We start from the raw sequence: 72089 nt of genomic DNA on the forward strand, positions 1-72089 counted from the left end.
GGGGTTGCTCTTATTTAATGCTGAGCAGTGGTGGGCATTCTAGCTTCGCATGTGGTTTCCAGTGACACTGCAGTGAGGGTGGACTTTCTGGCACAGAATATGGTAACAGTGCTGATTCCTCCCTTCTAACACCACCTCATGGTGGAGGGAGGGCATGCCTGTTACTGCCAGTGAGGGGTGGTCCAGTCTCCCCATGTAGTCTCCTCTGACACCACAGGGTGTCAGGGATGAAAACCTGAGATCACCATTTGCCACTCGGCCACCACCCTGGTGGGATGTTGGGAGACCTCATTACAGCCTAGGAAGCCTAGGTTCCCCGTTCAAACTTTGCTGGTGTAGCTGGGTGAGTAGACACAATTTTGCTTTTGTTTTTCTTCTTATTTTTTCTGTGGCTTTTGGCTGCGAGAGAGCAGTTATTTTCTAAAAGCTTTCTGTTTTGCTAAATTGCTCTTTTTCCTGGGCTTTTGTCTGGAGACAGTAGGCTTTGTTATAGCTTTTATTGTGCCTACCCATTGGCATTTGTGGCTCATTCATTCCTTCAGCTCTACGTCTGGAATGTATGAAGTAAAAAGAAATCAGAGAAATGCAACATACACAACTTGTTGCATTGAGGAAAAATATTTTTTCTCTCAGGAAAGGAAGAGGGAACACAGCATCATATCATTTCTTGGGTTCTGAGGTCACGAAATGCTCTACTTTTCTCTCTCCACCTTTCAGAATCTTTTCTATGTTTTGCATACAACATACAGGGATTTTAGTAGCACTTAGGGCAAGGAATAGGGAAAAGTACATCTCTTTTCTCTGACACATGAATCATATATAAGTTTTAAGGATAAGTTTCTTTTCACTTAATATAGTAGTACTAATAAATGTTATCAAATGCATTTTCTATATTTAATAAATCAAACAACTTTCTGGCTTTATTAGCTATCTCTGGAAAACTTTTGGGATAATAAAATAAGTCAAATTTAGGTTCTGCAATGGTTGAATTGTAATTAGCACTACTGTACAAATGTTTTCAATTATTTACAGTTGATTTATTAGCAGCCTTAGGAAGAGTGAAGATCAGAAAATTTATATCCTAAATAAAATTGCTATGAAGTAGACTTTTATATATAATGCTTATTGCTGAGATTTTTAAGTGTAATTCACTATCATTAAATGTTATGTCTTCAAGGAAATACAGTTGTAGAGGGTCACCATTAAAAATTAATACAACTGCAACTTTCTTCCTCAAAAAAAAAAAGAAAAGAAATAAAAGGAAGATTACTAATCCTTATTTTCCTATTCTTGTGCTTTTTTTGTAGCTATAGAGATCAGGTCAAATCTTGAATACATTGGCACCACTTCAGTGATACTTCAACAGCCTACCTCTTTTCTCGACCTTGAATAGAAATGTTAAATGGAAACTTCCTTTTAGAGAAAGGTATGACTCAAAATTGTGATTTTCTTTATTTCATTGGGAGTATATCTAGAGATTTATAGCTCATTATTTTAGTGAAAATAAGAGAAAGACAACATACACAACTGGTGCACTGAGGAAAAAAAAAATTCCCCTAAGGAAAGGGAGATATTTTTATTATTTTCATTCCTAAGTAATTAAGCATCTACTATTTAAGTTAATTGATAGTCATATAAAAAGTGTGTCATGAGAGAAACCTGAGCAGCAAGCACATTAGCTTGAAAGGTTTTTGCATCCATCACCTACTTTTATGTCAGGGCTTCAGAAGCATTGAAATAGAGGAAGGGAATTGCCTTCCAGGGTTGTCTTTACAGTTGTCAAACCTGGAAATAATATGTTAGGTGTTAGAGTACTCTCAGACATTGTGATTAATTGAAGGTTGGCTTACTGACAAAAGACTTCACAGAGTCATGTGTTGGGAATTCATGAAATAGCTTAGCTTCTCTTGTCTTTCGCACAACCTGCTAACACATTTCAAATTGTTCCTCAAAAGACAGATTAGAGAAAGAGAAACTCAGTCTTTGGCATGAACTGTATTTTACAGCTTTATAAATCATATATATAATTATATAGTTACCTAGTGTATATATAGTTGTATATATGTGTACACACACACACACACACACACACACACACACACACACCCCTCTAATAATATTTAGTTTCCCATGGTTAGAGTTCCAAAGAATGTCAAGCTTTCTTGTGACTCCAAAGACTTTAATGATGTCCAAGTTGTAACTAATCAAACCAATAAATCTTAACAGATATCTGCTGGGATAAAGGATGTAAGAGAAAGCAGTTGAAGTATCCAACACTATTATTATATAAATAAAGTTTAATCATATCGTAGCATTGGATGAGCAAAAAGGGGATTCATTTCTTTTAGAAATGTTTCTGTTAGTCCCTCAAACACCATCACATTGATAATAAAAATGACAAATGACAATCTATTGGGTTGGCCAAAAAGTTCGTTTGGGTTTTTCCATAAGATGTTAAACCCGAATGAACTTTTTGGCTAATCCAATAGAAAGGTGTAGGAAGTAAAACCCATTTGTGAAATGGAAGAAAATCTTGTGAATCAATTACAGAAATGAAGCTGCTAAAAGTAGGTCAGAAGGGTCCATCCTGCTTACTTCTCCCGTTACCCAGACACCAAAAGCATTAATGAATTGTATGAATTTAAAGTAAACCCTGTCCATCCTATTTTCATCTGACAGAGTGTTTTTAATCTGTATACGTTAGTATATGTGTGTGTGTATATATATATATATATATATATATATATATATATACACATACACACACATATATATACATATGTATATATATGTGTACATATATACATATACACATATATATGTGTGTATATATATATACATATATATACACATATATATGTGTGTGTGTGTATATATATAGGTAAGTACATCAAGAACAATTATTAGTGTTTGAATACCTGTGGATTGCGTAGATGCAACTCAAACTCCCATCCCAACATCACAAGATTGAAGTTAGGACTGAATCTCTTAAAAAAATTTTTTTTCATCATGGATTTTTTGCATTAATGTAGATTTTTTAAATGTATCAAAATATAATTTATGTTTGTTACTAAGTTTTTTGACCCCCCCCCATCTTAAATGTGCACCTGAGATGACTGTATACATACATACCTAGTCACCTCATACGTGCCCAATATTTGAAGTTGATGGGTGGAGTGTTTGACTCAGACGCATCTTTTCTTTCTCCTTCAAGATGTCAACTGAAGAAAAACACACAACCTAAAAGGTGGAGTTATGTTTTATTTGGATACCTTACTGAGGACTATAACCTGGGAGACAGTCTCTCAGTTAGCTCTCAGGAAGCATTCCAAAGAGGTTAAGGGAGGAGCCAGGATATAAAGGAATTTTTGCTGAAAAAAAATGTAGTAGTTGAATATCAAAAGATTACTGCTAATCACAAAAAAAAATACATCTCAAGTTAATGACATTAGTGTTTTGCTATGTATGGGAAGATTCAAGAGTCTGGGCTTATATAAGTTATTCTTTAGATATGCATCTTAACTATCCAGGGCCAGTATCCTGTTTTTCTCTATCCTTTATTGCCCTCAGGGCACACCATCAGGGGTGGTTGCAATGGCTGATGGCTTGATGGCAGGCAACATTTGTTATTTACTGGAATGGCAGGTGACATTCTTTGTTTACTCAAATGTCAGGCAACATTTTTTGTCCACAAAGGCATGACTCCTTCAGTGCATTAGGGCAGGAAGGGGAGAGAGACTGGAGACAAATATCCCCTCCCATCACTGACCTTTTGTATACTCCTCTTGACCTTGACTGTCACAGCTCTCTGGTCAATACTGACTGTCATAGGTTTCACACACCTGATGCTGAATGTCATTTAGAATGTGTGTGTGTGTGCCTGTGTGTGTGTGTGAGCTTCTTAGAATTACATGGCACCTCAGCCACATACTCATGTTACAGGAGATCTCACTGTGGCTCAGCTTCTCAAATTCTCCTTTCCCCTGGCATGATCTTGCCTCTTAAATCGTCCCCAGTGTATGTTTTCATTGGTGGTTTCTTCATCAGCCCCCTTCCCTGGACACTTGAGAAACAAACGTTCTCTAAATTTAAATATACACATACTATTTTGAGTTTTTAATATGCTGATGGCTTTACTAAGCAATTTTAAAAGAAAACTTTCTAATTTAAAGCTGAGAACTGGAACCAATGAAAAGAAGAATGTGAAAGGAGGTTTAGATTGGTGGTGAAAAGGAATTTCAAAGAAATGATTTTATATTTAATATTTTAAATTTAATATGTAAAATAACTATTTTTACTATCTGGCATAATATTCCCCTCTTTCCATTAAATAGTTTGCTTACTCATGCCGTTTATGAAAATGACCTCGTCAATCCAAGTTTCTCATATCATTTTTACAAAATAAATTCTACTTTTCATTTTCTGGTTCCCAAAACACTGTATAGAAGTCCATAACACTTTTCAATTAGGAATGGCATCTTAGCAGTTGTTTTAAAAATAAAGAGAAAATTTAAATATACCATATGTTAATTGTACTCTATGATTGACACTTTTAAGGACAATATTCCCAATACATTTCACAACAATCTAATGAAGTAGTTATTATGATTGTTTTACAATACACTTGAAGTACCAAGAGGTGAAATGATTTTCTCCAAGTAACATAACTTTTAATGTCAAATTTCAAATCTTGATCCTGATTCTTTGCCCAGAGTGCTTTTAATTGTAACAATCTATGAAGAATATTATGAGAGGAACCTTATAAAGACTAATTATTTTCAAATTAGTTTTCTATCTGTTTCTCTTTGAGGATGTTTGTAATTACTGGTGTGATATTTTATAACCTAAAATTTGCAGACAATAGCAAAGTTATATGTGGAAGTGCATCTGAAGCAGAATATGCATGTCTAGGTCTCTGACACTACATTGTATTCTCAAGATGACTAAATGGAAATGTGACTGCAGGAGGCCTATTTGAGTTATGCCAAGTACAGCATATTGTCTAGCTTTCTTTTCCCTGCTTATCTCCTGTGGGTGCTCAAGAAACAAAGTTTGGGGTTGAAGGATTAGCCTCAGCAGATCCACTTATTTGATTAGTGTCTTGCCTGCTCTGCTTTTACTCAGGTTCATTGATCAAGATGATTGCATTCTCTGTCCTTTGCTGGGCAAGTCAGGCAGAGGAAAGGGATCATTTGCTGAGATGTGAGTCCTTAGGGCAGGTCTACGTCTTTGAACACACACAGTGAACTGGCTAGTCCACTATGGTGTTCAGTAATAAAAATAATAAAAGGAGTCAAATGGCCCCTTTGTTAGAAGGAAATTCCACTCTACTCTGATTCTCAGCCAGGAAAGTTGGACTTTGATATAGCTAGTGAACTGTATTAGATGGTGGAATAGTCTCCCCGAAGAAGAGATAGATGATCCATAGCTTGGAGAATTTTAAAGTGAAAAGCACACAGCCTGACAAAGGAGAAAATAAGAAAAACTTGTGCTGTCTGAGGATAGCCAAACGTGAGTTTTCACTTGGCTTCTATTGTCTCTAATTTAACTCTGTTGCTTTTAAACTCTAAAGGGAAAACAATTTTGTATTTTTTTCAGGATTTGGAGGAAACATAACAGCTTTGATGACAGTACAGTAGAATCATATAGGAAATTTTGTATATCTCACACTGAAATATATTAGTCAAATTCTTATCAGGTTTAAATGTGTTGTTAAAATGAGGACTCAGTGCATTTGATAGAAAATGTTGAAATATGAGAGATATTTTCCCAATGGAAACTAAAGGCATATTCTGAGTCTGTGGAAACACGTCAGTGCCTAAGGCACTGAGTACACAAGAATTTTGTGGCAGAGATTTTATGGGAGTTCAGAGCATAACAAAACAAATAAGTCATTACTAATTCATTTTGGTTGTTACAAGTGAAAATTTGCATTTGATGGACCAGCTAATGAAATCAGTAAAAATTTAAATTAAGAAATACTGGGCTTCCCTGGTGGCGCAGTGGTTGAGAGTTTGCCTGCCGATGCAGGGGACGCGGGTTCATGCCCCGGTCCGGGAAGATCTCACATGCCACGGAGCGGCTGGGCCCGTGAGCCATGGCCACTGAGCCTGCGCTTCCGGAGCCTGTGCTCCGCAACGGGAGAAGCCACAACAGTGAGAGGCCCGCGTACCGCAAAAAAAAAAAAAAAAGAAAAAAAAGAAAAATGCTGTATGCTAACAAGAATAATTAGTTCTAATTTATAAACTTTTCTTTTCCACATTTTTGTACTAAAATGTATCATCCTAAAAATATTCCTGAACCTGTAGCATTAACATCCCCTAGTAGACCTGACTTAAAATATCCTTAATATGTCTGCCTCAATCTTCTACTTTATACAGTAAAAACTTATATATAATTAGAGCCACAAATGTATAATTCATGGTAATGTAATGAAGCTTATGTTTCACTATATAAATGCTTCCTTAGCACATTAATGGTATAAACAACAGTTCATATGGGATCTAATTTGAAAGAAAGCAGTATTTTTCAGGTCTCTTTATTGCATATGAACAAATACATTTTAACTACAAATATTCCTTTGCCTGTTAATTCCAGTAGGATTTCTACTCAATTACATCTTATTTAGCAAATAGTTCAGGATGAAATTGAACTGCATTTATCTTTTTTTTTAATTGCTTCATGCATTCTGTTATTTAAAATGGATTCCCCCCTCCTTGAATTCATTCACACTGGTCATATTTTATGTATGTGTGAACATATTTCTTCTCTAAGAACATGTTGCTTTCAAAATTATGAATTTAACTATTGTATATTTTAGTAATATAGCCTACCAATGATACAGAAAGTCTTTAGAGCTAGTGATGTGCCTCAGAATCTGCCTGTTTTCAGTGGACATATTAAGGTAATAGACTTTTGTATCTGGGGCTTTTCTAATGTTTGTATATATTTTATGTTTTCCTAATCTGTCACTATGTTTTCTCAGTTTCCTACTAATTCCCAAACCTCAGGTCCCTCCCTGAAAAGGAGAGCCTACTCTAGCCAACCTCTTTCTAAAAATGGATATGACAAGATACTTATTTTCTTTTAAGATTTTTCTTTTTTTCTATTATGCTTGAGAATTTAATTCACCTAGATTTTACTTAAAGTACTAAATGAGACATAGAGTTAAGGTTTTTTTTTTTTTAAAGAGTAATTTTAGGTTCCCAGCAAAACTGAGAGGAAGGTACCAAGATTTCCCATATACTCTCTGTTCCAACACATACATAGCCTCTTCTCTCTCCATTATCAACATCTCCCACTGGAGTGGTACATTTGTTATAATTGATGAACCTGCATTGATGCATCATCATCATCCAAAGTCCATAGTTTAGATTAGTGTTCACTCTTGGTGTTGTACAATCTATTGGTTTGTAAAAACGTATAATGGCATGCATCCACCTTTGTAGTATCATACAGAGTATTTTCGCTTCCCTAAAAAAAATCCTCTGTACTCCAATTAGTCATCCTTCAGTTTTCCTTAACCCCTGGTAACCACTGGTCTTTTTATTGTCTCTATAGTTTTGCCTTATTCAGAATATGATACAATTGGGATCATACAGTATGTTGCCTTTTCAGATTGGCTTCTTTCATTTAGTATTATGCATTTAAGTTTCCTCCATATTATTTCATGGCTTGATAGCTCGTTCGTTTTTAGCACTGAGTAATACATTCTATTGTCTGGATGTACCACAGTTTATTTATTCATTCTCCTATTACAGAAGATCTTAGTTCCTTCCACATTTTGGCAATAAAGCTGCTATTAATATCCATGAACTGGTTTTTGTGTGGTCATGTTTTCAACTCCTTTAGGCAAATACCAAGGAGCACAGTGCTAGATTGTAAGGTCATAGTATGTTTAGTTTTGTAATAAACCATCTTCTACTGTCTTCCAAAATGACTGTACCATTTTTCATTTTCACTGGTGATGGGACTATTTTTAATATCCTCTTTGATGAAAAGCCCTTAAGGTCTAGTTATCTATTTTTGTCACTTGTGATTTTGGCATCTTATATAAGAGGCCATTGCCTAATGCAACATGTTTTCTTCTAAGAGTATTATAGTTTGAGTTCTTATATTTAGGTCAGTGATCCATTCTGATTTATGTATGCATGTATGTATGTACATGGTAGGAGATAGGGAATCAACCTCATTCTTTTGTGTGGATATACTGTTGTCTCCATACTACTTTGCTGAAATAACTATTCCTTCTCCTTTTAAGTGTCTTGACATCCTTGTCAAAAATTAACTGACCATGAAGAGTTTATTTCTGAACTATCAATTCTACCCTATTGATCTATGTTCCAATTTGTATGCTAGTACCATGCTGTGTTGATTACTATTGCTTTGTAGTAAGTTTTGAAATTAGAGAATGTGAGTCCTCCAATTGTATTCTTCTCTTGCATATTGTTTTGGCTATTCTGTATCCTTTGGTTTTTCACATGAACTCCAGCTTCATTTTACCAACTTAAAAAAAAAATTATTGGAGTATAGTTGTTTTACAATGTTGTGTTACTTTCTACTGTACAGCAAAGTGAATCAGCTATACGTATACATATATCCCCTCTTTTTTGGATTTTCTTCCCATTTAGGTCACCACAGAGCACTGAGTAGAGTTCCCTGTGCTATAAAGTATAGGTTCCCACTAGTTATCTATTTTATACATAGTATTAATAGTGTATATATGTCAATCTTAATCTCCCAATTCATCCCACCCCCTCTTCCCCCTTGGTATCCATACATTTGTTCTCTATGTCTGTGTCTCTATCTCTGCTTTGTAAATAAGATCGTCTACACCAATTTTTTCAGATTCCACATATGTGTTAATATACGGTATTTGTTTTTCTTTCTGACTTACTTCACTCTGTATGACAGTCTCTAGGTCCATCCACATCTCTACAAATGATTCAATTTTGTTCCCATTTTACCAACTTTTGCAAAAAAAACCATGTGGGATTATGATGAGGAATGCATTGAATCCATAGATCAATTTGAGTAGTATGTCCTTGTAACAAGATTAAATCTTTCAATCCATGACCTTGTCTTAACATTGATTTAGTTCTTCTCTAATTTCATTCAAACATATTTTGTAATTGGTATTGTATAAGTTGAAGGGAAACAAAATTTGCCTTGCCAAAATGTCTCTTTGGCATGTAGATTATTTCAAGCTAAAAAGAATCAAGGCCCAAAACATTCAGGAAGAAACTTTGACCTTCCCCCTAACTACCTAAAACAATTTAGACAGAAGGTCTGTCCCCAAAATGCATCTATCACCAGAGATCTCTGCAAAGAATATGAGCTAGATGTGGTGGAGGTAACAGGGTTTAGAGACCAGAGTCCACTCTGTACCACATTGTCTCTGCCTGATCCAGCAAACATTTATTGACCAGACATTTGCTTGTCCATCTCCTTGTGGGTTGCCTTCCTTCTCTTTGAAGTCCCAAACCACTATCCCAACATCCTCTTTTGTCTTTAGCTGAAGATGGGATTTAAGATGAGGGCTTCAGTCATTTTGGTGAGTTACTCAGTTTTCCTGGGTCTCTCCCATATATATATGCTATTAAACTTTTGTTTGACTTTCTCTTATTAATCTGTCTCATGTGAATTTAATTCTTAGACCAGCCAGAAGAACCTAGAAGGGTAAAGGAAAATTTCTTCTTCCCCAACAGTGTCTTGCACCTCTTTTGTCAAGTTTATTAAGTATTGTTTTAATGTTTTTGATATTTTTAATTGGAATTGTTGCCTTAATTTTATTTTCAGATTGTTTACTGTTATTATACAGAAATATACTTAATTTTTGTATATCAATCTTTTATCTTGCAATGTTACTGAACTGGTTTTATAAGTTCTAAGAGTTATTTTGTGGATTCCTTAGGACTTTCTATATATCAGATCATGTTATCTACAAATAGATAGTTTCACTTCTTTATTTACAATCTGGATGCCTTTAATTTCTTCTTTTTGCCTAATTATTCAGAATCAAACTTCCAGCAAAATGTTGAATATGGGTAGTAAGGATGGATATTCCTGTTTTCCTGATTTGAGGAAAAAGCTTTCAGTCTTTCACCATTAAATATGATGTTAGCTGCAGGTTTTTGTAGATGACCTTTTTCATTTTGAGCAAATTCCACTCTATTTTTTGTTCATTGACTGTTTTTTGTCATGAAAAGTTATTGAATTTTGCCACATACATTTTCTGTGTTTATTGAGATGACCATATGAATTTTGCCCTCTATTCTGTTAATAATGATGTGTTTTATTCATTCATAAATTACATTTCTTGAGTGGCTTTTCTTTCTAACTCTCTGTGCTGGCTGGATTGTGCTATAGGCCAAGGTCCACTTTAAAGGTGGCTGATTCTAATTGTCACCTCTACAATCTTCACATGCAGTTCATGGTGTCTATACTTATGGGGATGTAATATTAGTAAATGTGCAAATTTGGCCTCAGGTTCAAACCATGGTCTCAAATTTTCGGTTACTTGTAATAAAGAGGGTATTTTTTAGCTCTTGCTGACTGTTCTGTTTCTCTTTTGCTTAAAATTTGAGGAGAGAAAAATGTGACTAATTGGTAATTTTTTAAATGTTGTAAATTAGATATTTCCAATGGCTACTAATTAAGAATCTAAGGTATAACCTTATTTTTTCCAGTTTCAGAAATAATTGCATTGACTTACCATTTGGGTCAGAGTTAAATATTGCCACAACTTTAATATAATCCTCAAATATGCCTACTTAAAATTGACATTCAAGTAAGATTCATTGGACATAAATTTGATTAAGTTGAAGGATTGTTTATCCTGATCTAGCCAAAAATAAATCTTGAATTTATTCCAGGCATTTCTATTTTTTGAGAACAAACATTTTCTGTGTAAAATGATTTCTAGTAATATCAAAGTTAAAATACTTTAACACAGAACCAGATATTAGCATGACACTATATTAAATGTAATATTACTCCTATTAATTTTATAGTTTTTATTAAATAAACTTGTAGTAGTTTTAAGTTTCATAATACATTTATGCATAAGGTATTTTAAAGTGTTATCCCATGTCTATAAATATTAGGTAGTAATCCAATTTGGAGTAAAACAATATGGAAGCTGTGCAAGATTTCTTTTTCTGTTTATGCTAGTTTTTTACGTTAGTCAAATTTGAGAATTTTTACTGTGAATAATCTAGACTGCTTGCATGTCCCTGGGCTGGTCTGACTCCCTAGTTAGTGTTTTTTACTATCTCTGTTATATCTTTCTGACTCACTCCCTGGTGGATTCCTAGCCCTCCTTTTGGGTACAACACAAAAGCAACAGTCATTGTCCAGCTTCCCATTAATTTTTACCATTAGCCAGCTGTGCGTGCCCCTACGTGTTCAGGTGTACACACACACAAACACACACATACACACACACACACACCCCTTTGCTTTCTACTCTGTGTTCCTAGTATATGTTTTAACTTCTATATCACTTTGCTGTCTTATTTATTCTGTTAACTTCCTTCCATTCTTATGTTAAAATTTCTTTGAGAACAGGAACTACATCTCACTCTGCCCTATGTCTTCCCTCTCCAGCTTTCTGCTTAGCTCAGAGTACATTTCCTTGATTCTGAGTTGAACTGAGTAAACACAGATCCTGTATTATCCAATTTTAAAATGAAGTAATGTAGAATAGCCTTCTGAGTTTTGCTTATGCTTTTCATATGTTAAGAAATGTTTAGAAACTCCTCTTTTAAAAATATATGAAAGGCAAATGCTTTTTTAGGGCATTAACACATTTTTTTAAAAATACTCAGGTTTCTAATAAGGAGTTAATGCCTTTTTATGTTAGAAAATGCAATGAGAAATACATACGTATTTAAATTCTTTATACTATGCATTTTAATTTTGGAATGGTTTACTATTAAAACCCATCGTAATAACAGTAAATTCAATTCTTATTCTATAGATCACTTAGTGATTCCAGTTTTCTCATTGCAATTCAGTTTATTTCCCAAGTGACAGAACACTATTTTAAAGTAAATTACTATTCCCACTAATAAAGCCAAGTCTATTCACACAATAATGTAACCAATAAATACATATTGATCTCCTATTATGTGTCAGGCAATAATCTGACTACCAGATACAAAAATCAAAGATTTATTTTTGTGCCTCAGAAAGAAAAGAAAAATAAATACCTGAAATACAGGATTATGGTGTACAAGAACCTGTCCAGGGAGCAAGAGCCATAGCTGAGTCCTGGCATGGCCTGAGAAAGGAGGATTTTGTTGTTGTTTTGGTTTGGTTTTTGTTTGTTTTAACCTGCATTAGGCTGAAGGATATGAAGGAATTAAGTAAATCATACCAAATGAAGTAAGCCAGACAGAGAAAAACAAATATATTATATCGCTTATATGTGGAATCTAAAAGGAAAAAAAAATACACAAATGAACTTATTTCCAAAACAGAAAGAGACTCACAGACACAGAAAACAAACTTATGCTTACCAAGGGGGAAAGGTGGGTAGGGGGAGGGATAAATTAGGAGGCTGGAATTAACATGTATACACGACTATGTATAAAATAGATAACCAACAAGGACCTACTGTATAGCACAGGGAACTATACTGAAGGTAAAATAATCTGAAAATGAATATATATATATTATATATATATAATATATATAAAACTGAATGATTGTGCTGTACACCTGATATTTATACAATATTGTAAATCAAATATACTTCAATATAAAATTTTTAAAAAAAGATACATGAGGAAGAACACTGAAGACAGAAGAGAGAAAAATACAAAGAAGCTGAAGGGAGAGAGAGAATGGTGTGTTGGAAGAACTGTTAAGTATTCAATATTTCCCAGTCCATAGCTGAGCTGTAAGGTACTCTTGGTGAGAAAGCAGATACTGACAAAGGAGAGTTAGTACAGTAGGTTTAATAATGACTCCCCCCAAAATATCCATGCCCTAGTCCTTGGAACCTATGAATGTTACCATCCATGGGCAAAAAAGTCTTTGCACGTGTGATTAAGTTAATAAGTTTTAGATGGGAAGACTTTACTAGATTATCTGGGTGTTCCCTAAATGTAATCACATATATCCTCATAAGAGGGAGGCAGAGGGAAATATGACACACACATTGAAGAGGAGAAGGCAGTGTGGCCACCAAGGCAGAGACTGAAGTGATACAGCCACAAGCCAAAGAATGACAGTAGCTACCAGAAGCTGGAAGAGGCAAGGAATGTGTTCTACAGAGCTTCTGGTGGGAGCACAGCCCTGCCATCACTTTGATTTCAGCCAAGTGGTACTGATTTTGGATTTCTGGCTTCCAGAACTGTAATACATTTCTGTTATTTTAAGCCGTGAAGTTTGTGCTAATTTGTTACAGAAGCCCCAGGAAATAAATAGTTCATAAGGGCCAATTCAGGAGGGTGGGAGCTTGCATGGTAAGCTAAGTAATTTGTACTCTGATTAATGAAGACATTGTTTAAAATAAGAAATTCATAATCATAAAAATTGAATATGTAATGAAAAATACATCTTCAGTTACAATGCAAGTATATAATCTTACCATGTATGCTTTTTTTAAAAAATAAGGGTTTTCTTTTATGTTGATCATTCTGTCTACATGTGTATATATATATATATATAAATTATTTTTTATGTCTGGATGCTTTGTTTCACCAAAAAGGCTATGAATCTTAACATTATTAAGTCATTTTTCCTTTTGACAATGTTATTGAATCTACCCATATGCCATAGGAAAATGTACAAACACATAAAATACTGCACACAGATGTATAGGCCTTACAAAACCTGCTGAAACAAAATCATCTACTCCATGGCAAGTCATAGAAACTTTGGATAGGACAGATTTTAAAACCATCAATTCCCGTTAAAACTTGCAAATCAACTATTTACCCTTTTCAGCATTTACTCTCTAATTCTTATCAAGAGTGAACAAAGAGCAAGGACAGAGCTAGCATACTGTATCACTTGCTGATAATAAGTTAAAGTGAAAAGCAGTTTGGTTTTACTCCCTCTCTGTCTAACCAGCAGCATGACTTTGGAGAAGTTACTTTAAGGTTTTCTGTTTCAAATTCCCATTTATACATTTCTGTAGCTACATAAGGTATTTCTGTAAGGCCTGTTCCAGTTGTTCTATTCCTCAATTTTTCTGACTACCATGTTCTACTTCTCTATGCTAGAGAAGTAAGACCAGATAATAATTTTAGAACAATTTATCTATTCAGGAAATGTTGACAAGGTGCAATGCAAAGTTAGAGAAGCCAAGAAAGAAGTGAATTGTGAAACAGTTGGCAATGCTCTTCTTTCCTATCAGTTCTGAGAAGACTGTTAGATTTTGACATGTAAACTTGCTTCCTAAGAGCATATAGGCCTTCTAGATCATGCTATATACTATTTGATTCTTGCTAATCATGCAGATGCCTAATTCCACCTTAGGGTGTGTTAGTTATAGAAAGTCTGTTTCATGGGCACAGTCTATACCACTGTGACAATGGTCAGTGCATCTTGAAAATAATCCCTCTTGAAAATAGAAATAAATGTACAAACATATCTGGCTGAAATGTGCACAGTCTTCAATACTATCTATCAGTCTATTTAATTAAAATAGCTCAGGAAATCAGTAACCTACAAATGGTATATCTGGGAATTCAAAAGAGAATGGTCTGCATTTAATATTGATTACATGTCTGCATTCTCACATTTTCCTATATGTTAGCATTATCTAACTACGAAGGATGAACTAGAAACTGTAGATTGCATTGACTATGTTTGTTCTGCACAGTGCTTAGCACATGGCAGTGGATAACAAGACACTTAGTATATGTTTTGATCAGATCTGATGACTCTGAATTATCCTTGCTTTTTCTTCACATCATTTCATCTATAACAAAGCTAAAATTGCAATGGTCTTTATGAGTCTATAATATTTATTTTGAAAGAGAATATTTCTATACCAAGAATAAAGATTTTAATATGGTTGTAAACTCAGTACACTTCATTAAATCTTATATTCCTCATGTAAACATTGGTGTTACTTAGTCTGTGGCAGTCAACTACAGCACAATTTTACAATTATTTATAGAATTAAATAATTTTGCCATTATGCATATGATACTGTCCATATTTCATTTATGTATGCATATAAAGATTCTAGGGAATTATATACCATATCTGCTTAAAATAAAGCTTATCAGTAAAACTTCTATATTGCCTAACATTTCAATAAACTGTGCCAAAATTTATAAATTAAATTAATATAATATGCATATTATTTCTAAATATTAATGATGTAAGTGCCTATTTTAATAAGTTTTCATACTTTATACAAATTTAATTTTGTAAACCAGTTAATATCCTAACTGCACTAGCCAACATGATATCTAAGTAATAATATATCTAGTTCATGCAGTAAGCAGTAATCACCTGCCATTAATCATTTTGAGTGTCATTTTTATAAATCCAAATTTTCACTTTTGGAGTACATTCAAACATACAACTACATAGCTATAATCAAATTATGAAATCATCATAAAAATGAATTAAATCATTAGATAAAATGGGTTGAGTCAAAATTCTGTGCCTGCCATTTTAAAGATAGTATTCTTTAGTATTAACATTATTACTTCACCCATTTGACAGATTGCAAATCCAGGTAAAGAGAAGTAATGTGATTTGCCCACCACATAAAGGAAACATACTGATTCAACCATCACCAGCAATGCTGAAGACTCCAGTTTCTGGGATTCATTTCAATTTTGATATGTGAGATAAGAATGCTTATTTCTGACCTCCCTTATTTACAGAACAAGTGAACAATGTAGGAAGCAAATAAAAGAGACTTATTTTAACAGACATATACATATATGAATCAAGATGTCTGATACAAGTATATCCCGAAGCACTTAAAAGTTCAATCAAAATAACTTACTCAAGGGTATTGACAATTCTGATTCTGTGGATAAGAATGGACTGCTTACACCGTAGACACCAATCACCCCTTTGAACCAAGCGAGGATATAAATCAGCAAGCAAAGTTTTCAAAGCTTATTCCAAACAGAACTTTACACCCAACAAAGCTGTAACAAGCAAGAACATTACATGAATCAGCCTACTGTGCTTCAAGCAGAGGAGGTAGCTTTGTTCAACTCAGGCTTTGAGCTGACCTGGGGCTTAATAGGCAGTCACAGCGCCAAGCTCTGCAAACTGCAGCACTGACCATGAATCAAAAAACAGACTCCTCCAGCATCCATGTCTTTTGCCAGAGCTGAACACATAGGCTATTAAAAATGACAGTGTTATATAGGTAAGAAGGACACATCATCTAGACATGTGTGCATGCAAATATTTATGTAATTTCCAAACAATGATGATATAGATATTCATTATAAATAATTACAAATTTATCTAACTTGTTACATTGTTATTTAAACTTTTTAAATAAATGTGAATTTTATGAAAAAGAACAGGATGTAGAAGCTGGAATATTTCTCAAGGAAATAATATCCCATTTTTAGAATTTGGAAGCAATATTTCAAAGTAATAATTGACATTGACATAATGGCATTGCATGTATACATATAGCATGAATTTAAAGCCGCTTCACTCACTTAACACTTTCTCACAAGCATCCTAATAGAAATCATCTATTAAGTCATACATATATATATGTATATATATATATATATATATATATATATATATATATATATATATATATATATATAATGATTATTCAACAGACTGAAGATGCAGGAAAAAGGAATAGGTGTCAGTTTGAGGTCTTATTAAACTTTGAGACAAAGTCTTTGGTTTTCAGACTAAAGTCATTTATAAGAAAGAGAAATTCACATATCAGAATTTGGTTTGGTGACAGTATAACATGGCATTGTCTTTAATACTGGATCACAAAAATGGATATCTGTTCTTATGTTTTACAACCCCATAATTCCCCTTTATTAGAAAAATCTCTGCCTCACAAATATTTAAATGGATTCATTGTTTTTGACTATAGTCTCCCTACTGAAAACCATCAATTGAACTGCCAGATAAAAACTTATGTTAATTGAATTTGCCATATTTACAATTTTGATTACTAAAATAACATTACACTACATTTATCTTCAAGGGATACTGCATCAAAACAAATAAATAACAGAGTATGATGCAGATGTACTGTTAAAAGTTTCTAAATATAAAACAATGCTGATAATTAAATTGTGAATCACAATTTGAAATGGTGGACCACAAAAATAGTTATTTTAATTTTTGTAGATATTATTTGGAACTTTAATATATGAGAGATAATCCTCACTCAGAGTGTTGACTTCTACTGGAATGTTTGTAAGAAAATATTAGATGAACTGGCTTCAAATTTGTTCTATATGTATACGTGCAATGCTACTCACCTAATAGCATTCAATTATTTTGAAATATTTCTTTCAAATTCTAAAAGTGAGCTATTGTTGTCTTCAGAAATATTCAGCCTCCAACATTGTTCTTTTTCATAAAATTCACATTTATTTTAAATGTTTAAAACAATGTAACAAATTAGATAAATTTGTAATTGTTTAAAATGAATTGATCAGCTTAAAGTTGGAATGATGTAGTAATCAAACTATTCCATCTGACAGATAAAAGCAGAATTTTAATTCTAGCAATAAAGTTATCTGTGACCTTTTTTAAAGACATTATTTACTCTATCTGTAACTCAGAAAACAAAATAATCACATTATACTCAATAATATCTAAAACATCTAAAACATTTAAAATTTGACTTTGCCATTGTTTAAAATGTATTTACCAGAAGCACAAAATTTTCACCCACTAGAATTGATTATACTAAACAATAAAAAGCTGCACTAAAGAGCTACATGGGTTGAGGTCAATCTTTCAAGTAAAATTGGCTCTTGGACTTTCATAAATCTCTAGAGAATAGGAAATACAGGCTCATTTATGAGGAAAGATTTTCTCTACTTACCCAAATCTAGCAGAGAAACTGCCCTTGAATGGCTTTGTTTATGCATTTTACTGAGTATTGAAATACTATTTTATGATACTCAGAAGCAGTATTACATAAAGGTATGGAATTTTTTAGTATATAGATTATGCATGTGTGACTTTACTTTTATGAACAGTGATATAATGTGCTTAATTCTCATTATCAGTGGTAGTAAAAAATAGAACACCTTTTAAATAAAATTATATTTAAATATTTTCCTCATTCTGTGAATAAAACTTTAGTTAAATTTAATAATAGAATTTATGCAAAAATGGGAAATATTTATGATATGGAGAAAAAATAGTACTTAGGTGAAAGCCAGCTGTTTGGTTTGACTATTGTGTGTGCCAGAAAAGCTAACTCTAAAGTAGATAAAAAACTTAAAGCATAATGTTAAACAATTTAATCAAGTTGATTGAAATATCTTCAGGAAGTCATGGTAGCATGTTATTTTTTAGCAAGACTCAATGAGCATAAAGCACAAAGTAAAATTAATTAGTTTGACCACATTAAAATAAATAAATTCTCTAAGAATTTAAACAAAGTTTAAAGACAAGCCACACATTGTGGAAAAAAAGGTATATACAATCCATATAACTGAACGATGTCTGTAAGGAACTCTTAAAAATTATAAGCTATAAAAAAAGATGCAGAACTTCTCTAATCATCAGGGAAATATGAATTAAAAATAATTTGATGAAATTGTTCATCCAGTATTTTTGCAAACATTTAAAAATCTGCAAATAATTTTATTTTTACTGGAGTTTTTAAAAAAATCTATTTTACAAGGCAATGATTTAATTTTGCTTATATTCAACTGTATATCCACTTATGCAGACAACCTTTATTGATATCACCATTTTGATTTTAATTAGTAATTACACCTCTGTTGTATCCCTTGGTCTCTCTCACTCATACACACACAAGCACACACATGCATGCACACATGCACAGACATGCACTTACACACAGAGAAATATCTTTTCAGATTTTCTAATCCATTGGTACATTGTTGCTCATCTCTCAACTCTACCACTTGTCCATTTTGTACTACTTTTTTGGGGGGGGGAATTTTTTATTCTCACAGGGCCAGCTTTATAATCTTCAAAATTTTTCAAAATTTTATGCTTATGAAAGAATAGTATAACCAAATTGTTAAGATTTGTGAATGATCCTACAGGAAATGTGAAGAAAACTGCATGGACATTGTTTCAGCATTTGCTTCATTATCTGCAGCCTCACTAAGCTATAATTTAGCTACCTCAAAAATAAATAAAACCACGTCAATAACGGAGCCCCCTTTAGCAATTAAGCTAATTCCCTTTATTTCTTTACTACAAAATCTTTGAAAGAGAAGTCCATAAATATTTTTTTATTCTGTTCTATTTCTCTCTGGAACCACTCCAATAATCTGGTTGTACAAAGAAGTCGATTGAATGATATCTTATCAAAGGTAACAATCACCTGGAAATTATTACATCTCATGATTAATTCTTACTTTTTGTATAGTTTCACCTATGAGCAGTATTTGATATAGTTGATCACTCTTCCCTTCCTGAAACCGTATGTTTTTTTCTAAAAGTTTCCAGGACATCATACTCTTTTTCTAACCCACTGTTTACCTCTTCCCAGTTTCCTTTGTTAGATTCTCCTCATATCAGTGCCCTCAAAATACTAAGGTATCTTAGAGCACAGTTTTAGGATGTTTCCTTTTGTCTATCTTATCCAATCTCAAGGCTTTAAACACCATCCATAAGTTAACATTCTTCACTTTATATTTCTTCTAAATTCTTCCCTTGAACTCCAGACTCAGCTATCAAAGAGCCTTCTAGAATCTGTATTTGAATGTCTAATAAGCATCTCAGCTTAAATCTCTTTAATTCCTGATACAATGCCCCCCTGTGCCCAGACAGATTCTCCTTCAATTTCATTCAACTCAAAAAATGGCAAATTCATATTTCTAGTTGCACAGATCTAGTCTATTTCTCTTCATCCCCATTGCAAATAATAACATTGAAAAGTTCATTTTTATGATCAGTTGGATCAGATAGCAGAAGATACCAATCTTTGAATTAGTGGAGGTCAGGAAATCTGATTATATTTTTATATTTGTTTTTCTTGAAGATTCTCATATCTCCAGGCATCTGGAACACTAATGATTCATTTAATATTTTCCCAATTATTTAAAATAACCAATGTTTTTTATCTTGTACGTTGCATTCGATTTTGCTGGTCTTTTCCCCTGATGTTGTAAATTAAAAAAAAAAAAACTCCTTATAAAAGGAAAGTACTTAGCCTTTTATAGTGCTCTTTCATAACCCGTGGAAGCCATTTTTAAACATATGGAGATTATTGGACATGGACATTTGTCATTTGTGTGCACTATAGAAATATAAAATATAAACAAGTGAATACTGATATCGGATTAATCACAAAGAGCTCTAATTGTTCTTTACAATACTTGTATAGTGAACATAAATAAAAGTTGAAATGGGAATGGAGATAGAATGGGAAGGGATGATTTCTGGCTTGTCTGTAGCTTTATGCCTCCTTTAAATACTGATGTGAGTTCTAAGAAATAAAGTTTCTCCTTGCTCTTAAGAAAATATTAGGGAATTTTCATAAAACGTACACAAAGGAGTCAAGTCCGTATCAAAGAAAATCTTCATATGTTGACCACAGGTGATAATGTACATTAAAGTTAACCCTAACGCAACCCACAATAACTCTGGACATGTATTAAGAGAACATCATATAATGAAGTAGGGAAAACCCATCTATAAACTCCTGTAAGAGTGTCTTGGTTGTTTGAAAGTTTAGTATTTCCCTCTATCATGTGAATACAAAATATTTCCAGATAAACACATTGGTTATATCTTTGCTTGTTTCTTGGGGAAAAAAAAAAAAAGGAATTTAGATTATAAAGTCTCTGAAACTTAAAAGACCTTCTATTTGCTTTCAGAGATTAAAAAGCATTTAAGTAAGTCTAAATAAAGGAATTCAACAATTTCCTACAATACATAAATTTAGCTCTAAATGCTATAAACAAGCTATCCCTTTAAAAAGTTTCAGACATTTACCTGAGCTGTAACCTTGAAAACAAATTTTTAAAAGTTTAGCAATGAGATAAAATCACTGTAATTCATAAAATAAGAAGCAAAGAAAGTCATCTTAATAGCAAGCTGGCAAGGAGGTGAGAAAACATAACATGATTCTAATACGTTTATGCTACATTTGAAGATTTTAAAGTTATATACTAATTTGCATATAAATACAAATAAATCACATAAGTTCAGGAAATATTTCTAATCAAGGCAAATCTCTGAGCAACTTTAATTTTAATAATTTTTGTTTAAAAACACTTTCCTCTCTGATTTTATCACAGTATAAAAATTAAATGATTGTATAAGTGTGGGTCTACTTCTGCACTGTTACAATGATCTTTTTCTTTTTTTTTTTTATGCTTATGCAAGTACCTCCCTGTCTTGATTATTGTAACTTTACAATCAGGTACTGGTGCTCCAACTTTGCTCTTTTTCAAGATTGCATTGGATAATCTACATCTTTCTCATTTCTGTATAATTCTGTTGAATTTATTATTTTTTACATTTTCATGCTGTGGATAACAAAATTAAGTGACACTCAGCAAACACCTTTTGGCTAAACTATTAAATATTTGCCAGGTTAATAATAGCCAGTATATGCTCCACTGCATTCCCTGGACGGGGCTCAGCACAGTCCTTACACTATATATATTTTTACTGCAGGCCTCAAGCTATCACCATTCTCACCCTCTGACACTCTGAGAGCTCTTTTGCTGGTGGGTCATGCCCCTCTCCCAGGAATAACCTTGCTTTGCTTACGCCTGAGTGAAAAATAAACATGTAACATTTTTATAAATGCTGCTTTGATGTGGTGTGTTTTGACATCCAGTACCTTATAAAGGGGAGGAGGTCGTGCTCTAAGCCACAGTCTCAAAAAAGAGCTGGGTGATACTGTAACCTACATTATTGTAAATAAAATTCTTCTTTTAAATTTCATTTTCCATTGTTTCCATTTGTTTGTCAAGTGTATATAAAAAATGGAATTAACTTTGGTATGGAACACCTTAACTTTGCTAAATCACATAATGTTATAGTTGTTTCGTAGATCTCTTAGGATTTTCTCTGTAAACAATCATGTCTCTTGGGAAGAGAGACAGTTTTATTTCCTCCTTTCCAACTTTTCAGAATAAGCAGCCTTTCAGATTGGTTTCTTTCATTTAGTAATATGCATTTAAGGTGTGTGTATGTCATTTCATGGCTTAATAGCTCATTTCCTTTAAGCCTGAAAAATATTCTATTGTCTGGATGTATCATAGTTTATTCAGTTTCTTTATCCATTCAATAACTGAAGGACATGTAGTAGAATTTTTATTATTCATATACATATATTTTCTTTTTTTAACATCTTTATAGGAGTATAATTGCTTTACAATGTTGTGTTAGTTTCTGGTGTATAACAAAGTGAATCAACTTTGTATATATACATATATATGTATACATACATATATCCCCATATCCCCTCATTCTTGCGTCCGTCCCCCACCCCCGCCGTGCCACCTCTCTAAGTGGTCACAAAGTACCAAGCTGATCTCCCTGTGTTATGCGGCTGTTTCCCACTATCTATCTATTTTATATTTGGTAGTATATATATGTCCATGCCACTCTCTCACTTCGTCGCAGCTTACCCTTCCCCCTCCCCGTGTCCTCAACTCCATTTATCATGTCTGCATCTTTATTCCTGTCCTGCCCCTAGGCTCATCAGAACTTTTTTCTTTTTAGATTTCATATATAGGGTTAGCATATGGTATTTGTTTTACTCTTTCTGACTTACTTCACTCTTTTAGACAACTCTAGGTCCATCCACCTCACTACAAATGACTCAATTTCGATTCTTTCTATGGCTGAATAATATTCCATTGTATATATGTGCCACATCATCTTTATCCATTCATCTGTCGATGGACACTTAGGTTGCTTCCATGTCCTGGCTATTGTAAATAGAGCTGCAGTGAACATTGTGGTACAGGACTCTTTTTGAATTATGGTTTTCTCAGGGTATATGCCCAGTAGTGAGATTGCTGGGTCATAGGGTAGTTCTATTTTTAGTTTTTAAGGAACCTCCATACTGTTCTCCATAGTGGATGTATCAATTTACATTCCCACCATCAGTGCAAGAGGGTTCCCTTTTCTCCACACCCTCTCCAGCATTTATTGTTTATAAACTTTTTGATGATGGCCATTCTAACTGGTGTGAGGTGATACCTTTTTGTGGTTTTGATTTGCCTTTCTCTAATGATTAGTGATGTTGAGCATCCTTTCATGTGTTTGCTGGCAATCTGTATATCTTCTTGGGAGAAATGTCTATTTAGGTCTTCTGCCCATTTTTGCATTGGGTTTTTTGTTTTTTTGATATTGAGCTGCTTGTATATTTTGGAGATTAATCGTTTGTCAGTTGCTTCATTTGCAAATAGTTCCTCCCATTCTGAGGGTTGTCTTTTTGTCTTGTTTATGGTCTACTTTGCTGTGCAAAAGATTTTAAGTTTCATTAGGTTCCATTTGATCATTTTTGTATTTATTTCCATTTCTCTAGGAGGGGGGTCAAAAAGGATATTGCTGTGATTTACGTCACAGCATAGGCAGAGTGGACTATGTTTTCCACTAAGAGTTTTATAGTGTCTGGCCTTACATTTAGGTCTTTAATCCATTTTGAGTTTATTTTTGTGTATGGTGTTAGGAAGTGTTGTGATTTCATTCTTTTTGTAGCTGTCCAGTTTTCCAGCACCACTTATTGAAGAGGCTGTCTCTTTCTCCACTGTATATTCTTGCCTCCTTTATCAAAGATAAGGTAACCATGTGTGTATGGGTTTATCTCTGGGCTTTCTATCCTCTTCCACTGACCTATTATTTCTGTTTTTGTGCCAGTACCCTATTGTCTTGATTACTATAGCTTGGTAGTATAGTTTGAAGTCAGGGACTCTGATTCCTCCAGCTCCTTGTTTCTTTCTCAAGATTGCTTTGGCTATTCAGGGTGTTTTGTGTTGCCACACAAATTGTAAAATTTTTTGTTCTAGTTCTGTGAAAAATGCCATTGGTAATTTGATAGAGATTGCACTGAATCTGTAGATTGCTTTGGGTAGTATAGTCATTTTCACAATGTTGATTCTTCTAATCCAAGAACATGGTATATCTCTCCATCTATTTGTATCATCTTTAATTTCTTTCAACAGTGTCTTATAGTACTCTGCATACAGGTCTTTTGTCTCCTTAGGTAGGTTTATTCCTAGGTATTTTATTCTTTTTGTTGCAATGGTAAATGAGAGTGTTCCCTTAATTTCACTTTCAGATTTTTCATCATTAGTGTATAGGAATGCAAGAGATTTCTATGCATTAATTTTGTATCATGATACTTTACCAAATTCATTAATTAGCTCTAGTAGTTTTCTGGTAGCATCTTTAGGATTCTCTATGTATAGTATCATGTCATCTGCAAATAGTGACAGTTTTACTTCTTCTTTTCCAACTTGTATTCTTTTATTTCTTTTTCTCCTCTGATTGCTGTGGCTAAAACTTCCAAAACTATGTTGAATAATAGTGGTGAGAGTGTGCAACCTTCTCTTGTTCCTAATCTTAGAGGAAACAATTTCAGTTTTTCACCATTGAGAATGATGTTGACTGTGGGTTTGTCATACACGGCCTTTATTATGTTAAGGTAGGTTCCCTCTATGACTACTTTCTGGAGGGCCTTTATCATAAATGGGTGTTGAATTTTGTCAAAAGATTTTTCTGCATCTATTGAGATTATCATATGGGTTTTATCCTTCATTTTGTTAATACGGTGTGGTGTCTCACGTTGATTGATTTGCATATATTGAAGAATCCTTGCATCCTGGAATAAACGCCACTTGATCATGGTGTATGATCCTTTTAATGAGTTGCTGGATTCTGTTTGCTAGTATTTTGTTAAAGATTTTTGCATCTATATTCTTCAGTGACATTGACATGTAGTTTTCTTTTTTTGTGACATCTTTGTCTGATTTTGGTATCAGGGTAATTGTGGTCTCGTAGAATGAGTTTGGGAGTGTTCCTCCCTGTGCTATATTTTGGAGGTCTTTGAGAAGTATAGGTGCTAGCTCTTCTCTAAATGTTTGATAGAATTCACCTGTGAAGCCAGCTAGTCCTGGACTTTTGTTTGTTGGAAGATTTTTAATCACAGCTTCAATTTCAGTGCTTGTGAAGGGTCTGTTCATATTTTCTGTTTCTTCCTGGTTCAATCTTGGAAGGTTATACCTTTCTAAGAATTTGTCCATTTCTTCCAGGTTTTCCATTTTATTGGCATATAGTTGCTTGTAGTAAACTCTCATGGTCCTTTGTATTTCTGCAGTGTCAGTCATTACTTCTTTTTCATTTCTAATTCTATTTACTGATTTGAGTCTTCTCCCCGTTTTTTTGGTGAGTCTAATGGTTTATCAATTTTATTTATCTTCTCAAAGAACTAGCTTTTAGTTTTACTGATCTTTGCTATTGTTTCCTTCATTTCTTTTTCATTTATTTCTGATCTGATCTTTATGATTTCTTTCCTTCTGCTAACTTTGGGGTTTTTTGTTCTTCTTTCTCTAATTGCTTTAGGTGTAAGTTTAGGTTGTTTATTTGAGATATTTCTTGTTTCTTGAGGTAGGATGATATTGCTATAAACTTCCCTCTTAGAACTGATTTTGCTGCATTCCATAGGTTTTGAGTCGTCGTGTTTTCATTGTCATTTGTTTCCAGTTATTTTTTTATTTCCTCTTTGATTTCTTCAGTGATCTCTTGGTTATTTAGTAGTGTATTGTTTAGTCTCCATGTGTTTGTATTTTTTACAATTTTTTTTTCCTGATAATTGATATCTAGTCTCATAGCTTTGTGGTCAGAAAAGATACTTGATAAGATTTCAATTTTCTTAAATTTACCAAGGCTTGATTTTTGAACCAAGATATGATCTATTCTTGAGAATGTTCCATGAGCACTTGAGAAGAAAGTGTATTCTGTAGTTTTTGGATTGAATGTCCTATAAATATCAATTCAGTCCATCTTGTTTAATGTATCATTTAAAGCATGTGTTTCCTTATTTATTTTCATTTTGGATGACCTGTACATTGGTGAAAGTGGGGAGTTAAAGTTCCCTACTATTATTGTGTTATGTCAATCTCCCTTTTTATGGCTGTTAGCACTTGCCTTATTTATTGAGGTGCTCCTATGTTGGGTGCATAAATATTTACAATTGTTATATCTTCCTCTTGGATTGATCCCTTGATCATTAGGTAGTGTCCTTCTTTGACTCTTGTAATAATCTTTATTTTAAAGTTGATTTTGTCTGATATGAGAATTGCTACTCCAATTTTCTTTTGATTTCCATTTGCATGGAATATATTTTTCCATCCCCTCACTTTCAGTCTGTATGTGTCCCTAGGTCTGAATTTGGTCTCTTGTAGAGAGCATATATATGCATCTTGTTTTTGTATCCATTCAGCGAGCCTGTTTCTTTTGGGTGGAGCCTTTAATCCATTTACATTTAAGATAATTATCAATATGCATATTCCTATTACCATTTTCTTAATTGTTTTGGGTTTGTTTTTGTAGGTCTTTTCCTTCTCTTGTGTTTCCTGCCTAAAGAAGTTCCTTTAGCATTTGTTGTAAACCTGGTTGGGTGGTGCTGAATTCTCTTAACTTTTGCTTGTCTGTATAGGTTTTAATTTCTCTGTTTAATCTGATTGAGATCCTTGCTGGGTTGAGTAACCTTGGTTGTAGATTTTTCTCTTTCATCACTTTAAGTATGTCCTGCCACTCCCTCCTGGCTTGCAGAGTTTCTGCTGAAAGATCAGCTGCTAACCTTATGGGAATTCCCTTGTATGTTATTTGTTGCTATTCTCTTGCTTTATTCACCCTTTTTTATTTATATTTAATTTTTGATAGTTTGATTAACATGTCTTGGCATGTTTCTCCTTGGATTTATCCTGTATGGGACTCTCTGTGCTTCCTGGACTTGATTAACTATTTCCTTTCCCATATTAGGGAAGTTTTCAACTATAATCTCTTCAAATATTTTCTCAGACCCTTTCTTTTTCTCCTCTTCTTCTGGGACCCCTATAATTCAAAATTGGTGGATTTGTTTTTGTCCCAGAGGTCACTGAGACTGTCCTCAATTCTTTTCACTCTTTTTTCTTTATTCTGCTCTGCAGTAGTTATTTTCACTATTTTATCTTCCAGGTCACTTATCCGTTCTTCTGCCTCAGTTATTCTGTTATTGATTCCTTCTAGAGAATTTTTAATTTCATCTATTGTGTTGTTCATCATTGTTTGTTTGCTCTTTATTTCTTCTAGGTCCTTGTTAAACATTTCTTGTATTTTCTCCATCCTATTTCCAACATTTTGGATCATCTTTACTGTCATTATTCTGAATTCTTGTCAGGCAGACTATTTCTTTTTCATTTGTTTGGTCTGGTGGGTTTTTACCTTACTCCTTCATCTTCTGCATATTTCTCTGTCTTCTTATTTTGTTTAACTTACTGAGTTTGTGGTCTCCTTTTTGCAGGAGACCACACTCACTCAGGCTAGGGAGACAGAGGGGTATGGTAGTCATAACTGTAATATGGGTGAGCCTGTGACAGCAGAGGCCAACATGACACTGCAACAGGCTGAGGCATGCCGTGTGTTCTCCCAGGGAAGTCATCCCTGGATATCGGGTTCCTGGCAGTGGCGTGCTACATAGACTTCTGGGGGGGTGGGGTGGGTAGTGACCTGTGCTTGCTCACAGGAATCTTGGTGGCAGTGGCAGCAGCAATAGCGTTTCATTCCCGTTTCTGGGGTCTGAGCTGATAGCTATGGCTCACACCCATCTCTGGAGCTCGCTTAGGTGGTGTTCTGCCTTCTGTGGGCTCACGGGGAAGGAATCCCCTCTCCTCGTGCACCCCAAAACAATGGTCTCTTGCCTCTTTGGCAGGTCCAGACTTTTTCCCAGACTCCCTCCCGGCTAGCTCTGGCACCCTAACCCCCTTCGGGCTGTGTTTATGCAGCCAACCCCAGTCCTCTCCCTGGGATCCGACCTCCAAAGCCCGAGCCTCAGCCTCCAGTCACCCCCCACCCCAGCGGGCGAGCAGACAAGCATCTCGGGCTGCTGAGTGCTGGTCAGCACCAATCCTCTGTGAGGAAATATCTCTGCTTTGCCCTCTGCACCCCTGTTGCTGCCCTCTCCTCTGTGGCTCAGAAGCTTCCCCCACTCCGCCACCTGCAGTCTCCGCCAGTGAAGGGGCTTCCTAGTGTGTGGAAACTTTTCCTCCTTCATAGCTTCCTCCCACTGGTGCAGGCCCTGTTCCTATCCTTTTGTCTCTGTTTTTTTCTTTTTTCTTTTGTCCTACCCAGGTACATGGGGATTATCTTGCCCTTTGGGAAGTCTGAAGTCTCCCAGCATTCAGTTGGTGTTCTCTAGGAGTTGTTCCACATGTAGACATATTTTTGATGTATTTGTGGGGAGGAAGGTGATCTCCACTTATTACTCCTCCTCCATCTTGAAGGTCTCCCCATATATATATTTAAAAACAGTCCCTATTTATCGTGTTTCTAACTTACAGATCTGTTCTAAGAACTGAAGGACATTTCTGAATTGTATAAATCTATTATTTTTAAAAGAAATTGGACCTACTTAAAAATACTATGAAACCTAATGATACTATGGTTTTATTTACAATATTATTATTCTTTCAAAAGTAAAATGTCAAAAGTAATGTTTTGAAATGATTTTCTTTTGAGAATAGCCAAATTCTAAGTGTGCAACTAAGCAATTATGTAATGTCATGACATATATTTGTATTTTATCATTGGCAGGTAATTTTTTCATATTTTTTGGCTTTCTATAGAATCTTATACGACTGTTTTCCAAATATGAGTGACATTAGAATCTTCTACAAGCTTACTTCAAAAAAAATACTAAAATGTTATGTCACTGTGTTCCCTGACATTTTAGATCTGCTGAGGGTAGAACATTTAATCTTCAGAAATAGCACTTGTTTTCACAAATGAGTATTACTGTATTTTGATTTATCTCTAATAAGAGTAAAAAGTATAGACAAACATTTCATATATAACTTGCTCACATGATATTATTATTACTAATATCAAAATTGTCTACAGAGACACTATTCTGAGAAGTATACACAATAAAATCTTTAGATTTCATCAGTAAAGCTTTGTTACAGCTACATAATACTGTGCCAAGTTCGTAGTTAACATTTTATTTTAGTTGTTTTGCACCCTGTTGATCTAGAAACTGATATTTCAGCATTCTAGAGCAGTGTTACTTTACAGTTTATAACACAATCTAATACTTATCACATTATATACCTACATCATTTCTATCTTTACAAAAACAGTGTTTATTACTGAATAGTAAAGTTTTTCGAGTGTAGAGAATATCATGAGATTTGCTGGATAAATTAACTGGCTTGCAAGTGGCATAAGAAATGTCACATTTTATGAATCAGAGTTAACAAGATCTAAAAAATGGTATGCCACAATTTTCACAGTGCATTACAGGAATATTCTATCTGACTATATTGCAGCCATTTATGATTAACTTTCAAAGCATCAGCAAAGAATCTTTCTCTAGCAAGTTTTAGAGGGGATTTTACCAAGATTACTCTAAATATTGTGAATATACAAGAGGTTTCTATATAATACGAATGAGTGAATACTGAGAAAATGTCAAGGAATGCATTTTATCTGAAATATACCAATTTCTTAATTTTTATAACATTCTTATCTTTAGTTTCCCAATGAGGTATTTATTGTACATTGTTATTTATTTTGAAAGGCAGTGACATTTGCCTGAAGTGCTTTAAATATATTTCTGTATATTGAAAACTTTATGCATCTTCAATATTCCTTCCATAAATGTGAGTCACAAAATCTATTAGAATTCTGTTTATACAAATTAGCATTTTGAAGGAGGTTTTACATTGTTTTTGATGATCTTATTTTTGAAAGACCATGTCTGAATGAAAAATGTATCATGCAATCTCACCATAAAATCATTTTTTCCTTTAGTTTTATTAATTTATTCAATTAAAGGAAATTAATAACAGGGACAAAACCTGTATTGTATGAAAACAGTTATTCCCTACATGATAAAAGTTAGTTTATATTAGAACTTAAGAGTTCACATATAAAAATATGGGCCAGGGCTTCCCTGGTGGCACAGTGGTTGAGAATCTGCCTTGTAATGCAGGGGACACAGGTTCGAGTCCTGGTCTGGGAGGATCCCACATGCCGCGGAGCAACTAGGCCCGTGAGCCGCAACTACTGAGCCTGCGCATCTGGAGCCTGTGCTCCGCAACAAGAGAGGCCGCAATAGTCAGAGGCCCGTGCGCCACGATGAAGAGTGGCCCCCGCTTGCCACAACTAGAGAAAGTCCTCACCCAGAAACGAAGACGCAACACAGCAAAAATTAATTAATTAATTAATTAACTCCTACCCCAACATTTTCTTAAAAAAAAAAAATAGGGGCCAAAACCCATAAACCATAATTATTTTTACAAAACCATCAATGTTTTTAGGAGAGAAAGAAGATAATAGAAGTAAGAAAGCAGCTAATAATATAAATTGATGTCAGAGGAGCTTAAGGAAAGAGCATGATTTATATAGTTAATATATACCTTAGCTAATTAATTTGCTTTTTTCTCTCCCTGCACTGCTGTAGTTACCTTATAATGTATTCTAGATTATCGAGATCTTCATACTCCATTCTTGCTGAAGATAGAACAAGATAATAAAATCTGTGTATGCTTGGTAGCTAAGTTGTTACAATGATAAAAGTGCTACAGTGATAAAAATGATAAAAGTTAAGGAAATAATTATGATTATTACAGCATCCCAAGCACATGCAAAAGACTACCTTTATCTCTATATTTTAAAACCATGAACTGTTTCATTATATCATCTTAAAAAATCTCCTTAGAAATGGAAATGCATTGGCTCATTACTGAAGCTAAACAAAGCCCATATCTAACAAGCTAGTAAGTTAAAGTAAGTCTTTATTCAAAATGGAAATCATTAAAGATTATTGCACTGTTTTCAGATGCTACCAGATAATGGTTATAAATGTTCACTAAGAAATTGTATATACTGATTAAATAATCTAGACTTGTGAGGTGTCTATTCACAATTCCCTACATGAATAATTTAGGGGGCATTGTGAATGCTGCTTTTAACAATCTGTGGTATTTGTTTTAAGACCTCTCCTAATGTTTGTAATTTAGCTTCACCCATGCCTCTTTCTAGTAGAGGGTGGAGAGTATTAATATTAAGGCAATTACCAAAATTTCCTAGATCTTATAGGACAGATTACAGAACAGCCACAACACTACAAAATCTTATTGAGTTAGGCCTGGGAGCTTTTGTGGCATGTCTCATGTGCTGTGATCCATATCTCTTTCTTTAGCTGAACTCATCTCAGCCATGTGCTGTGTCACTGCTTATGAGTGTTTCAACAGGATTTGTGACACCTTGATATAGATGTTGATAAATAAACAGTATTGATGTTTCAAAACCTGGAATTGTATACTATGAATTAGTGAGATGAAAGCCCATTTTCCCCATCACTAAAAATCTTGGACCATGATAAAAGTAGATTTCTAGTTTATGCTGTAGAATAAATTAGAATATCAGGAAATGCCCTAATAACTAGCAACTATTTTTATTTCTTTTTCTCTACTTCCCTTTTTTCTGTCTTTCCCTTCTTCCCTCCCTCTCTCCCTCCCCCTTTCCTTCCTTCCTTCCTTTTTTCCTTCCTTCCTTCCTTCTTTTTTATTTTTAAATATTGCTCTTTCTGTGTATGCTGTGATCATAAAGTCATGCTCCCTCTGGCTTCAACCTTCCTCAATTTCCTTTTCTAAACTGAACAGATTTTCCCAAAAAGGCATATTTTGAATTAGTTTATTATGTCACATTTTACTCACATCAGAGGATAGAAATATGTCATGAAAACCACATCCTTTTATGTTAAGAACATAAGTCAAATTAAAAACATGTTGAAGAAAAAAGATTCAGTAATCTAGTCTTCAGGTAAAATGAGGGCTAAGAACTGACATTTCAGTTTAACAATGTTTAGATTATTAACAACACAATGTGTGTGTGTGTGTGTGTGTGTGTGTGTGTGTTTTAATATAAAAGAATAACTTTAGGAGGGAGAGAGAGAGAGAGATTTTGAGATTGAATTCCTAGAGGGATATGAATAGACAAGAGAGGATGGGTTACTCCAAAATGATAGGATGACCTTAAGCAAAAAGAGAGATGGCTTATCCTTAATTACAGGAATAAAATATGATTAATGATTCTGACAGATTAGTTAATTAGTTTTTCTCAATAAAAAGAGAATGCTAGTTAGTAAAAGAGAAAATGTGACCACCCAAAGCAGTGAAGAATGAGGGAAGCATTTAACTAACTTGGGGAGAAAGGAGACAGTATACATCTTCTAGAAGAATAGGGTAATAAATAGACTGTGAGACACTGATACGTTCTCTGGGCGGCATTTAGGGCCTACTTGAGATGAGTGAGATGGATTTGAAGTGAGATCAGTTAATTATTTTGTATCTTTTAACCCTATGCAGGGATATCCTGTAAAGTAAATTATTTGGAGTAGATGTAAAGGGCATCGGAGAATGTGTTAAATGACTAGGTTATTCTGTGCGGAACAGACGAGATATGAAGACTACTCATTACATTTAAGTATGTGTGTCTAAAACTCATATCATTTCTCCAGCTGATGCGTTTAAGAAAGAAGACACAAAAGAAAACTATATAAAAATAGCCATTCTTAGATTTTTTATTGGTTCTGTATGTGCTTATAGAGGTCAGTGAAGTCTACTTTCCTATGGAGTTAAGGATATTTCAGGTGTCTCTGAGCTTGTAGATGGACAGTGTATGAAATGATTATCTATATTTTTGCCTCCATGAAATGAGAAGATATGCTCTGTTTGTGATAGTTGCTTCTGTTACTATGATTTTTAGTGAGACTTATACCTTACTAGCAACACTGTATTTTGTATGTGTATTAGGATGTAGATGGCTGAAAAAATGCAAGGCTTAAAATGTACATAATTTTATTTAGCTATAAACTGTTATATTTTTATAATCTCATATTTCATACTTGAGATTGTCATCTCTTCTGCCCTCTGCTGATGGGATTTGCTCATATAAATTTCAAAGCCTGCTCTCTTTTGTGTATCAGTTAAGTTAGGAAAGGATTTTTAGTTTACATTAAAGCTAAATCATGCAACTCTTTTTCACTTATCCATAATTATTTAGTTTTTTTTACATAAAATTGAGGAGTCTAGTGTGTCACAATTATAAACAAAACCATAATTGGGTTAAATATATTTTCTACTCTTATATCTAGCAAATATCAAAATCACTATGAATGAATTTACACTGCTGTTTTCAAATAATTTCCATAGTTTTGTTATCAGACATATGATCTAAAATCTGCATACAAAAATAAAAAGAAAAGAATGGATTAAGGCAACAGTCTATGTTTGTCATGTGGGCTGTATAAATTGTAATTTATAGTCTATTGGCTTTCACATTCTCAACCTTGAACTGAGAAAAGAAGCAAAATGAAAAATGAAGTGTTTCATGCACACAATTTTTTTCCAGATAGCATAAACCTTCAGTGATTTATACAATAAGAGGTGTTCTGTTCTGTGTGTACTTTATGTTTGCTCTATTGTTTTCAGTTATTTTTCAGTTCTGTATCTCCTTTAGGCCTCATTTTCAGTGGTAATTTTCTAGAGTTCTTTTTTTTTTTCTGCCATTAAAAAAGTAAAGAAATTTTTACTCCATAAAAAAAATCACATTTTTCTTACAAGGAAAATGCCTCTGGCAATAAAATAAGTATATTTTGAAGCTGTTTTAAAAATTTTTGTTATGTTGAGAAGGCTTTGTTTCAGTATGCTCAAATGTTTTGAAGTTACATAAATTTTCTCTGAAGTTGAAAATAAAACTAAATGTATAATAAATTCCTGTCAAGGTTACAGTAGTAGTCCTTTAACATGCAAATATGGTTTTAAATCCCAGCTCTGCAACTATCTAAGTCTTTATTCTTTGGCAAGTTATTTTTCTTTTCTGTCCCTCAACATTCTCCATGATAAAACAGAGATGGTAGTCTACCTCAGTGAGTTAACATAAAGATATCATGAAATAATACAGGTAAATTACATGTAATAGATTGTGATACATTATGAGCATTTAAAAAATATATTCACTGTAATAACAAAAAGAATAAATGCTAAACTAGATAATCTTAAGCAAGACATAATTAGATATATAACATATGGCTTAAAATTTATACACATATCCATACTGCCAGTTCAATTATAGCTGAATGGGTTTTTATCTGAAATTAATTCTTTAGGAGACTATAACAAAAATTATACCAGCCAGAGTATTATCTTAATAAAATATTCAGCAAGTTCAGGATTAGCCTTTCCTTAAGCAGAGAGGTTGACTTTACAATTCAAATACCAAGAGAGATGATTTTCTGATGACATGGAAAAGTATGAAATGCCACAAATTTATTTAGTTAAGAGATACATTCAAGAAGTTATTAGGTGTTAGGCATGATGTTATATAGTGGATATATATCACTGAATGAAACACAGTCTGTCCCCTCATAAAGTTTACTTTGATGGAACTCAAGATGGGAAGACAAAGAAAAAGTAGGTAAATCAACAAAAATGAATGTCTTTAAAACTATTATAATTGCCTTGTTTTAAAATGGCAGATGCTGAGATAGAGATGAATAGGGTGGAAGAGAGCAGGGTTTCTTAAAGTAGTCGAAGTAGACAGAGGTCAGAGGAAAAATAATATATTAAATGGGAGTCAAGGAATGAGGAAAAGCCAGTCTTGTATAGAGAAAATGGGAACAGTAAATGCAAAAGTCTAAAATGGATGAGTTTGGGTGCTTTGGGAGCCAAAAGTAAACCAATTTTCTGCAGCATATTAAAGAAGAGAGTCATTTGAAATGATGTGGGAAAAAAATGAGAGGAAATCATGGCATGCATTACAGACCATGTTAAGGAATTTGCATTTTATTTTCAGGGCTATGGAAAGTCATTGATCAGTTTTAATCAACAAATTAATAAGATTAGATTTATAATTTATAAGGATCCCTTTGTTATATGGAGGACTGTTTTAAGGTCTGTACTATGCTTTGAAAATACTTTGATACTGACAAAGTGGTTTGTGTGAGTGAGAGAGAGAGAGAGAGAGAGTGTGTGTGTGTGTGTGTGTGAACTAACATTATACTACAAAACAAGGGGAAGGTATTTGTAAGTTTAACACTTATAGTGCCTAAATCAATAATTTCCACTCCTAAAGGGGCTAGTTAACATCTTAAGGACCCTAATCAGGATTCTTCACTGTGGAAACTATTCTGCCTAGCCCTCTACATGAAGCTATTTAAGTCTACAGTGGGGTAGTAATTTTTAACATTCATTTTTTAACTTTTAAAGAAATTAAAAAAAATAGTATACCACTTTGCTCATTTAAAAAATACATTTCAGATATTTTGTCAGTAATTTAAGTATTGATAAAGTAATAATTTTTACTCTATTATGGTGGCATTTTAAAATTAAGCCATTGCCATTTCCAAATTAAACTACTTTTAAAAAATACTGCCAAGAGAATCTAAACATAAGTCATTTGATATTCTCCATCATCTACTTAAAAATTTCTTTGACAGAAATTTTAAAGATTTTTCTTTATCCATTATTCAATATTTTCATTTATTTTCCCACAGAATTCTATCTAAAAATGTACTGCGTATTCTCACAGGGATAAAGGTGCTCTAATAGCATTTAGTGGGCAGAGTCCAGGGATGCGAAATGTCTTGAAATGATTGAAGCATCCTCAACAGAGAACTCTCACCCCAAAATTCCAGTAGCATTGTGAAATACAAATGGCATGCTGTGTTTTTAAGTAATTCTATCCCTTGCCTCCTGTAATAAGAGCTCCTCTCTCTATTGTAGTGACCCAAGGTTTCCACTAACTTTTCTGAGGGCTGCAACTATCCTTAAACACTTCAGGCACAATCATATAGAAGTCTAGGCTTTCCATCTGGATTTATTCAGTGTTAGAACTTTAGGAAGAATGGCTCCTATAGACTTAGCACTGCACCAAGTACTATAATACAAGCATGATCAACACAGGGTCCTTGCTAGCAGGTGCTCACACTATAGTGGAAACAACAGAGATTTGGTCCAGTAATGATACCCATGTGATAAGCACAGCAAAACAGTTTATAATAAGTTTAAAACCTGATGGCCTTTATGCATTCCGCTCTAGACCCCATACATGTAAATGTAAGATCTACTCTAGATCTCAAGAAACAGGAAACCAGCAGGAGATGTGTGTCGACTGGTACTCAAGATTTACCAATATTTCAAAATTTTAAGTACCACAAAAATATCTGGATATGTGTCTTCTTTTAAAAATAAAGCAGGGATTCCCTGGTGGCGCAGTTGAGAGTCCGCCTGCTGATGCAGGGAACCCGGGCTCGTGCCCCGGTCTGGGAAGATCCCACATGCCGCGGAGCGGCTGGGCCCGTGAGCCATGGCCGCTGAGCCTGCGCGTCCGGAGCCTGTGCTCCGCAACGGGAGGGGCCACAACAGTGAGGGGCCCGCGTACCGCAAAAAAATATATAAATAAAAAAAATAATAATAAAAATAAAGCAAACACAGAGGAACAGCAAAACAGGTCCAGATTTACGTCTTGGCAACAACTAACCAGAGATGAGTTTCAGATCCCTACTTTAGATAATATCTGAGCTTCCAGTTTGCCACAGACCTCCTAAATCCAGCTTCATTCACTTGTGTTACCTGCCTCACTCCTATAGGGGTTTGAATTTATACCTGATCTAGATCTTCATCAATAACAAAAATTTTCTTTGATATCAATCAACACTTTTGATTGATATATTTCTCCATAATTGCAGATAATCTTTACATTTTAGATTGCTTTCATATTATTATTTCTATATTGTTATCATGTAATCATTTATTAAGCATTTACTTTATGCTATATATTATGTTTCATATACTGTAAATGATTTAATATATGTAAGCAATTCATTGTGAGGCACTACTACCTGCCTGATTTCATAGTTTTGAAAACTGAGACTTAAAGGAATTGGCCCATTTGTCTGAGGTCATGGAAGGTGTGATTGAGCAGATATTCTACTGCATATCTGTCTCACTACAAAACCTACATCTTAAGATAGTTAAAATTAATTTCTTGATATAATAAAGGGCCCAAATCTCAGTACTAAACTTACTTTATAAAAGTTATGCGATTTGTAATAATTTGAAACCTTTGTGTCCTTCAAAAGACAGTAAATTTAGCATTTTATGATTTCCCCTTAGAGGAGAACAAAGTTTGTCACTCCAAAATGTTTCTGGTATGCAGATAATTTCTAACTGAAAACAATCAAGACCCAAAAGACTCAGGAAGAAACTTTCACCTTCCCCCCACTGCCTGAAAACTTAAGATAGAGGGCCTATTACAGGAGTAGATTTATCAAAAAGGTATCAGCAGAGATAACTACAAAGAATGTGGGTTAGGTGTGGTGGGGGAGAATCTTAAAGGTCAGAGTCCATTCTGTGTCGCATTGCCTCTGTATGGCCAAGCAAATATTTGTTTGCCAAACATCTGCTTTTACATCTCCATGTGAACTGCCTTCCTCCTATTTGAAGTCCCAAATCACTACCCTCAACCTCCTCTTTTCACTTTAGCTGAAGACAGCATTTAAGGTGAGGGCTTCAGTTATTTTGGTGGTTTAGTTTTCTGTCCCATGTACACATGTCATTAAACTTCTGCTTGATTTTCTCCTGTTAATCTGTCTCATGTCAATTTAATTCTTAGACCAGCCAGAAGAACCTAAGAGGGTAAAGGGAAATTTCTTTCTCCTTGACACCCTATTAGATATAATGATACCACTTATTCCCTTTCTTCATTCAACAATTATTGAACCCCTACAGTTCATTAGGTACTGTACTAGGAGCTGGGGTAAGAGCATTGAACACAATTCTCAGAGAAATTAAATTCCAGTTGAGGAAATAGAAAATGATGAAAAATACCACCTAAATACGGAATGAAATGCCAGGTGTCATAAGAGCTATGAAGTAAGTAAAGGATGGTCGTGATGTGGTCTGTGTTAGAAAGCGTTGTTTGGGCAGGAGTCTCAGATAAGATGATGTTTGAAAAGAGACCCAAATGAAACAAAGTCACAAATGGCATGAAATCCTAAGAAAAGGCATTTTAAGTAGTGGGAATAGACTTCTCTGAAATGGGAACATGTTTAAAACACTGGAACAAAAGTCAGAAGTTCAGCATGTTTCAGTGTGGCTGGAGGGGCAAAATAATAATAAGCAGTCAGATCAGCCAGGTTGCCTGTGGGCAAAATGTATGTTATTGGTTCAGGATGAGATATTTTCCATTCCCAATGTTTTCTCTTAAGAGAGATCCTGGTTCCCTACTGCCTTCTCTGTTCTGTGTCCCATGAGCCATAGAGGAGTTGGAGTTTTCTGATTTATTTCTTTACAAGATGATTCTGTACATGCACTAGTTATATATCTCTCTCTGTCTTTTTCTTTCTTGGGAAAGAGTCTATCTTCAGTCAGCCTGACTTTTCCATGTCTCTGTTCCAGGAAAAAAAGGGGAAAGTTCTGCTCAATTGGGATGTGGATGGGGTAGGATGTTGTAGTCTTAGACAGCGAGATCAAATATCAGTGATAAGATTCTGATTACCTTTTTAATGTAGGTATGATGACAAATCAATGCAGGTTTCATTTTTAAGTGATCAGCTGAACACAAATTATTGGAAGTCTAAAAAATTCCAAGAAAGGAACTCAGGAGTGTGCTAAGGTAAAAAGCCCCAAATGTGAAAAGATGGCTGCACTTTGATCTAGCTACCACATAATATTTTGTTAAAGGATTTAAGAGGTACTTTTTTTTTAGATAAGGCTATTACTACCTTTCTACCAGTGGGTTGGAGCGTTTGGCAGAAGCTCTGCTAAAACAAGTACAAGTGACGATTTTCTCTTCTTAGGAGCTATAAAGCAAGAGCTCTCTTTAGAGAAAGATACCAAAAATTCAGAGGCATAAAATACCCTCTTTATGCTACATAAGAGTCCATCTCTTTGAGTTACTTAAAAGAGAAGATACTGAACAAAGATCCAAACTGTGAAGGAGTTTATTATCACATGAACTTGACTCAATATAGCTTCACCACTGGTTCCATCTCAGCCAGCATTCTAAGCAAGAGGAAGATAAGTCTCTTGTCTATTATGTTTTCAACAATAAACCCAGAACCTAGTACTATGTCTGGAATATTTAACACATTGTTGCTAGATGAATCAATATTATTGTGTGTTTGTGTGAGAAGGAAATCTGGTCTAGCATCTGCTTCATTGTCCTAGTATGATGTATGTATAATGATCTGCATACGGAAATGAGTGGCTATTATGCTTTGCTTCCTGAGTTTTATGTTTAAACTGTAAATTTTATATATAATATTAATATTTTACATATTTTAGAGGGATCTGTGGGTATATTAATTTTTGACAAACAGCAATCTCCAAACACATTTAGAACATAAATTTTGGAAGAATGTCTCCCTTAGCGCTGCCTGAAGACATCTGACTTGTAGGCAATAGAAAGCTACTTCCCAAAGCACTTTTGACCCAGATTCTATCTAAAAACACAAAAGCAGGTATGTGTTAACAGTAATTCACAAAAAAGTCAATTAAAATGTTTTAGAAGAACAAGCAAATGAAATGTCTGAGAATAAAAATATATGTAAATCAGGTTTGAAAGCAACAGACCATTTTGCAAGTTGTAGTCTATTTCAGCCAGCCTTTTTATAGCAGCAAATTCACTACACCAATGCTATCCAATACTTTCAAATTTAATTTCTACATGTTATCAATACATAAAACCTACTTTGGAGACCTAGAAGAAATGAAACTTCTTTCCTGCAGCTTTTCCTGCTTCCCTGTTTGTTCATATCATTTTTTATGCTGCTTGCTTCTATCTATTTGTTCATGCTTTATTATATATTTTAAAAATTTAACCCACAATATAATGAATCATTTTGCTCCTTAAACCCTCTCCCATTCCCATGATACTATAAGCTCGCACAGGTAATTGCCAGAGTCCTACTCACTACACTATTCTTTTTCTTATCGTTCACAATCCCAGAACTTTTATAGAAGCCAAAATAAGTTGATTGGATTTAATGATCTGTGATAAAAGAAAACAGGAAAAAAATTTAATAGTGCTAGTATTGATGCTAATAAAAATAATAACTAAACATTTACATGACTAATAAGAGTTGCAATCACATTTGCAATATTAACAAATTCAAAGTAATTAAATGCTCTATGTGTTAGCCATAATACTGGGCATTTACATAATTATTTTAGATCAAAATATTCAATATAAATCTACCAGGGTTTTAATCAATCACAGTGTTTTACTGGCTTGGCAAAAGAAAGCTCTCAATACATTTACTGCAGTGATTTTGGTCCAGGTTCTGACACTATCATACAATTCTACGTTTCTTGGTCATGGTTTCTTTATCTATTGCCTCATCTCATGTGTTCTCTTTGCTTTATCCTCCTTCCACATCCTATCACTGAAAAATCTCAGGAAGAGTCAAATAACTGATTTTTCATAGTAAAATATGAAGCCCACATTTCACTGCTTAAGGCACATATTACGTTGATGTAAAAAACTGCCTAATAAATATAATTTTTGACCAATCCCTGTTAATGATGATTTATCAGACTAGAAATTGGAATCTATTACATTCTTTAATAGGAGAGGTCATAATATATGAGTTAATCACTGGATACCTCAAAATACTCACAGAATTATACTTTGAGAATATTAAAATCATAAGGGTTATTTAATCCTGCCATTTTCTTAAAGAAGAAAGAGATACTGGAGACAGCTTTGGGTTGTCAAATTATAGATTTTTAGAATTTTAAACATTATATAGAATTTTAATATAATCCTTTTACTCTACAGAGAAGAAAACTGGAGTCTGGACTTGTTAAACATCTTGTACATTGTTCTTCAAGTAGTGTATGAGCTGGGCCTAGAACCTTCAGTCTAGGCCCACGTTCTTCTGGTTTCTGACTCTTCTTATTATAAAGAGGTTGTTCTGAGAACAATTCTTTTATTGTAATTTTTAAAAAGACAAATACATATTATAAAATATTTTCTCAAAAACAGAAAATATGTAGAATTCTCAAAAACTTTTCATTCATATATTACTTAGTCTGTGCTTGATATTTTTTCCAATGGTATTTTGTTTCAATAAGACAAACTACATTTTCCTATCACTTGGGAGAGACAAATTTTTGGCACTTTCCTCAGGATGGGTCATCAGATACAAGAAACTTTCTATATTGACTTCTTTGAGTCTAGAATTCTCATCTTGCTCTGTTTTACCCTGAATTTATGTTGGCATATTGGGCCAATCTCAGGCTAGCAGTAATGGAGATTTGCAGAGTATGGAGTATTTGATGGTTGGTATGAAGCCATTAATTAAACCAGGAATACTCCATTTTAAGGAGGATTAATGTAAGTATTTCTACAACAGATGATTCTTTTAAAAATTTTTATTCTTTTAAATGACCTAGCTTACATCATTAAAAGTAGTCTGTGTGCTTAGGTGAGATTTTTTAAATGTATTTATGTGTCCCAATTTTGGGGATATTAAACCTTAAACCCCTGCAAACAAGAACAAGCCTCAGACGTAAGGGCAAATATGCAAAGGGCTGCTCATATTTATAGTAATTTTTACATAAGATCGATGTTATACCCCCACAAACATGGTCACATAAATTATCTGGAGGTGATGACATAAGCATAATAAATCAGCTATAAATCACCATTTTCCACACTGCATTTGAAATATTGTTACTGTGGAGGAAAATTCATGATATCTCTTGTCTCATGAATGATATCTAATGAATAAAGGAATGATTTAAAATACTTGATCTTAACAGTTTCTAAAATCAACACTTAATTTTCTTATATAAAGTTAAATCTTGTAGCATCTACAAAACTTCAGAAAGTTTCTTAAATGTTCACTCAATGTAAAATGAATGGATGTCTAACTCCCCTACTGAGATATGGTATGCTATGCTATGATTTTTGGATAATCCCGCAAACTCTTAACAAGTAAATCTAATTTAAGGGGGATACACTCACTCAACAATTTTTTAGAACACCCACCTGAAGCAGAAATTACGCTACGGCCACAGACATACTGGAAAACAATACAGACTTTGTCTTCCCTGCCGTCATTGGAGTTTACTGCAGAGAAGGCTGACTCAGTAGTATCTTAATAACTACCAACCTAGACCATCCCTGAAATGCTTTTAATTAAATCCTCTATCTTTCTATAGTGTGATTATCTAAGCAGTTGAGCTTGATATATTTCTACTGTTAAATGTATTAACATCTTTATAATGTTTGTTACTGTTCTTTGCATATCTCTAGGGAAATTTCTAAAACTCAAGTAGGCAGGGAGTCGATAAATTACAAAAATTTTTATACAAGGTGATTTATAATAAAAGGGTGTTTTTAGTCCTTTTCAATAACAAAACAGAATACTGCTGGCACTTCTAGAAATGGAGAAGCCAAACAACTACTAGGGTTGCTATAATGTAGGGAGAACAAGAAAGGAGCAGTAGAAGGGGCACATTAAACCAAGGTGACATAAAGCCTCTTACATATGGGGTCCAGAGACCAGTTTCTATAAGATAAAAGGAAGGGCTTTATGGTTCCAGACAGTATTTAAACCCAGGTACAGAGATGGACATTTGTAATTGGCAAAAAGTAAAGGAAAAATATGGATTTTCTTTAGCCTAGTTGAAGAAATAGTGATTCAGTAAACTAACACATAAATATGGTCTATAATTCTAAGATATTTGCCATTAATAGAGTTGAAAGATACTAAGATGGATAGTTGAGACTTGACGGGAAATGTTTTAGATAAAAGAAAAGCTGGCAACAAAGTTTATCTTTGAGTCTTTTTTAATGTAAGTAAAACCTTTAACCCATAAACTCATGTGTGACTTCTAGGGACCATAGACAATGTCACCCATAATAACTCAAGGTCTCTACATTCACTCTGTACCACTTGGTTACTAAGTTACTAAGAGGAATAGATGTATGAGAAAGGAAAGTGGCATTTGTTAACACAAACTGTTACTTGAGATTTATGCAAATAGAGAGGATATTAGGACCATTGTATTTAAATATCCTGAAAAAGATGGTTGATTTAAAAAGTTTAGGGCTTCCCTGGTGGCTGAGTGGTTAAGAATCCGCCTGCCAATGCAAGGGACACGGGTTCTAGCCCTGGTCCAGGAAGATCCCACATGCCGCAAGGCAACTAAGCCCGTGTGCCACAACTACTGAGCCTGTGCTCTAGAGCCCGCGAGCCACAACTACTGAGCCCACGTGCCATAACTACTAAAGCCCGTGTGCCTAGAGCCTGTGCTCTGCAACAAGAGAAGCCACTGCAGTGAGAAGCCCATGCACCGCAACGAAGAGTAGCCCAAGCTCGCCACAACCAGAGAAAAGCCCGCACGCAGCAATGAAGACCCAATGCAGCCAAAAATAAATAAGTAAATAATTTTTTTTTAAATTATTTTAAAAAAAAGTAAATGAAAAGTTACCCAGAAAGAAGTTTTCCTTCTTTTTCTTTCTCATTGTTTTTATTTTCCTTTTCTGTCCTATTCCAGTTTCCTGAAGGAAACGCAGAGAAAAGACTCAGACAGCACTGTTTCTCAGATACACATGCATCAACAATATAATTTTCTTATTAGATTATAAAATAAATACTAGGCAACATATATAGTATTTGGGGGAAATATTCTATGGCTTGAAATACACAAAACAGAACCACAAAATTTTAAACTGATATAGCAGAATAAACAGAATTAATGATTATAGAATAAATACTGCTTCAACCAGGTTCACTTAGGAAACATAAAGGGAATGGATTAGCATTTTGTTAATTTAATAGGATAATTAAATTGGTGAATTTTAATCATGCACTTTTTGTTTTATTTCAGTCATTAGTAATTAATCATAATAATGCAGGAGAAATTGTGTAATTTAGGTTTTTCTCCCTCCTAAAATGATAGAAATTTAGGACACAAAGATCTATGGCCAAGAGCATAATACCTTCCCCAATGGGACTGCCAGATAAAATAAAGAACACTCAGCTGAATTTGATTTCAGATAAACAACAATGACTATTTTAGTATAAGTAAGTCCTAAATATTGTATGGAATACTTACAATAGAAAAACTCTTTGACATTCACCTCAAATGTAAATTTAACTGGGCACCCTGTACTTTTATTTACTAAACTCTGGCATCCTTATAATCTCTATGGCCTTATTTTATGTTTCAAATGCATGCTTTTCTATTTACATCAAGCTAAAATAAATATACTCATTCAGAATTTATAAACGTTTTCATAGCTGAATCTTCCAATATTCCTAAATACCAAGAGGAGAAGGAATCAGAGGTTTTATCCTTATCATGTGAAAGGGGGTGAAATTATGCCTGAGGTGTGAGTATTGGGAATAGTGGGAGTATAAACAATGTAGTGAACATCATCAGATAGAGAAATAAATGACAAGGTATGGCTTTGTACATAGACCCTATGGCATCTTTTCTGTGACCTTAATCAACAGAAAAAAGTACTTCCTGCACCCAGCCATTTTCTCTCAATAGAATCACAAATTCTTTATTTATAATGAAACCACATTGACCCCAAGCCCTAATGCATGAAAATGAAAATGTGCATGCCATCAATGTGGCTATTAAGTAAAGGATTTTCCCCTCAGTGGAATTCTTTTTTTGTTTGTTTGTTTGTTATGAATGAACAAATAGGTCTTTGTGAACTGAATTGGCACAGCCAGATATTACTGCTAAACCTTTTTTTTGTGTTTGCAGTACATCCATTGTGAAGACTAGAAGCTACAATTTGTTTGCGTGTCTTTTTCATTTTGATTTCTTCCCCCCTTTTCAGGTTACTTCGCCACTAACAAGAACAATAATGCCAGAGGAAAAGATAACTTGAATGAGACTGCATGATTGCGTTTCCAACTAAAATTAGTAGAAAATGAAAACACTTTAAATGAAGTGCCTCAAATAAACATTTAATTAGGATAAGATGGCAACTGCATATATACCACCATATCAAGTATTGAAAGAGCATTTATTGAATAGCTGAAAGACTCATTTGTGGAAAAATAAATGTAGCTCTAAAAGTGAGCTGCTGAGAGTAAATATGTAAAACCACATTTAAATGGCATGCAATTAACATGAATTTATACTAAAAAATGAAAAAATATGATGAGATTTTGGGGAATTACATATCTGAACAAGAAACTGTTTCATTTTTCATCAAACACGAGCCTAACTGTACACTGGATGCTCTTTAATGAGCTGTAGATTTCAAACAAACTAGATGGTTTTTCCATTCATACATTAGGAAAAGTAGATGCACTATTTTCTCAATCCCTTCTATGTCTTTCTTTAAATATCTTTTCCTTATCTCCTCTACATGGTTAAATACCAGTCTCTCCAGCCCTAATGATTTTATCCTACTTTTTTCTCTACTTTCTTCTTAATAATTCCTGCTTTTTATACTTTCTTCCCTCTAAGTTCTCATGTTTTCTGGCATTAATATTTGCTCTGTCCCTTGTCCATTATTTTATAACAATCTCACTTCACTCAATCCTTACATTTATTTCTAGCCACATAATTTACTTTCACATAATATCTGGGCATTATAAATATTTGTGTAGCTACTAAAACTATGACCCTAACAGGGAGATAGAAAATTTCATATTTTTAATACATACAGAAATGATATTGCTATTAGAGTACTTTGTAAATCATAAAACATTTAATAAAATTATAATACTTGTTTTTATTAGAAGTGTTATTGGAATTGTTTATGTCATATCACACATGACTAGAATAATCATCTAATAGTTATACCATGTAATGAATTATATTTACATAACTGTATATTATATAAAACTGTAACAATATGTAAAAGCATTTTAGTCATATAAGTATAGGTCAATCAAATTAAAATATATAACTGTTCCCAATAAAGTAAATAGCAAATGCACTGGTAAATGATAAGGATGTCAAAACGTTAAGCAATTTATTTTTCTCTTAAGATTGCTATTTTTATCAAATAGGGAGGAAGCGAGTCTCAATGGATATGTTTATAGAATAAAAATGGAAGCTGCTCTGATTGCTTCTAGAGCCAAAGACATTAACAAAATAGAAATTACAAATGATTTGTATCTACCACCAAATGTTTTGTTGGCTAATATCAGTTATATTATTTTCTGCTCATTCAGCATTCAGAAGATCAATTAAATTTAAAAAATGAGATTAAAAGTGATAAAGTGGGGGAAGGGTAAGCTGGGACAAAGTGAGAGAGTAACATTGACATATGTACACTACCAAATGTAAAATAGATAGGAAGCAGGTGCATAGCACAGGGAGATCAGCTCGGTGCTTTGTGACCACCTAGAGGGGTGGGAAAAGGAGGGTGGGAGGGAGACACAAGAGGGAGGGGATATGGGGATATACATAGGCATATAGCTGATTCACTTTGTTATACAGCAGAAACTAACACAACACTATAAAGCAATTACACTCCAATAAAGATGTTAAAAAAAAAAGTGATAAACTGGTTTTAGTCTTCTGATCCAATGTTAAAAAGAGAGGCCTTCAGTTACTTTTTGCCTAGTTTAAACCTCAGTCAGGATACTATTTGTTTTATTCTTGCATCTTCCTACATAAATTTTGAATATTTTGTATCTATTGATCACAGTTTCTAAATCTTTTAAATTTTCTTTAGATTCATGGTCTATTTTTCCCATGGTTTTTAATGGAAAATAAATTACACACTAAAATTTTTTCATTCCTGAATATAAAACATAAATAAAATTTTAATATGAAGCCTAGATCAAAAGCCTATTGTGTCATTTAACACACTGATTGAGTTTTCATTCTTTCTAAACTTTAATCATCTATATATCAAGCAATAAAAATATAAACAGGGTTCCAGGGAAGGCATCCTGGACCTCTCGAAGCCAAATCTCATGACTAGAGGCTCTTGGCTCTATGAACCTCTCAACAATCTTCTTTCCTCCCATTTCCATGGCTGAGATCAATAACTGGTAAGAATATAGCTTCTTGTGATAACTCTTTATCTCCCCCATGCGTTTAAAATTTCTCTGATGGAAGATGGCGGAGTAAAGGGACGTGCGCTCACTCCCTCTTGCAAGAGCACCAGAATCACAACTAACTGCTGAACAATCATCTACAGGAAGACACTGAAACTCACCAAAAAAGATACCCCACATCCAAAGACAAAGGAGAAGTCCCAATGAGATGGTAAGAGGGGCACATCCACAATAAAATCAAATCCCATAACTGCTGGGTGCATAACTCACAAACTGGAGAACAATTATATTACAGAAATCCACCCACTGGAGTGAGGGTTCAGAGCCCCACATCAGGCTTCCCAACCTGGGGTTCCAAGAAGAGGAGGAGGAATTACCAGAGAATCAGATTTTAAGGCTAGCGGGATTTGATTGCAGGACTTCGACAGGAGTGGGGGAAAGAGACACTCCACACTTGGAGGGCACACACAAAGTAGTGTGCACATCAGGACCCAGGGGGGAAGGAACAGTGATCCCACAGTAGACTGAACCAGACCTACCTGCTAGTGTTGGAGGGTCTCCTGCAGAGGCGGGGGGCAGCTGTGGCTCACCACAGGGGCAGGGACACTGGCAGCAGAAGTTCTGGGAAGTATTCCTTGGCGTGAGCCGTCCTGGAGTCCATCATTAGCCCCACCAAAGAGCCTGTAAGCTCCAGTGCTGGGTCGCCTCAGGCCAAAATAACCGACAGGGAGGGAACTCACAGCCCCACCCATCAGCAGACAAGGGGATTAAAGTTTTACTGAGCTCTGCTCACCAGAGCAACACCCAGCTCCAACCACCACCAGTCCCTCCCATCAGGAAGCTTGCACAAATAATCCTGTTAGATAGCCTCATCCAACAGAGCGCAGACAGCAGAAGCAAGAAGAACTACAATCCTGCACCCTGTGGAACAAAAACCACATTCACAGAAAGATAGACAAGATGAAAAGGCAGAGGGCTATGTACCAGATGAAGGAACAAAATAAAACCCCAGAAAAACAACTAAATGAAGTGGAGATAGGCAACCTTCCAATAAAGAATTCAGAATAATGATAGTGAAGATGATCCAAGACCTCAGAAAAAGAATGGAGGCAAAGATTGAGAAGATGCAAGAAATGTTTATCAAAGACCTAGAATTAAAGAACAAATACCTGGAAGAATTAAAGAACAAACAAACAGAGATGAACAGTACAATATTATTAGTAAAACTTCTATATTGCCTAACATTTCAATAAACTGTGCCAAAATTTATAAATTAAATTAACATAATATGCATATTTCTAAATATTAATGATGTAAGTGCCTATTTTAATAAAATAAGTTTTATACAAATTTAATTTTGTAAACCAGTTAATATCCTAACTGTACTAGCCAACATGGTGTCTAAATAATAATGTAGCTAGTTCATGCAGTAAGCAGTAATCACCTTAAAAGCTTTTGTAAAACAAAGGAAACCATAAACAAGACAAAAAGACAACCCTCAGAATGGGAGGAAATATTTGCAAACGAATCAACGGACAAAGGATTAATCTCCAAAATATATAAACAGCTCATGCAGCTCAATAGTAAAGAAACAAACAACCCAATCCAAAAATGGGCAGAAGATCTAAATAGACATTTCTCCAAAGAAGACATACAGATGGCCAAGAAGCACATGAAAAGCTGCTCAACATCACTAATTATTAGAGAAATGCAAATCAAAACTGCAATGAGATATCACCTCACACCACTTAGAATGGGCATCATCAGAAAATCTACAAACAACAAATGCTGGAGAGGGTGTGGAGAAAAAGGAACCTTCTTGCACTGTTGGTTGGAATGTAAATTGATGCAGCCACTACAGAGAACAGTATGGAGGTGCCTTAAAATACTAAAAATAGAACTACTATATGACCCAGCAATCCCACTTCTGGGCATATACCCAGAGGAAACCATTATTTAAAAAGACACATGCACCCCAATGTTCACTGCACCTCTATGTATAATAGCCAGGTCATGGAAGCAACCTAAATGCCCATCGACAGACCAATGGATAAAGAAGTGGTGGTACATATATACAATGGAATATTACTCAGCCATAAAAAGGAACGAAACTGGGTCATTTGTTGAGATGTGGATGGATCTAGAGACTGTCATACAGAGTGAAGTAAGTCAGAAAGAGAAAAACAAATATCGTATATTAACGCATGTATGTGAAACCTAGAAAAATGATACAGGTGAACCGGTTTGCAAGGCAGAAATAGAGACACAGGTGTAGGGAACAAACATATGGACACCAAGGGGGGAAAGTAGGAGGGTGGTGGTGGTGGTGGTGGGATGAATTGGGAGATTGGGATTGACATGTATACACAAATATGTATAAAATAGATAACTAATAAGTTCCTGCTGTATAAAAAAATATATATATACATATAAACAAATATGATGGACTGAGGATGTATTAATGGTAATCTGATTATCAAACTACCATGATTTAAATTGCATGTCATTTCAAACCATTATGTTACCTTTCTAATCTAATTACTTAATTTTTGCCCAGCTAAATTTTGTTATTGAGTTGGAGAAAATTTCTTTTCATTTAAATCCATTAAAAAATATCCTGGTTGGGCTTCCCTGGTGGCACAGTGGTTGAGAGTCCGCCTGCCGATGCAAGGGACACGGGTTCGTGCCCCAGTCCAGGAAGATCCCACATGCCACGGAGCAGCTAGGCCCGTGAGTCATGCCCACTGAGCCTGCGCGTCCGGAGCCTATGCTCCGCAACGGGAGAGGCCACAACAGTGAGAGGCCCGCGTACCGCAAAAAAAAAAAAAAAACAAAAACAAACAAAAAAAAAAACTCCTGGTTTATGTAAAACCCCTGATAGCAGACAGAACATCCTTTTCCCTGTTACAAGTGTTTGGAAGCTGTGTTGGGGCTCCTTATGTGTTTCCTTTTATTCCATTTGGACTTGTTTTAACAGCACATTTAAACATATAACCACATCAATTTAAAAGGATAGATCTTCTTTGAAAGGCATGTTAATACATTAGAGACCTGCTCCTTGACTACCTTAATAACAAACCGCTGTAATCTTCAAAATATATTTAGTTACATTTAAGGAGAAAATCCACACACTATATTAGGAAGATTATGTCACCGACTTCTAAAGTTGTAGTAAATCTATGTGAGAGATACTATAGCCATTTGATCTGATGATCTGGAGTCTGGAGAGATAAATAATCAAAGATATACTTCAGTAGACCAGTCCTTAGTCTATCCAGATCTTCTGTCTATATCTAATAGCATCAATAACCATATTGTGGAAGGATTGTGATTGTTATGGTCTGAATTTCTCTATTCTTTTCCATAGAAGATTTCAATATCTAACACATTGTATATTAGCTTTTAATTTTGATCATTTATCACTTATTGTCTATATTCACCTACTATAATGTAAGCTACAACTAGGCAGAAATTTTCACCTCTTCTCTGATGAATTTTAAGAACTTAGAACAGTGTTTCATACATATTAGGCTTTCAAATAATTATCTGCTAAAATAATGAATAAATGTATGACATCAGATTCTACATTATTTACAGACATAAGAACAGACGCCATAAAAAACTTTGATTTACAACTTCAATAGTTGAGAAATCTCTCTCCGTCGTGTATGTCTTTATGTGTGTGTGAGATATATTTACATTGCTAGGTCTGAATTGTGTCCCCCCCCCATTCACATGTTGAAGCCCTAACCCTCAATGTGATTGTATTTGGAGATGGGGCTTTTAGGAAGTAATTAAAATTAAATCAGGTACAAGAGTGGGCCCTAATCTGATAGGATTGGTGACCTTATAAGAAGAGGAAGATAAAAAGATATCTCTCCACCATGTGAGGACACAGCAAGAAGGCAGCCATCTACAAGCTGTGAAGAGAGATCTCGCTAAAAAATCGAACTCTGCCAGACCTTGACCTTAAATTTTCTAGCCTTCAGGACTGTGAGAAAATAATTTTCTGTTATTTAAACTATGCAATCTGTGGTATTTTGTTATGGCAGTCTGAGTGATTCACACATATATGCATATTGTATGTTTGTGTCTATTGTGAGATATTGTCATCACCTGCTCTTAATTTGGTAGCATTCTTCTCCAGACTTAAATGTTTCCTAGGAGCTCATGGACTTCTATTTGAAGTAGTGTAGTGTACCAAATTTAGTCTATCATAAGTTAATATTCCATCATCATTTTAATTAGGCTGTTTTGAGTCTGGAAAAATCCATTATACTACCCAACAGAAACTTGTAAACTCTCCAAAGAAACTCATACAAATGAAAATAACACATTAGGGAGAATAGAATGGTTGCCTTGAGGAAAGAGGAGATGGAGGATATGGTATTAAAGGGGAACAGATATATAAGATAAGAAAGGCATCTGCACATACCAATAATATTAATATGCTATGAAAACTCACTTTGATTATGTCAATCTTCTTCACCTGAGGTTAAACAATGTATTTACATTCAGCATGTTATTAAATGTAAAGGGCTTGAATCATTTTTAGAAAATTTTAAAAAGACTTACTGGTGTAAGGATAAACAGTCACCCTGAGCAAGACTGTGAGAATGGCTTAATTCGTACCTGCATTTCCTCACTTAAGGTACCAATACTATGTTTTTCTGCTTCCTTACCTATTGAGAGTGATCGTCATAGAAACATCCTTACATTGCTTGACTCTTCTCTGGACCCACTCACAACTGCTACTTTAATTCTGGTTGGTAACTGTGGAACCAAATACAGAGGAAGGAAGAAATAAAGAGAAAACACATGTTATTACTATTTTTCATTACATGTCTTGACCACCCACCCCTCCTACTCCAGCCTCTCATGCTAAGTGTTGGAAACATGCACAAAAGTGAAAAGAAGAGAGAGTCCTGTTTTCATTTTCTGGTCTCTTCTTGCCTTACACACATCCTATTCTCTGTTTTGATCCTATCAACTCTCCTGAGTGCCAATTTTTAAAGAGGTAATGAGGGTAAAATGTAGAAACTGTGAAGTGTAAGAAAAGGAATGAAGAGCAGAGCAGAGTAGGCTTCTTCCAGTCCTGCCTGTCACTCAACACAATTCATATTCTCCTTGACCCCTAATATTAACTCGGGCAATTAATGCAGGGCTTCTAATAAATGATTCAGAAATCTCAGTGGCAGACGGCGGGGAAGATGGCGGAAGAGTAAGACGCGGAGATCACCTTCCTCCCCACAGATACATCAGAAATTCATCTACACATGGAACAACTCCTACAGAACACATACTGAACGCTGGCAGAAGACCTCAGACCTCCCAAAAGGCAAGAAACTCCCCACATACCTGGGTAGGGCAAAAGAAAAAAGAATAAACAGAGACAAAAGGATAGGGACAGGACCTGCACCAGTGGGAGGGAGCCGTGAAGGAGGAAAGGTTTCCACACACTAGGAGCCCCTTCGCGGCCGAAGACTGCGGGTGGCGGAGGCGGGGGAGCTTCGGAGCCGCGGAGGAGAGCGCAGCAACAGGGGTGCGGAGGGCAAAGCGGAGGGATTCCCGCACAGAGGATCGGTGCCGACCGGCACTCACCACCCTGAGAGGCTTGCCTGCTCGGCCGCCGGGGTGGGTGGGGCTGGGAGCTGAGGCTCAGGCTTCGGTAGAAGCGCAGGGAGAGAACTGGCGGCGTGAACACACCCTGAAGGGGCTCGGGCGCCACGGCTAGCCGGGAGGGAGTCCGGGAAAAGTCTGGAGCTGCTGAAGAGGCAAGAGACTTTTTCTTCCCTCTTTGTTTCCTGGTGCGCAAGGAGAGGGGATTCAGAGCGCTGCTTAAAGGAGCTCCAGAGACGGGCGCGAACCACGGCTAACAGCGCGGACCCCAGAGACGGGCATGAGACGCTAAGGCTGCTGCTGCCGCCACCAAGAAGCCTGTGTGCGAGCATAGGTCACTATCCACACCTCCCTTCCGGGAAGCCTGTGCAGCCCGCCACTGCCAGGGTCCCGGGATCCAGAGACAACCTCCCTGGGAGAACGCACGGCACGCCTCACACTGGTGCAACGTCACGCCGGCCTCTGCCGACGCAGACCCGTCCCGCACTCCGTGCCCCTCCCTCCCCCCGCCTGAGTGAGCCAGAGCCCCGAATCAGCGGCTCCTTTAACCCCGTCTTGTCTGAGCGAAGAACAGACGCTCTCAGGCGACCTACATGCAGAGGCAGGGCCAAATCGAAAGCTGAAACCCGGGAGCTGTGCGAACAAAGAAGAGAAAGGGAAATCTCTCTCAGCAGCCTCAGGAGCAGCGGATTAAATCTCCACAAGCAACTTGATGTACCCTGCATCTCTGGAATACCTGAATAGACAACGAATCATCCCAAATTGAGGAGGTGGACTTTGAGAGGAAGATTTAATATTTTTTCCCCTTTTCCTCTTTTTGTGGGTGTGTATGTGTATGCTTCTGTGTGAGATTTTGTCTGTATAGCTTTGCTTTCACCATTTGTCCTAGGGTTCTATCCTTCCTTTTTTTTTTCTTTTTACTTGAAATAATTTTCTTTTCTTAATAATTATTTTTTTATTTTAATAACTTTATTTTATTTTATCTTACTTTATTTTATTTTCTTTTATCCTCTTTCTTTCTTTCTACTTTTTCTCCCTTTTTTCTGAGCCGTGTGGATGAAAGGCTCTTGGTGCTGCAGCCAGGAGTCAGTGCTGTGCCTCTGAGGTGGGAGACCCAACTTCAGGACACTGGTCCACAAGAGATCTCCCAGCTCCACGTAATATCAAATGGCGAAAATCTCCCAGGGATCTCCATCTCAACACCAGCACCCAGCTTCACTCAACGACTAGCAAGCTACAGTGCTGCACACCCTATGCCAAACAACTAGCAAGACAGGAACACAACCTCACCCATTAGCAGAGAGGTTGCCTAAAATCATAATAAGTCCACAGACACCCCAAAACACACCACCAGACGTGGACCTGCCCACCAGAAAGACAAGATCCAGCCTCATCCACCAGAACACAGGCACTAGTCCCCTCCACCAGGAAGCCTACACAACCCACTGAACCATCTTTAGCCACTGGGGACAGACACCAAAAACAACAGGAACTACGAACCTGCAGCCTGCAAAAAGGAGACACCAAACACAGTAAGATAAGCAAAACGACAAGACAGAAAAACACACAGCAGATGAAGGAGCAAGATAAAAACCCACCAGACTTAACAAATGAAGAGGAAATAGGCAGTCTACCTGAAAAAGAATTCAGAATAATGATAATAAAGATGATACAAAATCTTGGAAATAGAAGAGAGAAAATGCAAGAAACATTTAACAAGGACCTAGAAGAACTAAAGATGAAACAAGCAATGATGAACAACACAATAAATGAAATTAAGAGTACTCTAGAAGGGATCAGTAGCAGACTAACTGAGGCAGAAGAACGGATAAGTGAGGTGGAAGATAAAATAGTAGAAATAACTACTGCAGTGAAGAATAAAGAAAAAAGAATGAAAAGAACTGAGGACAGTCTCAGAGACCTCTGGGACAACATTAAACACACCAACATTCGAATCATAAGGGTTCCAGAAGAAGAAGAGAAAAAGAAAGGGACTGAGAAAATATTTGAAGAGATTATAGTTGAAAACTTCCCTAATATGGGAAAGGAAATAGTTAATCAAGTACAGGAAACACAGAGAGTCCCATACAGAGTAAATCCAAGGAGAAACACACCAAGACACATATTAAGCAAACTCTCAAAAATTAAATACAAAGAAAACATATTAAAAGCAGCAAGGGAAAAACAATAAATAACACACAAGGGAATCCCCATAAGGTTAACAGCTGATCTTTCAGCAGAAACTCTGCAAACCAGAAGGGACTGGCAGGACATATTTAAAGTGACGAAGGAGAAGAACCTACAACCAAGATTACTCTACCCAGCAAGGATCTCATTCAGATTTGATGGAGAAATTAAAACCTTTACAGACAAGCAAAAGCTGAGAGAGTTCAGCACCACCAAACCAGCTTTACAACAAATGCTAAAGGACCTTCTCTAGGCAAAAAACACAAGAGAAGGAAAAGACCTACAATAACAAACCCAAAACAATTAAGAAAATGGTAATAAGAACATACATATCGATAATTACTTTAAATGTAAATGGATTAAATGCTCCCACCAAAAGACACAGACTGGCTGAATGGATACAAAAACAAGACCCATAAATATGGTGTCTACAAGAGACCCACTTCAGACCTACAGACACATACAGGCTGAAAGTGAGGGGATGGAAAAAGATATTCCATGCAAATGGAAACCAAAAGAAAGCTGGAGTAGCAATTCTCATATCAGACAAAATAGATTTCAAAATAAAGACTATTAGAAGAGACAAAGAAGGACACTACATAATGATAAAGGGATCACTCCAAGAAAAAGATATAACAACTGTAAATATGTACACACTGCACATAGGAGCACCACAATATATAAGGCAAATGCCACCAGCCATAAAAGAGGAAATCAACAGTAACACATTCATAGTAGGGGACTTTAACACCCCACTTTCACCAATGGACAGATCATCCAAAATGAAAATAAATAAGGAAACACAAGCTTTAAATGATACATTAAACAAGATGGACTTAATTGATATTTATAGGACATTCCATTCAAAAGCAATACACATTTTTCTCAAGTGCTCATGGAACATTCTTCAGGATAGATCATATCTTGGGTCACAAATCAAGCCTTGGAAAATTTAAGAAAATTGAAATTGTATCAAGTATCTTTTCCAACCACAATGCTATGAGACTAGATATCAATTACAGGAAAAGTTCCGTAAAAAATACAAACACATGGAGGCTAAACAATACACCACTTAATAACGAAATGATCACTGAAGAAATCAAAAAGGAAATCAAAAATACCTAGAAACAAATGACAATGGAGACACGACAACCCAAAACCTATGGGATGCATCAAAAGCAGTTCTAAGAGGGAAGTTTATAGCAATACAATCCTACCTTAAGAAACAGGAAACATCTAGAATAAACAACCTAAACTTGCACCTAAGGCAATTAGAGAAAGAAGAACAACAACAACAACAAAAAATACCCAAAGTTAGCAGAAGGAAAGAAATCATAAAGACCAGATCAGAAATAAATGAAAAAGAAAAGAAGGAAATGATAGCAAAGATCAATAAAACTAAAAGCTGGTTCTTTGAGAAGATAAACAAAATTGATAAACCGTTAGGCAGACTCATCAAGAAAAAAAGGGAGAAGACTCAAATCAATAGAATTAGAAATGAAAAAGAAGGAAGAACTGACACTGCAGAAATACAAAAGATCATGAGAGATTACTACAAGCAATTCTATGCCTATAAAATGGACAACCTGGAAGAAATGGACAAATTCTTAGAAATGCACAACATGCCAAGATTGAATCAGGAATAGAAATTATGAACAGACCAATCAGAAGCACTGAAATTCAAACTGTGATTTAAAATCTTCCAACAAACAAAAGCCCAGGACCAGATGGCCTCACAGACGAATTCTATCAAACATTTAGAGAAGAGTTAACACCTATCCTTCTCAAACTCTTGCAGAATATAGCAGAGGGAGGAACACTCCCAAACTCATTCTACAAGGCCATCATCACCCTGATACCAAAACCAGACAAGGATGTCACAAAGAAAGAAAAGTACAGGCCAATATCACTGATGAACATAGATGCAAAAATCTTCCATAAAATACTAGCAAACAGAATCCAACAGCACATTAAGAGGATCATACACCATGATCAAGAGGAGTTCATTCCAGGAATGCAAGGATTCCTCAAAATGTGCAAATCAATCAGTGTGATACACCATATTAACAAATTGAAGGAGAAAAACCATATGGTCATCTCAATAGATGCAGAGAAAGCTTTTGACAAAATTCAACACCGATTTATGATAAAAACCCTGCAGAAAGTAGACATAGAGGGAACTTTCCTCAACATAATAAAGGTCATATATGACAAACCCACAGCCAACATCGTCCTCAGTGGTGAAAAACTGAAAGCATTTCCACTAAGATCAGGAACAAGACAAGGTTGCCCTCTCTCACCACTCTTATTCCATATAGTTTTGGAAGTTTTAGCCACAGCAATCAAAGAAGAAAAGGAAATAAAAGGAATCCAAATTGGAAAAGAAGAAGTAAAGCTGTCACTGTTTGCAGATGACATGAAACTATACATAGAGAATCCTAAAGATGCTACCAGAAAACTACTAGAGCTAATCAATGAATTTGGTAAAGTAGCAGGATACAAAATTAATGCACAGAAATCTCTGGCATTCCTATACACTAATGATGAAAAATCTGAAAGTGAAATCCAGAAAACACTCCCATTTACCACTGCAACAAAAAGAATAAAATATCTAGGAATAAACCTACCTAAGGACACAAAAAAACTGTATGCAGAAAATTATAAGACACTGATGAAAGAAATTAAAGATGATACAAATAGATGGAGAGATGTATCATGTTCTTGGATTGGAAGAATCAACACTGTGAAAATGACTGTTCTATCCAAAGTAATCTACAGATTCAATGCAATCCCTATCAAACTACCACTGGCATTTTTCACAGAACTAGAACAAAAAATTTCACAATTTGTATGGAAACACAAAAGACCCCGAGTAGCCAAAGCAATCTTGAGAACGAAAAATGGAGCTGGAGGAATCAGGCTCCCTGACTTCAGACTATACTACAAAGCTACAGTAATCAAGACAGTATGGTACTGGCACAAAAACAGAAAGATAGATCAATGGAACAGGATAGAAAGCCCAGAGATAAACCCACGGACATATGGTCACCTTATCTTTGATAAAGGAGGCAGAATGTGCAGTGGAGAAAGGACAGCCTCTTCGATAAGTGGTGCTGGGAAAACTGGACAGGTACGTGTAAAAGGATGAGATTAGTACACTCCCTAACACCATACACAAAAATAAGCTCAAAATGGATTAAAGACCTAAATGTAAGGCCAGAAACTATCAAACTCTTAGAGGAAAACATAGGCAGAACACTCTATGACATAAATCACAGCAAGATCCTTTTTGACCCATCTCCTACACAAATGGAAATAAAAACAAAAATAAACACATGGGACCTAATGAAACTTCAATGCTTTTGCACAGCAAAGGAAACCATAAACAAGACCAAAAGATACCCTCAGAATGGGAGAAATTATTTGCAAATGAAGCAACTGACAAAGGATTAATCTCCAAAATTTACAAGCAGCTCATGCATCTCAATAACAAAAAAACAAACAACCCAATCCAAAAATGGGCAGAAGACCTAAATAGACATTTCTCCAAAGAAGATATACAGACTGCCAACAAACACATGAAAGAATGCGCAACATCATTAATCATTAGAGAGATGCAAATCAAAACTACAGTGAGATATCATCTCACACCAGTCAGAATGGCCATCATCAAAAAATCTACAAACAATAAATGCTGGAGAAGGTGTGGAGAAAAGGGAACGCTCTCGCACTGCTGGTGGGAATGTGAATTGGTACAGTCACTATGGAGAACAGTATGTAGATTCCTTAAAAAACTACAAATAGAACTACCATATGACCCAGCAATCCCACTACTGGGCATATACCCTGAGAAAACCATAATTCAAAAAGAGTTATGTACCAAAATGTTCATAGCAGCTCTATTTACAATAGCCAGAAGATGGAAACAACCTAAGTGTCCATCATCGGATGAATGGATAAAGAAGATGTGGCATATACAATGGAATATTACTCAGCCATAAAAAGAAACGAAATAGAGTTATTTGTAGTGAGGTGGATGGACCTAGAATCTGTCATACAGAGTGAAGTAAGTCAGAAAGAGAAAGACAAATTCTGTATGCTAACACATATATATGGAATCTAAGGGAAAAAAAATGTCATGAAGAAACTAGGGGTAAGACAGGTATAAAGACACAGCCCTACTAGAGAATGGACTTGAGGATATGGGGAGGGGGAAGGGTAAGCTGGGACAAAGTGAGAGAGTGGCATGGACATATATACACTACCAAACGTAAAATAGATAGCTAGTGGCAAGCAGCCGCATAGCACAGGGAGATCAACTTGGTGCTTTGTGACCACCTAGAGTGGTGGGATAAGGAGTGTGGGAGGGAGGGAGATGCAAGAGGGAAGAGATATGGGAACATATGTATATGTATAACTGATTCACTTTGTTATAAAGCAGAAACTAACACACCATTGTAAAGCAATTATACTCCAATAAAGATGTAAAAATAAAAAATCTCAGTGGCTTAATCCAATAAAAGTTCATTTCTCACTCACACAAAATTTATTTCAAATGTTTTTGGTTGGGGAACTCATGGCTCTACTCCAAGGAGTGATTCAGGAATCCAGACTCCTTCCAACTTTTGATATCACCATCTTTGATATGTGAAGCACAGTGACTCAAAGGAAAGTGAAAGACTGTAAGGGAGGTATATGGTGAACCACATCATTCAACTTTATACTCTATTATCCTGAACTGGTCTCATGCGGATGTAAAGACACCCCAACTGCCCATCAATACTACATATGCAGGTCCACAAGTCTTAGGTGTCCTACAGGTCATCTATTTCTGCCACACACGCCATCAGTTATTAGGATTTCTCTTTGTTTCAAGTGCCTGTCTATTTGTCCACTATGTTCCCAGTCTCTTTCATCAACTTAGAATTTATACATAAGCTAATAGCGCCATGTAAAACAGTCCGTGATCTTGAATGTTTAAATTGCATTGAAGAGATATATTGGTAGAGCTCCATGTTAGGCTCTGAACACACTCCTTCAAAGAATTATTGTTGAGTAAAATGGTTTGGTTTTATGTTTTTATGAGGACAATAAAATACATCAGGGACATTATGGATCAAATAGGATTTCATGGAATAGAATTAGAACTAAATCACCTCATGTAACAACAATTATGGAAAATATTTCCAATGAAAATTTATATTTAATTTTAAATAAAATATATAAATTGATGCCTGCACATAATAATATTCTGAAGGAGGATCTAAATAGAATTATGTAAGGACATGACAATTTTTTATTACAGAAGCAAAGTGATAGCTGTGAGAGCACAGAACTCCTGCATACACATATGTTCTTTCATAGGGTAACTTTTAAGATAATTTTTTATTAATTTCCTTTCGGAAGAACTGCATTAGATTTTTTTTCCCTAGAGACTGTAATATTTTATCTTGATGATCTCAGGTGATAGCACAGTGTTTGGCATTATCTGTGGAGTCCCAATACTTGCTAATTTTTTTTTTGTTGTTGTTGTTTTTTGCGGTACGCAGTCCTCTCACTGCTGTGGCCCCTCCCGTTGCGGAGCACAGGCTCCGGACGCACAGGCTCAGCGGCCATGGCTCACGGGCCCAGCCGCTCCGCGGCATGTGGGATCCTCCCGGACCGGGGCACGAACCCGTGTCCCCTGCATTGGCAGGCAGACTCTCAACCACTGCGCCACCAGGGAAGCCCCCAATACTTGCTAATTTGAGTTCCCCACTTGGAAAGAGGATTTTGTTTCTTTCTGCTATGCAGAAAACAGCTAAGAGCTTCTGGGAAAAGCTCACTGATTTTCATAGGTTTAATAGAGAAAGGCGTTCCAGATCCATTTCTCTGATGAGGCAAAAAAAAATTAACACAGGAAACTAACTCTGCAACCATTAAAATGGCAACAAATATTATTTTAAACAGGTTCTCTAAAGAAGAAAGATAAATTTGGTGGAGTCATTTTATTAAGGGAAAGTTCTAAATACAATTTTTTTGTTGTGGTAATGTGGTAAAGGTACCATACTCATAAATAATAATTGAGAATTCATTAGCATAAAAATCTATGAGCTATACTTCTTTTTATTTTTTAAAAAGATATTATGGCTTTGGTATTTTTATGTTTATCTCTTAATTTTTTCTGATTATTCAATGATAATTGTTTGTTATTTTTTGTTCTTTTTATAGAACGTATTTTATTTCTTGCTAATCCACACTTTAAAACATTTTTCTACATTCATTATTATACTAGATTTGCTTCTATTATATTGCTTATTATTTAGAGCTTGTTTTGTGCCAGGCATTGTAGACTGAAAGGAAAATGCACATGATTCCTGGCCTCAAGAATGTAGAGATCCATGACAGAGGGAAAACAAAAAAATAAGTACAATATAAGGGCTTGAATATACATACAATAGTGGAATACACGAGTTATATTCCACATGAGGAAGACAAATAATGTTTGAAAGTGGGGGAGGAAGATGTTGTAAATGGAGAAAAACAACTGCAAAGACACTATGTCATAATTTAGTTAAGTATGTTACATAGTACCTTTGTTTCTGTCATTGGTTATTTGTTTTCCTTAGCCAACTGAATTAATTGGGAGGTCAACAAATGGACTTATTCATGTACAAAATCCTAGTGCAACAGTGTCTGATTTTGACTCATATTTGTTGGTCTGTAAAGGATTATGTGGCTGTTGAACTGGCAAAAAGAAACTACCTGATCTATTTTGATGTACCCCATGGTCTTCTAATGGATGTTTTTGGGACTATTGTGCATCGTGGTGATGATATATATTATAGAGAAGTCATATTTCTCTTTCTGAATTTATAGTTATTGAGGACTTAACTATGAACCTAGTTTAATGCTTTTTATATTTAATCGTATTTAAATTTATAACCTGCACTTTGAGGTAGGTTCTATTGCTATCTACTTTTTAGAGATAAAACAATGAACCTTAAAGAAATTAAATGACCTGCTCAAGGTGACACACAACAAATTGGGGCATAAAATAGAGATGAGATACCATATTCTGATCTCTTAATTACAACATTTCTACCCTTTACTTTTTTCTCTTTCTAAAATCATTTTTCATTATGGTAGTGTTTTTGTTATGGTTTTACTGTGCCAAAATTAATTGTTCTCTCAATTTGATCTAACAATTACTTCTATGCTAGTAAGTATGGCATGACTAATGACTCAAATTTATTATATGACCTCAACTGTTTGGTCAGTTTTTACACAAACAAAAATAAATATTAATATACCTAGTTAGGTGTTTTTACATATATTATCCTATGTATTATGCCCAGGAAATATATATATTCACTAGTATTATACCTATATCATTATTAGGGAAATGGTAGAAAACTAGTTGTGACTTGCTTAATGGTAAAATAAGAAAATAATGTAGAGTAGCTATAGAAAAAAATAAATAAAAGATCGCTTACTGTGATATTTACTTTATAATGGGACCCATGAGTATGAATATAGCAAGAAATCTGAAAAAGATTAACACCAAGAATTACAGAGCTACCAAGAGTATGTAGATATAAATATGGATATATCTATACCTATATTCATATCTATATACACAGTTTTCACTAAAATATTTGTTGAAATTTTCCTAAGCTCCAATGGACTAGTGTTTTCTTCCTGTTCATTCTTACTTGGGAAAATATCCTCACCTTCTGTAGTACACATATATTAGGGTTACTAGCATTTACAGAGCTTAAGTTGCTTTCTGATAATCCCATTTCAAATTCTCAAATTTGATAGTCTCATGATTAGATAATATGTGCTTTCCAGGAACATTCAGTTATCCAGTCATCAGAGAATAAAAGTCATGCAATACAAATATTGCTGCTGAGGAACCATCCCTCTATGTGGATGGAGCAGTTCCTGGAAAAACAGAACATAGTCATAAAATAAGTTTTCATGATATTACATCCCTTGATTGCTCAGTGCATACATCTTTTTTCCCCTCAATATGAAATTCCACTGAAGAAAGATTTTATCAAAATATAATTATCTTCAGTAAAATCTCAAGAACATCTCCATTTTTATGAGGCAGCTCAAATCTAACCAACTGATTGCATTCACAAGCTATGATATGAAGCCACTCTTTTCTAAGTCCATGATACACTAAGATGACTTCCATATTTCTATTAGTGTACTCTCAGTTTTATGCAAGTATTATGTTTTTATTCTGCAGAATATGGACACTTCAAATAATCCCAACATAATCATTAAAAATACTAAAATGTAGCTTCCATTTGGAATCAAAAATATAAAAGAAATAAATTTCATATTGTAGATTGGTCAATGGTCTAAAATGTGTAATATTTCCTGTTTTAGATGGAAAACAATGTGCATGATAACATCAAGTATCAAGACCATCTATCTGACTTCCTTGGACTGTCATAATATATTTCCCTGGCCCAGGGGTTTTTAAGACCACCTATGAGAAAATAATTGGGGATAAATTCTGTGTGTGTGTGTGTAGGGAGTATAGAGATTGCAACATGATTACTGTCTTTATCTTGTTTTGAATCAGTGAATCAGGTGTCAGAGTGCTTTGAATTTTGTTGGTTTGATAGTAATTTGTTTTCATTCCTTTTGTTTGTTTGTTTAGTTGTTTTTTCCCATGCTTGACTAACTAAAATTGTGTTTAATTACAAGCCAGTTTTATTTAGAGGTAGGGGGCAATTTGCTAAAAGCCAATAAAATTTCAACTACATATAAAGACTACTGTTAATCCACCCAATTTCCAAGTTGTTAGAGAACAGAATCTGATTGGCCTCAGGTCAGATGCCGATCATCTTTATTCCATCAGCTACTGTCAGGAAGGCAGGTTAGGCATCAGCATTGTGGTTGCTAGGGACCTACCCTGTGAACAAGTTGGATGCTTACCATTGAAGAATGGATGGGCAGAAATTTCAGTATATAAATTCACTCAAAATTCCAATACTGTATCCACCAAACCAGTATAACTATTGATTAAATGTGCAAGTAAAAGATGTAACCCTATGCATTTCCAATGAAGAATTTAGCAAGAAAACTACAACTCTTTATTTGATGTTACCATTTTCCACTTTTTCTTGCAAATAAGAAAAATCTTTGGGAAGTTATTGAGCACTCTGAGTTGTTACTGACAGTCTAACAAGGACTTTCAATATTCTTTGTGGAATCAAAATCAAATGGAGGAAACAAATTGATGGAGATGCTGACAATAAGACTGAATTGGAAAGAAATCATGGCTGTTTGGGGGATATCACAGGAGAAAAAGCGTGGTAGAAGATTCTGAGAAAACTATCAAAAATATCAGTGTAATGTATTCTGCATCCTTAGGACTTTTAAAGTTCAATCCTTGAAGTAAGGAAAACTATTTTTCTTCTTTCTTATTCTTTTATCCATCATTTTCTCTCCTCTATATTTTTTCTCTTGTCAAAAAGAAGTACTTTCCTTTATTGATGATATAGAGTTTAAACTACCTGGACCCAAAGTATCCATTGTGGAAAGCTTTATGTCTGACAGCTATATTTCAGCCAATGAAAGAACAACAAAATAATGGCTTCACTCTCTCTTTGTTCTTACTTTGAAGGCAATGCACACTACAGTTTGAGCAATAACCCAGTACACTTGCTATCAGTCTGTGCAGTTACTTTGTGCCATCTTTCACTATACTTTGGCTATCTTTCCATTTATATATCAGGAAAATAATACTAATTATATGTAATCTCCTACTTAATAAATTATAGTGTAATGATATAATGGAACTGTATAGGATTAGTAAAAACAATGAGAGAATTCTAGAGACACTAAAAAGAAAAAAAATCCAGGATATATTGTACAATGAGAAAAAATTTTGTTGTAATTTTTGTTCACATACATTTATAGTAAGTTTTGCATATTAATATATACAGAATTATACATCATATTTAAACACTATGTCTGTGTGATAACATGGCATGATACTTTTATAGATCTGTGTTATATGTGATTCTCTCTGTATTTATATGTAAATGAAGGCTTATATTGTTGTAGTTATTTTACTATGAGTGGGTTATACTTTTTGAATCCATAAAATAATTTTTAAAAACCTAATTAGTTATAGTTTTTGTGATAGTTGTGTAATCTTTTCTACAAAATACATTGATAAAAGTACATAATGATATTCCTATGTATGGGCAAGGAAAAAATACAAATAAATAAAAAGATTTTTTTAGTGATTTGAAATTTTTATTATATTTTTATGCTCAAGTTTTAGTATTATAGAATCACATATAACTCAATTTGAATGAAATTCTTAAAAACATAGCTACATAATTAATTTACCACCATATGCTGAATTGCAGTATAAAATGTTTTAAAAGATACTATGAATAAAATACAACTGTAAGAGTGTAAAATAATCATAAAAATCATCTCTATGTGAATTGTGCTCCATTAATATTTTGATTCGTCTTTCCAGAATAATAAACACTTTAGGCTGTCTATTTAGCTATTTCCCATTTTTCTTAGTGAGAACCCTACAATTTCACCTATTACTTTGTTACTTGGGAATACAGATTATGTCATTTGGAATAACACTGGTGATTTATCTAATCTGGCATTCTCTGTTCTAAAAATAAATTTTAAAGATCATTCTCTCTGTGCTTACGAAGACAACATGGTTTACAATTTATAAACAAGAGTAGAGATTTATCTTAGGCAAGAGTATACCAATTGCATGTGACATTTATCCTCTCCAGCCAGATGGCAGTGGGATGGAATTTGGGTCTTTCTTTTTCCTTTATGTATTATTCACAAGCTAATTTAATGTTCAAATGATAAAACCAACAGCAAACCTGAGCAATTCCATTGTGTAATCAGACAGCTCTTTCGCTGAAAGGAAGAAAAGTTTCTAGTCAATATTATTGTTACATTATATTTTGTTTAATAGTTTTAATAACAGTAATAATCATAACAAAAATAAATACATAATGCTCACTAGCAAATATTCCATGAGCTGTTATATAAAATTAATGTTGTTTCACTAAGTAGCTTTGAATTTGCTGGTCATTTCCCTTCCCTTCTGCCCCTATCCTGAAGAAAAAATAGCCTTTGACTTCTGGATGTTTAGAAGTGTTCCAGCAATGATGGGACAAATGGTAGAGGCAGTCCTGACTTGGTAGTAATATCACTGAGAATCGAGAAACACAGTTACAATAAGGAAGGTGCCATCCTTAAAACTGAATTTGGCCCAGAATATATTAAAACCAGTGTGAGATTAGTTGACTGTCAGTGTAATTTTCCTGAGAAATGTATATTTTTTCTTTAATTATTTAGACAACTCAAATGATTGGTTATTGCAAAATAACTGCTCAGAAAAGAAAAAAAAAACCTGCAAATTCTTCTTTTAAAAAGTGGACATGTAGTAAAAATATAACACTTTAGAATATTGACAAATACCTATGTAGATGTTAATATTGCCAGGAATATATTAAATTTTTCAACCTTCAGTAACTTTATGAAATAGACGCTGGAATTATCTTCCCATTTTAAAGGGATGAAGAGTTTAAAAACTTCCTCGGAGACACATATCTAGTTAGCTGAAGAGTCAGGTTTGAATCAAACATTCTCGGTCTAAATCCTGTACTCTCACCAGTTTTGTCATCTAGCTTTTCAATGAAGAAAGAGTATTCCTTTAAAGGAAAATACATTTTCAGAGGTGAAGGCATTATCATTAATTCCATTAATTGGGCTTTTGAGGAAACAAGAGGACACTTGAGAGCTAAATCGACCCTTGGATGCTAATGAAAAAGCATGAAGTTGTTTAGACTAGATCAAGTTCTGTTGATGCTGACAGGTAACATTGAGTCTATTGTGATATCTGGAATGTGAGAGCCATTTCAATACAAGCACATTCTAGAAAATTAGAAAGATACCTTGGGGAAAGACAAATATGAGATAAATGAAGGTGAATATGATCTAATTTACAGTACTAGGAGAGGTTCTCAGACAGATAGGGAATCTTCTGCCTGTGATTCTCTGCCTATAGACAACTCAGCATTTTAGATTGGATGCTTGGAAGAGGTCTTATCCCTTTGGGGAAGTAAGTAAGTCAAATGTTGGTATATTATGGAAAAAGAAATTCCATTCAGATTCCTTTTAAGCTATTTACTTGATTGAATACATTTTGGCCATGATAGGCCGTGATCAGGTCAGTGACGCTGAGCACCAGAGAAACTAGAAGGATGTATGCCTGTACTAAACCCATAACTTTTCATGTTATGGGAAGTATACCTTTCCTTCCCTCGTTTCTTTACCCCACGTAAAATGTCTATATCTTTAACCTCATCCTCTACAGTCTCCTGCCCCTGACCCTCCTAATTTTTTCCCTTAATTTCATTCCTTCCTAATTGCATCAGACTCCTAAGATGAGCAACCTGAGTATGTCTCAATTCTAATAATAACTTCCTCCATGCCTTGGTACTCATTCCTATTGGGAAGGATTGAGGAAACTATTTACTGAGAAGAAAACCTCTTAAATTTCATTAATTGCCACGTTATGTCAGCCTTCCCCACATAATTTGTGAGTTTGTATCCCTTTGAAATCCTAAAAGCTCCTAGGTTAATTACAGACTATATCTGTCATAGCCCTAGTTCCACTAGATCTCAATGTCTTATATAACATCTGGATTAGATGCTTAAAGATAATGAACAAAAATAGGGAATATAGTAGGATAAACATTAAAGAATGACTTTAATTTTAAACGTATCAAGATTGAGCTGTTTATGAGACATCTGTGCAGAGGGTGTCCCATAAGTACTTAGAGAAATGCAGTTAGAGCTCAGAAGAGAGAGAATGGCAAGAAAAATATAAATCAGAATCATCAGCCTAAAGATTTTGTTTCAAGCTAGAGGCTTTACATGATTATCTAAAGCTCACATTTTGTATTTCTTTCTTTTTTTTGAGAGTCCAGTACATTTCACTCCTTGTCCCTATTCAAGTTACAAATAAATTGGGAAATAAAACAGCAGATTCAGCAGATGAAAGACCAAGAGATCATTTTGATGACTCATAAAGCTCGTTTGGAAAACACAGCTTGATTTATGTATTAATGGGCCTGAGGTCTCCCTAATTATACTGGAGTCTACACAGGATACCCCATTCAAGGGAAATGCAGAGTCTGCAAAAATATACCTCTATTTTTTTCTGTTGATTTAGTTTAAGAAGAAAAAAATGGCCTGAATTCTCTGTGCCTAGGTATCTTCCTAAATTAGCTCATTTCAGAAATGTGGACCACCTGCTGTCATCCCATCTCCCAATATGGTTAACTCCTTTATATTAGTTGGAAAAATGGATGGAGCAATGAACAAAGGTGAAAAGCAGAAACTTGTGATAGACAATACAGATTTTAGAAACAGAAATCTCTGTAATCAGTCAGAAACGTGACCCAATTAACTAAATCAATCCAAAATCACACATTACTCAAGATTGAAAGTTTCTCAAATTATTTGCAGTCAAATTGTCCAATATGGCCTATTATAAATTCTGCAATGAAATCAGGTGACACTGTGAGAAGTATTGAACTAAAAAATTGCCATTCAGAGTCATGTTATATATTAAGACATTTCCTTGAGTAAAAATAAATGTCCAAAACCAAGACTGTCTTGCAGGTTAAAGCTCAAAAATATTAAATGACAGGTAGTTAAACCTGACCTAAATCTATCTTGCATTTGTCTGTCAAAAAACCAGAAATTTGAAATCATCCCAATTTCTTATACAGATTAGTTTCAGTTGAAAAGATGTTCAAATTTAGGTAGAGTTAGGGAATCATTCAATAGCTTTTGCCTTTGTGTTTCTCACCCAAGAGCTGTACTTCCTGTAGGAGCTCACAAATTGAATTAGTTTGCTGTTCTATCTTTTATGTCATTCACATCAAATAGTTCACAGGGTTGATAGAATACACAAGAGTTTTTCCAGTGCTGGCTCCTCTAAATCATTTAAATCAGCCCCTAAATCATTTATTCCAGGCAAAATTATATCCTCAGATCGTAGTGTTACAAAAGACTTATTTCTTTTGGTTTCTAACTGAAAACTGGCCAGTTCTTTCCTGGGTCCATCTCTTTTGTGTAACTGGTCAAAAGCAGTCAACACAGCCAACACACAACATTAGGTTTCAGTTTTCTAACCACTTCCCCCAGAGCTTCCAGTTAAGCAGACATGTGATATACATCCTCAGTTACTACAGGTGATAGTTTTACCAAAAATTTTGCCTCCCACTGCCAACTGTACTAATAAGATCTACAAGTTTGTTATTTCTATATCTTCCTGCTCAACTGAAAATTTTGACAGGAAAAAAAATTTTTTTGACTCTATCTTTAGTAATGTCATTTTAAAGACTTTTATTTATTATTAAATTACCTGTACCAATTTCCCTTTGGTTTGTACCAGTATTTTTGTGATATAATTCTTTTCTCTGCTTTTTACTGTTTACCTCTCTGTGTTCTTATAATTTAAGTATCTTTGCTATAGACAAAATATAACTTTGGTTTTGAACTCAATTGACATCATCTTTCATTTCAAGAATTTATTACATTTATATTGATTTACAAGTCTATGATTTTACTTTGTGTTTTCTGTTTGTCCAGATTGTTCTATGTCTCCTTTTTCCATGGTACACCCAAATAAAAAACTTTAGGAGGGGCTAATTTTATTCTAAAACTGTAACTAAAAAGGGCAGGAACTGAGAAAAAAAAAAACAAGAAAAGCATTAGCATCTGCCTGTTTTCAAGAGAGAATTGGCCTTACTCTAGCAGAGAAGCTATAATCTTCTCCTCTTTGGCATAAGCAATTTCAGAGAACAATGACAGTCTATAAAGTCACTGTGATTATGATGCATAAGACAAAAGACAACTTTATAATAATGTCTGAGCACGTACAGAACTGAAAAGAAGAATTCCAGATGTCCTAACGTCAAGTTTTTTGTTTCTTTAGGACTTAGAAAGTACTTGGCAAAATCCTTTCTCTATCTTTAAAACCATAGCATTTTTTAAGATTTCACATGTAAGTGTTACAAAGAGATAGGGAGGTGGAGTAAGAGGACAGATGCTGTTCAAGGGTACAAACTTGCAAAAAGTAGTAAAATATGTCTTAGAGATCTAATGCACAGCATAGTGAATATAGACAACAATATTGTATTATAATAAACTTGCTAAGAGTCTAGAACTTAATTATTCTAACTGCTAAAAAGAAATGATAATTGTGTTACATGATAGAGATGCTAATTATCACTATAACACTTATATTACAATACATAAATATATCAAATTAATATGTTATACAGCTTAAATTTACACCATGTTATATGTCAAATATATTTCAATTTAAATAAAACAGCATTTTTTTGCTCAATGAATCACTGGTTTTAGATGGAAGCCTCTAGGTTACTTTTTTAGCTCGCTTTTGATATTTCTTTTACTTTTCCTGTCATCTTTTAATTAATTTTGAATTTATGTTTCTATTCTGCTCATGATTCCTCCAGAAATTTGAATACCCATGTGTTTAAAAGTCTAAATTTGATGCATATTTTGTCTTACAATTAGCATTTTATTAAATATATACTACTATAATTGTTCAGCATATTAGGGCTAATTTATTTTAATCTTATTTAGATATTTGTTGTCATGTTTTATGTATTCAATAATTAGATATAAGTATTAGCATAATATTTTGTGTGTATTTATTGGGTTGGCCAAAAGTTTCATTCGGGTTTTTCCTTAACATCTTACAGAAACTTTTGGTCAACCCAGTACATCCCAGAGCTTCATTTGAAATTATAGTCCTTCTTTGTGAATCATAACTTTATGCTTCCTTTTAATGTGTAGCTTTTTGGTAGAAAATTCAGTTTTTATTAATTTCAAAGTATCTTACTTTTACCCTTATTTTTGTTTATTTGGATATTGAACTGTAGGTTCAAAGTGATTTTCTCTGCACAGATTTTTATCAAATATCTTCTGGCTTGCTCTGTTGTTTTTATAAAATCACCTATTAGTTTAATTGGTATTTCCTTCTAGGTAATCTGTTCTTTCCTTCTGAAGGCTTATATGATCTCCTAATTATCTTAGGTGCTCAGCACATTTACATAAATGTGTCTAGGAGTTAACATCTTTTTACTGATTCTGCTTGTTATTTGTTGTTCTTTCTGAATATGAGGATGGGTCTTGTTTACCATTTGAGGAAAATTCTCAGATATTATCTCTAAATCCTATCGCTCATCCATTCTCTTTACTTGTGCATTCTGGAATGCTAGCTAAACATATGTTAAAATTTTCACTTTATCCACTGGGGCCCTTATGCTTTTAATGTAAATATTTTTGCTTATTTTTTTTCTAATGATCTATTTTCTACTTAATTTTCTTTTCAGCAGTGTCTATTTTGCTTTTAATAATTTGCTATGCTGTTCATCTATAGTACTTTTTGGTTCTTTATTGATCAGTTTTGGTAACCTCTTATTATTTTGTCAAAATTTCAAACTCTTTTGACAGGGCTGATTCACCTTTTTGCTTGCCTAGGCTGGCTTGACTAGGAGAACTGTCATCTGAACTTCATGTAAACTTCCTGCACTGTAACTTCATTGCTCCATCTCATGTCCAGTCCTCGGTCCTACGTACCAACCACACTCTTCCCTATTACTGCAATATTTGATGAAGTTTGTTGTTGCACTGAGCCCCCCAGTGGCTTTTAGCATCCCGCCTGCCACCCACTCCCACCCTCAACTCTGTCAATAACTACCTTCTAAAGGTCTCAGCTTATAAAATCTTTGTTGACCAAGAGAGACGCATCATT

This window comes from Mesoplodon mirus, assembly GCF_964341445.2.
Source record: "Mesoplodon mirus genome assembly, chromosome: 17".
Lineage (NCBI taxonomy): Eukaryota > Metazoa > Chordata > Mammalia > Artiodactyla > Ziphiidae > Mesoplodon > Mesoplodon mirus.